Genomic DNA, 66,526 nt, shown 5'->3' on the forward strand with positions numbered 1-66,526 from the left:
AAATAAACGGCACTTTACATTTACAGGCCTTTGCTCTTCTCCTTTCTAGCTCAAGCGGGCTTCAAGACCGGCCGAGCCGACACCTGAGGTGAACACGGGGCGCACGCGATCCCCGGTGCTGCGGTCGGGGCGCGGGCAGCCGGGATGGTTCCCGGCGGGAGCGTCGGAGCAGGGAGCTGCTGCCCATTGCCCACCTCCATCGGGAGCCAACGGAATCGCCGCGATTGGTTCCATGAGGCCGAATTGAAACACGCCAAAAATAATTGAACTTTTGGGGCCGTTCGGAGGCCTCGCTGCGGCGCAGGGAGGGCCGGAAAGCAGCTTTCCGGCGGGGCCCCCCCGGGGCCCACGTCAGCGGTGGCAGAAAGCGAAAGCGAGCGCGTGGCCGGAGCGCCGGGCCGGGGCCCCGGGGTGTCACCGCGCTCCCCTCCGCGCACAGTCCCACATCCAACCATTCCTGCTCCACTCCGTCACGGCTCCGAGCCTGTTTTCCCTCCCTTTCCTCCCTTTTTCCTCCCCGGAGCGCCCTTCCCTGCCTCAGTTTCCCCATCTGCGAAATGGGGTTAAAAACGGCAAAATCCTTCCAAAGCCTCCCAGGGGATCGCAGGGCTCCTCGCGGGCTGGGGCCGGTGTGGGGGGTCTCCGGCAGAGCCCTTGTGTTCTCCCCGCCACCTCTCCCGGGAATTGAAGGCCAGGAAAAAGGGGAGAAATGGTGAAAGCCCCATGACAGGGGGGTCTCGCAGGGGCTGTGGTGTGGGGGTAGGAGCTTGTCCTGTGCCCATGGCCCCTGTGGGCGCCCCCACCTGCAATAGATTTGGGAGTGCTTGATTAAAGCTTTTTTTTTAAAAAAAAAAAAATATTTAACTTTTTTTTTTTTTTAGTCAACTTCTCCCCATAAATTTCGCCTGGGCTAGGTGCCTCGCACGCTGCCTGTTTCATGTGGATAAGCCCAGCAGGCTGCAGGAAACAGGCCAGAGGGAGCTGTTCACTCTGGAGCATAATGGTGGGCAGGTTGGCCGGGCAGTTCGGAGGGACCCGCAGCTCCGTCATGGCGGCCGGGGGAAGGTGCCAGGCCGGGGGTCTGCGGGGCAGCGCCCAGGGCAGGGGCGCCTTTCCCGCGGGCAGGTTTCTGCCCTCCCTCTCCCTGCAGGCCAGGGCAGGCCTGACGGGCGACCTTGGGCAAACCCAGCCCTTCCTTTCCCCTTCCCGGGGGCCGGGGGAGGGTTGCGAGCGCAGGGGGGGTGACGGGCAGGGGGGTGGCGGAGGGCTGCGGCTCGGAGGTGACACGAGCAGGGGTGACACGGGGACACGCGGCGGCGGCAGCGGGGGCTGCAGCCCCTCCTCGCCGCGGGCCCGCGCAGGGCGCGAGCGCGGGGGGCCGGGGAGGGGGCCGGGGAAGGTGCCCCCCCCCCCCTCCGTGCGCGCTCCCGCGAGGCGCGCGCTGAGCCCCGACGCGCTCGCTGCAGGGGTGACGCGCGCGCGCGCGCGGGGCGGGGGGAGGGCGGCGGGGGGGGTGGGGTGGGGGGGCGCGGCGGCGGCGGCGGCGCGGCCCCTTTAAGAGCGGGGCGGCCCCGGCCGGAGCAGGAAGGAGCCGCATACGGGCCTCGGCGAGCAGTTCCCGCGGGGCGGCCAGAGCCTGCTCCGCCCGCACGGCTCGGCGCGGCCCGGCCTGGCCCGGCCCGGCACGGCTCGGCCCGCTCGCCTCGACCCGCGCGGCCCCCGCCCGGGTACGGCCCGCGCCGCGGGGGGGAGGGCGGCGGGGTAGGGGGCGTAAGGGCGGGGGGGGGGCGGTGGGTCCCTTGGGGCGGGGTGGGGGGGGGCAGTGCGGGGGACAGAACCGGGGGGGGGGGGTCACTGTGCGTGGGGCGGGGGGGGGGCGGTGGGAGCCCCCGCCCCTGTACAACCCCCCCCCCCGGGGGGGCCGCGACCACGGCCGGGGGGGGCGCAACCCGGCGGGAGGGGCGCCCGGGCGGGGGGGCGCGGACCGGGCCAGGGGCCGCTGCCCCCCCACTTCTCCCCCCCCCGCCCCCCCCCGCCTGCATACGTTGTACTTGGCCGGGCCGCGCTGGGGGGGCTCTCGCAGCGGGGAGGGGGGAGGAAGGGCCCGGGGGGGGGGCGCGGCGCGGGGGCTCCTGGGAGTCGTAGTCCCGGCGCCGCGCGCCGCCCTGCAGGTGCAATGGGCGCGCGGACCACGACTCCCGCGGCGCCCCGCGCGCGCCGCCGCTCGGGAGGCGTGTTGACGGGCAGCGGGCGGGGCCAATCGGGGCGCGCCCTCCGCCCCGCGTGCCCGCCCGCCGCCGCCTGGCCCAATGGCGGGCGGCGCGCGGGGTGTGGGGGGTGGATGAGGACAAGCGCGGCGGGGGGGGGGGGGGGGGGGCGCGCGCGCGCGCGGCCTGCGGGCGCCTTGCGCGGCCGGCTCCACCGCGGCCCCCCCGCCCCCGCCGCGCCCTCCCGCGCTTCCGCCTTCCCCTCGCCCCTGCCCGGGGGCGCCGCTGCCCGCAGGCCGAGGCGGGGAGCGGGCCGCGCCGCCGGGCGAGGCCGAGGCTTCAGCGCGGCCTAGCGCGGAGGAGGGCGCGGGGGGCCGGGGCCTCCCCCCCCCCGCCGCCGCCGCCGCCCCAGGGCCCCTCCCCGTTCCCCCCCCCCCCCCCCGCTCCGGCCTCCGTTGGTGCCGGCCCGCCCGGGGGAAGGGGTGGGGTCGTGGCGCGCGGCCAAGGCTCCCTGTGGGCCCCAGCGCGGGGGGGCCGCGGGGCTGGGCCGACCCCGGGCGGGGGGGCCCGGCGCTGGGTGGGGTCCCCCGGGGCCGCGTCCTGCGCGGCGGGGGGACCGGGGGCGGCGGGCAGGGCCGGGCCGGGCCGAGCGGGGCCGGCGGCCCCTTCCCCGGGGGGCCGCTGTCAGGCAGCGCGGGCGCCGCGGCCGAGGTGCTGGGTTTTTTCCACCCCTCTCCCTCCCCGGCCCCACGGCACGCAGGGGTGGGGAGCGGTCGGGGAGCCGTCGGCAGCCGTGATCCGAGCGGCGGCCCCGCGCCGAGGGCGGCCGCGGGATGCGGCCGTGGCCGCGGGGCTCCGCTGCGGGCGCAGCGCTTCGCCGCCTCCTCGCCTGCCCCGTGCTCTTTCCCAGGTCTCGGTGAATCCCTGGAGTGTGAGGTGGCGGGTGAAGCCTGCGCTTCAGGCCTCGGGTCGGTATCCAGAAACTTCCGTGTTGAGCCCCGGGGCTGGAGCTGAAGGTTGCAGTGTGTTTCTCCAGGAGCGCCGAGCTCTCGAGGCCGGTGCCAGCGCATCTGGTGGCGGCGGCGCGGGCAAAGTGTCGTGGTGACCCCGGTTTGGAACCGGGGCCGAATTGGCAGCCACCTGCGGGAAAGCGCTGCGGTAGCCGCGTCGTTTCGGTAGCGTGGGGAAAGCAAACCGGCTGGTCGGAGCCGCGTGCAGCGCAGGGCTCCCGGCACGCAGGGCCTTCCTCTTAGCCCAACACTTAAATCCCCAAGTTTACATGCCTAAGCCACCAGTTAGGGTTATGTCACGCTGGCGATCGATACGCCTGCTGCTATCTCCTTTTGCCATCTGATATTCTTAGCCAGCCTCTGGGCCTCTTCCTGGAGGTCCTGTTACTTGCAGAGCTGTAGGAGGTTGGAAGAGCCAAAGTTTCCTTGTGCTCCTAATGGACTCTTGATAGGGGTTTGCTGCCGGCCCGCGTTCACGATCCCCTTGCTCTTAATTGCTTTGGCTATGGAGAGCGTTGCTTATATAATGAGTTCTGTAGAGAAGGTCTCTGCCTGCAAGGATTTCCAATCTTTCCAATTTCCGATCGGGGTTGAAGTTGTGCAGAGATGAAAGATCACCCTGTGATTTGTGAAGTCGCGGTGGTATCTTATTATTTTTTATTTTTTCTATGAGGAAATCTTGTGCTATTTCTGAATGTTTCTGCTGGTTCTGATAATAAATTGCAGCATAGGGGCATTTCTGAGGACTCATCGGGAAGAGACAGCCTTGCTTAGGAATTCGGATGCTTTGCTGGAGATGTTGTCTTGAAACAACTTTAAAAAAGAAAAAAAAAGCAAGCAGTTTATTAGAGAGGAGCCATTCCTATTTAATATTCATTCTGGCCCCTGTTTAGGCTTGTTCTTGGGAAAAGAGGGAGTGAAGCGGCACAACCCAAACACGGATGAGACGGTGGGATTTTTCCACCAAGCCCTAATTGTGTTAGTAATTCAGGGGAGGGTTTTGCAAGGCAGGAGATCTTAATAATAAATTTGGTGGTGAATAAAAGTAGTTCTTCATTTTCTGCTGATCCACAACCCTTTCCTTATGCTTTTAATTACTTTTTTATTATCGTTCTTTGCTCCTGTTTGCACCTTGATGCATATTGTGGTATGTATCGTAGCACGTATTAGCTGTATCTACGCTTAAAGCACAGGTCTGCTTTGCGGACTGGGGTTCATGTGAGGCAGTGAACACAGTGGGTGCACTTGTATTTCAGGACTTAAAAAGTTGAATTGAAAATTACAGTTGTTTCCTAGGCGTGGGAAACTGGATTTTTGGCATGGGAAGTAAAATAGTGAAGAACTTCATGCTCATATGGAGATGCTGCAATGCTTTGGTTGGACTTTCTGCCTTACCTGAAACCTCATGGAGTGACTAAAGTGCTGCCCGAGCCAGGTGCTGGATCTGTAAAATCAAGGTCCCCACCATAGGTGTCCAGCTGTGAAATCCCATGTCTGCGCTTGAGATAGGGCTGAAACACTTGAGATGTGGTTTAATCTCAGTTCAAACTGACGCTTTTGAGGTCGTTTTTGTTTTTTCCCAGTCTCGGGATGTTGCATCTATTGAAAGAGAAGATTTCTGTGACAAGCGATTACACTGCTGCTTGCTGCCTGCTTTAGCCAAAGCAATAGAGTTGCTCTTAACTACACTCTCGACCAGCCTTAACCTCAGCTTTGAAGAAACTAGCTTCAATCTGTAATTAAAAGCCTTTTGATGCGGGAAAATCCACAGAAAGCAAGGGAGGAAGTCGGTATCTAGGATGAATAGAGACGTTTGTACCAAGTGCTATGACCCTCAGATCCAAACCCCAATGTTTTGGGGTTCAGGGCTCCCTTCTGGCTGGCATGGGCAGATCCAGCGGGCCGTGCGCCCGTCCTCGGCACCTGCGCCCGGAGCATCCCGCTGACCCTTGAGGAGCTCCGGGAGGACGTCGGAGCGGGAGTAAATGAGGTCAGGCGAGCGCTGGGATCCTCCGCGAGCGCCGGGGACGGTTGTCGCAGCCTCCCCGGCGGTGTCATCTTCCCTCCGTGCGCAGTTTCGATTTCCGCGCCGCGAAGCCGGGGATGGAGCGACGTCTCCCCTCCGCCTCGGGCTGCGAACGGCCCTCGGCCGCGTTCCCGAAGGACCCTGCTGTGTTCGGAGACCTGTAAATCTTCCTCTGAGATGCCAGGCGGTGGCCCTGGCTGCGGATGGAAGGAAACCATAGGGATCAGTGTCCCCTCTTAATGTGACAAGGTGTGAGAAACTGGAAACTGGCGCGAGCTGCCCCGCGGCTGCAGGTGGGAGCCAAGGCCGCGCTGGTGGCATGAACTGCAGATCCCCTGGCACGGCGGCGCTCGGCCGCCTTCGCTGCGCCGACCCCTGCGGAAACACGTGCGGGCACCCGGTCCCGTCCGAGTGCCGTGAGTGCCGTCTGCCCCCACAGCCCTGCTCCTGCCAAGGCTTTTCCCTGCCGGCTCGGGAGCCGCCTGCGGATCCCCCTTGTCCTCCCCGGGCGGAGGGACCCGGATTGCAAGGCGCCGCGCTGGCGCCTCGTGGGTGGTTTCTTTGCCTGCGAGTGTTTAGCACCTTTGGGACTGTTTTCATTCTGCTTCCCACCTCTGCCGTGCTGTAATGCCTGCCCGAACCGCACGAATCCCCTGCCGCCACGCGAAGGGCCGGTGGCGCCTTGGTTTTTCCCATGCCCCCGAACGGCCCTTTTGCTCCCTCTCCTTGGCCTGCCCTCAAACTCCGCGCTGGCTCGTGGGGAGCTCCACACTTCCTTCCTGGTTCGTGCACCCTTCCCGCTTCCCACTGGCAAACTGGAAGCCCATGAGCAGCCTGCTGCTGTTCGGGTTGGTTGGTTGGAGCCGAGCGAGTGTTTGCGGAGGGCCTGTAGCTACAGGTTGCCGCACTCCGCTCCCCGGAGCCTCCTGCCTCAACAGGCAGCGCGCGCGGTGCCAGCCGAGCGCTCCCTCCCTCCGGAGCTCTGCGTGAAGGAGCGGTGGGAAGCGGCTGCGCGGCCGGACGGCGTTCCCGGGAATGACTTGCACGGCACGCTCGGGCTTTGCTTTTACGGAAAGGGCAAGATGAGAACTCTCCGTTTATCCGAGAATGAGGAATTACATAAGCGACCGCCTGGCCTGGTAGGCTCTTCTTTGTCCATAAACTCCAATCTTAGCCCTTTTTCTTTCTTTCTTTCTTTTCTTTTTTTTTCTCCCCTTACTCCTCCTTCCTGTTGTGGAAGATTCCCAGTCTTAGAGGCGCCCTTGGTGCAATTAAACTAATGCCAGAGCTCGGACACTGAGCTGCTGGAGGCAGGGGGAGCCAGGCGGGAAGCATCGGAGCTGCAGGAGCCAGGGGATTTGCCCAGCTCTCGTCGTAGCAGGTTGATAGAAGCGTCTGTGCCCCTAGGAGGAGGGTGCCCAGTTAGAGGGTGCCAGTTCTGCAGCCCTGGCTCGGGGCAGAGGCAGGCGCGGGGCGGGCAGGGGTTTGGCCTCTCGCTGCATTTGTGTTCATACCTTTGAAAGGGAGGGAGCGAAAACGGGGCCCCGCGGAGGCTCCTGTTGTCACCCGTTCCCGAGCGGCAGGAACGCACCGCCTGACTCTTCCCGTTGGAAACGTGCTCGTCCCCTGCTGCCAGGTGCCTCCTTTGGTTGTGTTTTGCTAAGCACCGGGTTAAAGCTTAAAGGCTCTTTCAGGTTTTTGGTTGCGTCGTTTGGCGGAGGGGCATCACGGTGCCTTTCTGAAGTATCGGTGGCCTATTCCTGCCTAGGACCTGGTTGTCTCCAGCTCTAGAGAGCTTTCGAGTTTCAAGCAGAATCCTTCCTCTTCAGGATACACCAAGGCCCCGAAGCAAAGAAAGCAGGAGGGAAACAAAAGCAGTTCCATGTTGTGTTTTCGGCAGGGGTGGGAGGAGTTCCCCCTCCTTTTTTTTCCCTCCCTTCGTGCGTAAGTTCTGAGGCTTTCAAAAAAGCGTGTGCAGGAGACGCAGGGGCTGAATCCGCAGGTTTGCTCTCCTGCAGGAGCTCCTGCAAACCCCGCTGTGGTTTCGCAGGAAGCTGCTCCGTTGCTATATGGCAACAGCGGAGCTACGTGGGAGAGAACCTGTCAGAGGGCTGCGAGCAACAGGCAAGTGGGCACATCTGGCCTCTGCTTTGGCCGAGTTGGATCCGGCAGTGGAAACAGCACCGTGAACGAAGGCCAGGGTGGCTGCCCTTCCCGAGCCCCTCAACCTGCTCCCAAATGCCGAAGGTGCTGGAGGAGGAGTGCGGAGGTCGGCGAGACGAAGGCTGCGGAGCGACTCGTGTGCCCGAGGTGCTGGCGCTTTTGCTGAAGCGCCGGGTTTGCAGCAGGACCCCGGGGTGACCGGGCAGTTCTCGGCCTCAGTGGCAGGTGCTGGCTCGTGTCCCAGCGCGGGGGGATTTGGGTTACCCCGTCCGTGAGCGCGAGGCCGTGCTGTCGGGTGGGGGTCCCAGCGCAGACCCTGCGCCGACGCGGCTCGGGGGCGGCCGCCGTGCCCGGGAGCGCTGCCGGGACGGCCCGGGACAGGGCAGCTGATCGGTCAGCAGTGAATCCACGGGCGCATAGAGGCTCCCTGTGCGCCCAGGCCTCGAGTCTGCTCCTACGCCGTCTTGAATGGAGGCACATTCCTGCTGGATTAAATACAGTCTCTGATGACAAAGGAGAAAATTGGCAAGGAGGTCTGGGTGGAGTCACCAGTTAAGGCTAACCTTGCAGCACAAGAGACGGTTTTAATGTGTCCTTGGTGGTGAAAATGGCCGCGTGTGGACCCGGTGTGGGACCGTTCCTACGGCGCCAGCCTCTGCGTTTCGCGGTGCGGAGGCAGCCTCCATCCCGGGCGCCCAACAGGTTTGGTGGAGGCCGAGCCGCCGCCATCCCGTGGGATTTGGCCCACGCAGGAGCAGACCCCCCATCTCCTCGGGTCTCCTCCTGCTTCTAGTTTTTGCCAGCAGTTGATGTGGTGACAAACTGAACTTCCCTTTATGCTCTGTGGGTCTGTTGTGCCCTGGAAGGAAATCCCTTCCCCTTCGTAGACATCAGCAAACACTTGCCGTGTTACAGACCATGAAATCTGGTCATCCTGTGTCCCACATCATAGGAGTTAGGCTCTAGCATCTTCAGCAGTAGAGCTATACAGTTTTTTTTCTCACGCCATGAACTCCATTTGGGTGATCTAAAAGGCCTTATCCTGAGAGGTGGAGAGCACTCGCTCCCACCAAGGGATTTGGGCTGTGTTGGAGTGGCTCCTGTGCAGGGAGCTGGCACTCGTGACTTCCTTTTGGCTGGAGATTCTTCCAGTTTAATTCTCTTGGTTAGTGTTAGTAATAATTGTTTGCATTAGTTGTGTTTCAGAGTCTGAGTTTGGGTCCGTGTCCTGAGCCTAAATGGGAAAGGCAAAGAAAAACGGAGTAGCAGCAGGGACGGGATTGCTGAAGGGCTGGTTAGCTGGTCAGAGCAGGACTTGGGCAGCCAGATGTTGGTGCTTAACCTCATAGGTGTGAGCCCTTTCCTTCACCTCTCCTTGTCCCTATGCCTGAGAAGACCTCCTCCCGTCGCTCCTTTCTATTCCTGGCCATCGTATGGAAAGTATTCCAGTTTGAGCAGCTTCGGAAAGAGGACGAAGAGCAATGAGCCTTATTTTTGGTGGGCTCTGTAGCAGTGTCCCTAATAAGCTCCTCCAGCACCATGAGGAACCGCAGACCTCTAACGTGTCTCTAACTCCTGACAGAACTGCTGATACGAGCTCTAAGGGGGTAGTCGTCACATCCCGGCTTCATCGCCCTCGTGCCGTCTCTTCTGCAGGTTGGTCCCTACCCGGAGTTGGCAGCAGGATTCGGGAGTCCCGTTCTTCTCGCGCTGGTCACGGTGCTACCCCGTCGTGGCACCGTGCGGAGCCGCTTTGCGCACGCAGTCCTTGTCTCTGCAGAGTTGCCCTTCGCTTCCTTCTGCTGATGCCATGGTGGCAAGGGCCAGGAGGGGAAAGTTCTGAATGTTTAAGGTTTTAATCAGGCTGAGGTGTAAATTGTGCTGCCATCCTCTCCCTGAGCTAAAGGGCCGTTGCCAAATTGCACCCAGATTCTCCAGCCGAGAGCGACTGGCTGGTGATCGCCGTTCGCCTGGTGCAGGGGGTTATTTTGGAGCTCTGGCATCTGCTTCTCCCAGTTTGAGCCAAAGCGCTGGCATCAAACTGTGGGCTTGGGACTTCTCTATCCCAAGTTGTAGACACGGCTCTTTCAGACTGATTTAGATGCTCTGCCAAATATCAGCCCTAGGTCGGCTGCTCCGAGCGAGGACAGGATGCAGCCGTTCCCGAGCTAGGAAATGGCTGCCTGGAGCCACAAGGAGGGTTGTCCTCGTTTCCCGCGGCCCCGCGGAGCTGCTGCACCCTTTGGTGCATGGCGAAGCCAACTCTTGGCGCCGCTCGTTCCTCCCGCTCTGCTGCTGTTAGAGGTAGTCGCTATTTTTTTAATTTGAAGTAAAATGAAGGTTCTTTATTATTTGTGGTCATTAAAGTTCCCACGGTGCTCATCAAGGGAGTGAGGGGTGTTCGATTCCGGCGCTCCGTCCAGACTTCAATTGGAGCAATTACCATCTGCTCTTCCTCCCGATGTTCCCTTGGCAGCGCTCGCAGGATGTGGGATTCTCCTTCCCTCCTGCTCCCCCTTCCTGTCCGAAGCGCCGCGTGGCTGCAGCGTCCCGCGTCCCGCTCCGGAGACCGTTGTGTTTCTGCGGTGCCAAAGGTGTTTCCGCTCTCCCGATGGATGGTTTGTGAAGTGCTTCGGAAGAAGAGGCTCCTCCGAGGCGAGGAAAGCCGTGACCAAGGGTTGGCCCTGGATGTATCCGTGGGTTTTCAGGGAGGGTTTCCCTGGCAGTTGGCTATGAAGCAGTCCCGGAACAAGGCTCGACTGTGCAGGAGCTCCCTGTGCTGCCCAGGCCCATTTCTTTAGGTGGTCGGGACAGGTCTCCTTCCCCGGTGGCAGCAAGAAGGGCCTGGGCTGTTTTGCCCATGCGAGTTCATGGGGTCGTCTTGGTAGTAAGGACCGTTCCTTGCCGTAACAAAACAATCCCGACTGCTTCATCGGATCCCGTTTGCCATCTTGGTTGTTTTCAGCCCCCTTTGAGAGCTGTGGCCGAGGCACGAGGGAGCAAGAGGCTTCCAGAGGCAACTCCTTCAAAAGGGGATTTATGGGGGGTCGGAAGGAATATCCCGTTGGTGGAATACAGAGCCGTTTTGTCCGGGAAGAGGCCACAGATATTCACAGGAGGCTCCCTGTGCTCTGATCTCTTCCCTCAAGAGCCGTGCGGTCGAGTCATATGTATCTCCTCTGTCTCGCCCCGGATGCGATATCCAGTTAAGATCTAAGAAAGCCGAACTCGCTCTTCTTGCCCGAGATGGCTCAATTACCTCTATGTCGTGAGACCTTTTCCTGCTGCATTACTGAAACGGTGGATATTAATAAATAAAAATAGTAAAATAATAATAAAAAACTACGGTGTCTGCTCCTGTTGATGTGGAGGGTCTTGGTGTGGAGGGCTCGCATCTGTTTTGCAGGTCCGCATAATTGGGATAGTTTGGCACCGCGCTGCCGGCAGCGCATTCCTTCCCGGAGCGGCTGGATTTTAGCAGCGCCGCCGCGTAGCTGGATGAGCCGCTTCTCCCAGCCGCCCTCCGCCGTTCCCCCTGCTCCCGCCTTGGGCCCTGCTGTTTCCCCGGGCCCGCGCGGAGTTTCGGGTGTATCCGAGCGGAGCGGGACCTGCCGGGGCTTGTCCGAGTGCCGGCCGCGATGGATCGCGCGGCCTCGGAGCTCTGCTCCGTCTCAAGGCCCTCGGCCTTGCGGATGTGTCTGCGCAGCTGGGAGAAGGGAGAACCGGGGACTGCTCCCTAAATATAGAGACAGGGCCCTGCCTTGTGCGACCTGTAATTGGGGTGAGCTATTCAGAAGGAAAAAATGCTCATTTCTCCATTTGGTGGCGAGGGAGGCACAGGATAATGTTTGGGCCTTGGGCAGCAACCACTGACTTTTTAAAGTAATTCTTTTGCATCACCCAGCTGCTGTGTTGCTGCAAAGCCTGCTGTGATACTCTAACATCTGTATTTGCCCTGAGAAACTGGACGTAGCAACTCATAATTGTTGTTTTTGGGGGGTGTGGAAATGCAGGGGGCCAAATGCCTCCTGACCCAAAAGGCAAGTTATTCCTGGGAAACCTGGCACCACAGATTGGAGTAGCGGGATGCTCCAAAACTGTGTATTGGGGTTACAATTCTCCTTTTCTGTCCAGGGCTGGGGTCTAACATTAGTAGAAGCTTCTTCCCTGTGTTGTTGGAGTGGGTGACGCTTCAGCGGGACAGAGGAAGAGCCCCATTTTTGCAAAGCACCTGGGTTATTCCAGATGAGCAGCGCACTGAGAGCATTTGGCATTGCTGGCTGTGACTCCTGCTCACGTACCCGCTACCTGCAGCGTTCGGAGCCCTCGAACCACTCGGCTGCTTCTGTTCACCCAGCTCGATTTGAAATATCTGCAAAGAAATGAAAGGGGATATGGGAAAACTAGCAATTAAAAGAGTGTTTTGTCAGCGGTTTTGGTTGTGGTTTTGGTTGTGATCCTGGCTTGATGTGGCCGTCTCATTTGAATATAAATGTCAAGTACCCGAATTCCTGTAGAACCCAATTCAGTGGTAATCAATTAGAATTGCCTTAGAGTGCTTAGTCAGGGCTTTGGGGGGTTTTGCTGCCTTCTGCTCTCGTGCAGTTTGTCTGTTAGGGCTGAAAAGGAGCAAGTCAATAGTTTGAGCTTCAGAAAATAAAGCAAGCTTGGAATGCGCTGGGGTGGCATCGCATTAAAATCGGCCGCAGGATGAACTCGAGCTGTCCTAGAGCAGCCAAGGCCAGTGGCAGCTCAAGGAGGGTCTCTTTACTTGTCCATATTCAGTGGCATTTCGTGTAGGAAAAAGCAGTGCTCTTCCTTCTTAATTTGGACCTTAATTTTGGACCAATTTGGAAAGCCGGTGCTGGAGGAACTGAAGCTCAGTTATATTGATACTGTGCTGCGTAGGCTTTGCATCAATAAATCTCTTAGCCAACTAGTTAGGGAGGTGTTTTATGATGCCAGCGCGTTTTTTAATGAAGAGCAGAGCAGTCCTTGGTTGGCTTCCCCCCTTGTGCAGTTGATTTGAGAGCTCTTGTGTCGCTGTAAACGGGCTCTTTGAAATCACCCGTATTTCAAGTCGACGGGGCCCCTTCAGCTGCCACCAGTTTTATGCGAGGGCGATTTCCTAGCTCTGCAAGGCAGCCGCGTTGGGCTGAAACGCTGCATCTCTGCGGCAGCGCCGAGACACAAAGTCTCGGGCAACAAGTGGATAATGGCATTTAGGTAGCTGGGGGGAATGAGAGAGAAAAGAGCTGCCCGGGGAATTTAGGTCACTAGTTGAAGTTCCCCCTTGGTGGCCCATTCAGAGCTGCTTCTTGCCAGCCAGGCTACTAACTGGCAGCAGCTCCGATGGCTTTTGTCACTTGTCACCTGTCTGTCAGGAGCCGCTTTCCGAGTGTATTTCAGCAGACGGGCCGTTTCGCCTCGGATCTGCTCCTGCTGTGAGCAGCTCTTCTCCATCCTGAAGGCAAAAGGCTCCCTATCTTGTTACTAACCGCCGAGCCCTCCATCCTGCATTAATAAACCAGCTATTCAGAGTCCTGAAAAGAGAAGAGTGGGTGATTTCAGCTTGGAAGAGCCCAGGACCGGGATGCGGGAAGCAGCCTGGTGGCCTTGCCTTGGGGCTGAGCATCCCGGCGCCGCGGTTCCCCTGCGTGCGTGGCCGCTTGGCCCCTCGGTGCCACCCCCGGGGCCGTCACACGGCCCCGTTGCTGTCCCCGCGCTTGTCCCCCTGCTTGCCTGGCCACCCGCCCTGGGCGCACGGGGGTTGAGTCCCTGTCGGCAGAGCCTGCCCTGTGCCCCACACAGCCCACCCTGTGCCCCACAGAGCCTCCACGTGTGGGTTAGGGAGCTTGGTGGCCCTGGAGGGCATTGCCTGGAGCTTCAAAGTGCTTCGTGTCACTCAAACACTCTCTAGAGAGGGGGAAGGAAACCTCCTAAAGCAGGAGAATAGTATTAAAAAACCTCTCTAATGTCACTCGTGGGGTAGCAGAGGTGGCAGTCTTGCCTTTGGCAAGCAGGGCACAGTGTTGCCCAGGCCGTGCCAGCTGAGGCCAGGGTTTCTGCAGAGCGGTGGGATTGCTCTTCGTGGCATTGGAACGAGTGATGGCGAGACCGCCTCTGCCGGGGTCAAAAAGCTCCCATCGGGGACTCGGTGAAAGCAAAACCCCCTGGGGTGGTGGGGGATGTCCCATACCCTTGTAGAGGGATGCAGTGACCTTGCCCAAGGTCACCCGTGGAGCGCCTGCTGGAGCGTGGCACCGTGCTGGCTTAGAACAGCCTTTTCCTCCCCAAACAAGGCACTGTTGTTTGCACAAACCTGCTCTGGGATCCAAGGCTGCTGTCGCCCCGGTGTTTTGGAGCTGGTGTCCGGACAGGGTCCAGGGAAGGCCTTTGGTCTCACCAGGTGGGGTGGTGAGTGCTGGGCCACGCTGGTCACAGCCGGTGTGCGGGAAGAGGTCGTTCTGGGGATCCGTGGGAGCATTTGCACAGGCTTTCCTGGGAATTCATCCCAACTCTTCGGTGCTTCCCTCCCACTCCGACCCCCCTCCTTCAGGCCCATGCGCGTGATGAGTGGAGCGTTTAAGGTTGACTTATGCATTACTGCTGTTAATACCGAGAGCTTTGCTCCAGCTCGATACCTGATGGTCTCTACTGCAATAGCCTCAGAGCTTTCCCATCGCCAATTTCTTTAGCCAGGCATCACTTAACCCTCCTTCATAGCTCTCCCAAATGCCCTGCTCCAGCAGCTATTCCAATGGGAGCAGGGGGGGATGCGATGTGACCTCCTTCTGTTGCCTTGTTTCCTTGAAGATGCGGAAATTCCTTCCTCCTTATATTAAAAAAAAAAGAAAGAAAAGCTTTTAGAAACAGAGGTTTGCAGAGAACTACCCAAGCAAACTGCCAGCAAGCCCCAACGGGGGGGCGTGCCGGGAAACCAAGATTGTTTTGCAACCGTCGGTGCTGCGGCGGTCGCTAACTGCCGGGGCTGTAAAGCAGGGCCGTGAATTGCTTCCTGTGTAATTAATGCTGCTCGGGATGCGCTACTGAGTCACCCCACCGTGGCACAGGGCAGGCCGCGTCCCACCTCTGTGCCTTGATTTCCCCATCCATAAACTGGGGACTTTGATACTTCAGGTTCGCGTTACGGTGGCCCAGGTGCCGCCTTGGTTGCGTGCGGGTGCCCTGCCGTCGGGGTTAGCCCCAGCGCTGCCCACGCTGCTTTTGTGCCAAATATGACGCCCTATGGGACAGGGGAGCAGCTCAGCCCCCAGGGGGTCAAGGCTGCTCAAGACGGAGAGGAGGGAGACGTCATTCCCATTTTAGGGATGAGAAGGCTGCACCGACAGGTTTCAGGACTTGGTCAGGGATCCACGGAGCACGTTGAAGCTGGGCAGCTTTGGTGGCTGCTTCGTTCCCCCCCCGGTGCTGCGTGTTTTTTTTTTTTTAATTTTTTAATTTTAATTTTTATTTTTTTTATGCTCAGGGTTGGAAGGGACCTCTAGAGATCATCCAGTCCAACCCCCCTGCACACGCAGGGTCACCTAGAGCACGTGGCACAGGACTGCGTCCAAGCGGGTTTGAAGATCTCCAGAGAAGGAGACTCCACAACCTCTCTGGGCAGCCTGTTCCAGTGCTCTGTCACCCTCACTGTTAAGAAATTTTTCCTTAAGTTCCTATGGAATTTTTGGTGTTTCAGTTTCCGGCCATTTCCTCTAGTCCTATCAGTGGCCACCACTGAAAAGAGACCATCACCGTCCTCTGCACTCCCTCCCTTGAGGTATTTATATACACTGATTAGATCCCCTCTCAGCCTTCTCTTCTCCAGCTGAACAGGCCCAGCTCCCTCAGCCTCTCCTCATAGGGCATATGTTCCAGGCCCCTGATCATCCTTGTGTTGTCACTGCTGCGCAGGCTGAACGCAGGGGCACGCGCCTGGCTCCTGTGTTTGCTTTGGGCATTTTAGCCTTTGAAGAGGGGATGCCTTTTAAAGTCGAGTGGTTCCACTTTGCAGATGGCAGATTTTGACTGGCAGATCAGTAATGCTGCTTTTATTTTTATTATTGTTAATTTTCCGCCAAACAAACCCCCGGTGTTAGGAGGAGCTGCTGCTTTGAGGGAAGAGCACTTACGGAATTGGCATGCGGCGGGGGAGAACCGGCGCTGCAGCCGGGGCCTGGGCTGCTCTCAGGAGGTCTCCGAGGCCACCGAGGGCCCTGGGGAAGGTGCCACAGGTGTCTTGGGGTGGCCCGGGCTGCGGGATCCTCGCCACGCCAGGGACCTGCTCACAGTTTGGGTTGGGAGAGCAGCGCGCCGGGGGACTGGCCCCGTTTGGAGGCACCCTGTGAGTCCAAGAAACTCGTCTCCTTGGGCTTGCTGGTGTCCAGCAGCTTCAGCAGTGCCTCCTTTCTCTCTCCTTTCACCTGCCTAGTGCAAGACTAACTACGGGCTCTTTTCAATATGGCTAGACAGGCCCTGTTAATGGGGCTGGAGAGCCCCAATGTGCCCGCGCTTGGCTTTGTGCACGTTGTCTTTAGCAGCAGGCCGGCGTGGTCTGTGTCCCTCTCCTCCCGGGTGTCCCCGGGCGCTGGCCTTGCTGCTCTGCCATCTCCGAGGGCAGCCCCAACACCCTGCCAGCCTCTCGCTGGCTGTGCCCCGTAGCCTGGGACCCTAGGAACAGCGTTTGCTGTGGCTGGACGGTTGTGTGAGGAGCGTCGATGTCCTGAGCTGGATGAGCAGGGGATCTTTCCGGTAGGGATGGTGGGATTGCAAAATGCTCCATGTGCAGCTGCACCAAGAAATGAGCCAGGGTCTGCTAGCTGGCTGCCTGGTCCGCGTTCTGCCCGTGCTAACCCGGCCTTGCCAAGGCTTGTCAGCCCTGGCCTTGGTCTGTGCTAACTCAGCGCTTCTTCCACGCTCTGGCTTGAGAATACGTGGACCGTGTTTGTCCTCCTTGCAGGAGGGAAGGTGAGCATGGCTCTGTCCTCACCTGCCGGCATGGACACGTCCTAAAATTCCCAGACGGAGGGTAGACCTGACTACTTTGGAGATGTTCGGCGCGGGGGTCATACGTCCTGCCTCGTGGCGCTTAGTAGAGCGCGCACGGGTGTTTTGCGAGCAAGTACCTGCCAGCGGCCAATGGGCAATTTCAAGCTCCGTGTCGGGAGCTTCTGTGTGATGCAAATGTCTCGAAGCAGCCAAGGTCTGTGTGACTCACTGCGTTTTCTCTCCTCTCTTTAGCCTTTTGCGTCAAAGATGGCGGGTGGCGTGGACGGCCCCATAGGGATCCCGTTCCCTGATCACAGCAGCGACATCCTTAGCAGCCTGAATGAGCAGAGAAACAATGGGCTGTTGTGTGACGTGGTCATCTTGGTAGAAGGCCAGGAGTTCCCCACCCACCGCTCCGTCCTGGCAGCGTGCAGCCAGTACTTCAAGAAGCTCTTCACCTCAGGGTTAGTGGTGGACCAGCAAAACGTGTATGAGATAGACTTTGTTAGCGCAGATGCCTTGTCGGCTCTGCTGGAGTTCGCTTACACTGCGACCCTTACCGTCAGCACTTCAAACGTCAACGACATCCTCAATGCCGCCAAACTGCTGGAGATCCCGGCGGTAAGGGATGTTTGCACGGATCTCCTGGACAGGAAGATTCTGGCCAAAAATGACCAGATGGATACAGTAGATCAAATTGATCAAAGGAACCATCTCAGAGCAAAAGAGTACCTGGAGTTCTTCCAGAGCAACCCCGTCAATGGCCACCAAGGCAGCTATCCGTGGACCAACCAAGAGTTGAGAGACCTTCAGAGACTGAACTTCCGAGGCCAAGAGGAAGAGGAGGAGCCGGACTGCAATGGCATGGACTTCTACTCGCAAGCCCCCCTAAGTGAAAGACCAAAGGTGAATGACTGTGATCCTGACAGCAATCCACCCATGTGGTTGGATAGAGAAGAGGAGGAGACCCCTGGGTCCTTATTTTCACCTTCTCAGAACGGACATTACAGCAGCCGTAGCCTGCAGACACCAGGAGAAGAGGAGGCAACACCAGGGGGTCCTTTGGACCAGCAGGAAGCCGGCGACTCGCCCAGCTTTGTTCCTACTGGAGCGGAGATGGAGGACGCTGATGCGAGGGAGGTGGATGGCTTGGCTGCTAGTGCCCTGCTGCAGCAAATGATGAATTCTGTGGGGAGACAACAGCTAGGGGAGGACGACCGAAAGGATGATGACGGGGTCATGGATTATTACTTGAAATACTTCGGCAGTTCGAACGAGAGCGATGTGTATCCGTCCTGGTCCCAGAAGGTTGAGAAGAAGATCAGGGCAAAAGCATTCCAAAAGTGCCCCATCTGCGAGAAGGTGATCCAGGGGGCTGGCAAGCTGCCGCGCCACATCCGCACCCACACCGGCGAGAAGCCCTACGAGTGCAACATCTGCAAAGTCCGATTCACCAGGTAAGGAGCAGGCGGGACAGGCCACGCTGGCATGTGCTGTGGCGGGGGAGGAGAAGGGGACATTGCCCAAAACTGGCTCTCTGCTTTTGCCAAGGGGGTCAGCATGGGGCTGGTCTTGTGCAATTTTAACAACTCGCCCACTCACCTGCAGTGACTAATTTCGGTCTTGACAGGTGAGTCGGATGTAATGGCCACAGTTTACCAAGGAGATGAGCAGTTTGGGAGTTGGGCTCTTTCCTGAGGTGTCTTAAGGGGCCTTTCCTAATAGACAGTTCCTAACAACTGTGGAAACCCCGCACTCTCGGGTGTCCTGAGTTGCTGAGCTCTCCTGGAAACGTGGCCAGACCCAAACTCCTGCCGAGATCAGGTTAACGCGGTTGGTGAAACGGAGGCCCAGGCCTTTGCGTTTTCATCATGGCTGAGGGCTCCGTTTCGACCATGGAGCCTGGGATTAAGGCAGGGGTTGGAAAGTTGTTTATAGAGGTGGCTGCATCTGATGATTGGAGCATCCATGGCTGGTGGTCTTGCCGGGTGGTTAGGAACAGGCTGAACTCCGCGCTGTCAATGTCCTCTCTTGGTGAACCGTCGTGAGCCGAGCTGCTGCCACCGTATGGAGGGGACGGGCTCAAGATGGTACCTCCTGGGCTTGTGTGTGTTCCTGCTCCCACCCCAGCCCTTAAGAAAATACAAAAATCCAGCATAATGCAAATCCCTGGGGGTGTTCGCCTTGCCGCCGTTCCTCATCAGGCTTCCGCTGCTCGCCCCTCTGCTATGAGGAGGCTGAAGAAAGGGGACATTGTTTGCGCTCCCCTGGTTCCCTTTAGCCCCAGTGCTGCAATGCGCCCTCCCCTTTCTAGCCTCCGTGTCCGTGATTACAGTGCAAGGCCGAAGGTGGCGGTTCCACCCAGCTCCGTCCTTGCCGTGCCAAGAGATTGTGTGGGCTGCCTGGCAAAGGAGTCAGATTGCCGAGCCTGCTCCGCCTGCTCTTTCTGCATGCTTAAATACTCCCAGCCTCCTCGCAAGCGCTGACTGCTTCGCTTCCAGGACGGGCTGGCCCTTCCCGGCACGGGCGGCTCTCCCGTGGCCGTCGGAAAAGTGGCTCCAGCCTGAAGTGGCCGAGTTCAGGCCGTGGGCAGGAGGAGGAAGGGACAGGCGGCTGCAGGAGCGGGGAGCAGCGGCCTCGTGCCGGGGGGCACTTTGCGGCCCACGGAAGGCCAAACGCCGCCTCGGAACCGGGGAGCGGCAGCAGGGCCCGGGGCCTGGCTCATCCGCCGGCTCCCGTGGCCCCGCTCCGCGTTGAGGCCCCTCGGCGCCCGGAGCCGGGCCCGCGTGTGGCGCGGGGCCGCACCCAGGCAGGCGGCGAGCGCGACCCGCACTCGATAGCTGAGGAATGCAGATAGCGCCGGGGGCAGCGCGCCAGCGCCCGGCACCCGCGCCCTGCGCGCCGCCTCGCGCCGCCTCAGCCTCCTGCCGCCACCTGACAGGGCCGAGCGGCCGCCCCCGCGTGACGCCCGCGGCTCTCCCGTTTCCTGGAGGGCCCCGCGGCGCGGCCAGAGGCGCGAGGCCGGCAGCCGCCCCCTGGCCAGGCCGGCACCGGGTCCATTTTCTTCTTTCGGAGCAGGAGGAGGCGTTTGGCGAGGCCGTGCCGCCCCGGCTCTCCCTCCCCGGGTTTCATCCATTGAGACCCAGTGCCCGCTCCCACAGCGCTCATGGGGAGGATGAGGTTTTGTGCGTTTAAAAAAAAAAAAAAAGGAGAATGGGATGGAAACTTTGTCCTTATCCTAGCCCAAAGTTATAAACAAGGCCGTTTCATAACAGGCTGGGGCCGTGTTGTTTCCAGGCCAAAGTCACCCCCCCGCTCCCCCTGAAAGCCTATATTTGGCTCCAAAACACCCTGATGGGGACAGCCCGAGCTGCCTCCTCGCCCACCTCGCCAGCCCGCCTGCCCTTTCGCTGCCTGCCCCATCTCCGCGCTGCCCAGCACCAAGGACCTGCCGCCAGTCGGACCGGGTTTTTTTTTTATGGCAGCCGTTCCCTGACCTCTGAAGTGCTGACTCAGGCCTAACGCGCCGCCTATGGAAAATCTGCCTGGAGGTTGCAGCCCAAAATCGCAGCTGCTTTCCCGCTCCCGCTCGCCTCCGCCGCTTGGCCGTGGCTGCTGCCGGCCCAGCGCCCCTCGCCGCTTAGAGCAAAGCCCCGAGGAAGAGGAGGACGATGGCCGAAGGCTGCCGCCGGCCCAACGGGGGAAGAGCCCTGTTCGCGGGCCCCGGGGCGCATCGCCTGCCCTGGCTGCTCCTTCCCCGCTGCCGCGTTGCTAGCGCTGCGCTCTCGCTCCGCTCCATGGCCCTTTCTGCGCTGGGTGGTTCCCTTCCCGCCCCCTCGTCCCAGCAGGCTCGCTGAAAGCCCTTTAAGCCCTTCTGTGATGGTTGACAACGATTTTTCTATTCTTTCTTCTGGGCCCTTTTGCTTCCTGCTTCCGCTTGGGTTGCCCGGGGAGGAGCAGTGCTGGCTCTCTTCAAATCTCCCAAAAGAAGGGGAAAAAAAGGGATTTTGCAAAATCAGACATAGGGCTGAAACCCACTTTCAGCTACTTGCTTTATCCCCGGCTTGCTTTAAGACAGGCCTGGGTCTCCCCTGGTGGGGATCTGCCCCATAATCAGCATCGGATGGAATTTCCGTGCTCTGATCCTGTGGACGTGGCAGGGACCAAAGCAGCGTTGGTGGCAGAGGGTGGCAGCCGCCTTCGGGGTTCCCCATCTGGGGTCGTCCTCTCGTGTGGCGACGCTCGGGAGCTCCCTGCCCCACGCTGTGCTCCCCCTCCGGTTTTTACTCCAGGAAGAACCAAGCGCCTCGGGTTCGTGTGGCCCTTCTGGCACTCGGCCCCGCTGCCGAAACTGCCCTGGGCCGGCGCGCGCTGTCCTAGCCGGAGCGGCGGGTTTTGTAACGCTCCTCTCGCGGGCCAGCCAACGCGTCCGGCAGCAGCACGTTCCTCTCAGGGGCCGTCCTTGCCCTTCACGGCAGCCGCCGGCTCCGGGAGCCCGTCCGGCAGCCAGGCCTAGATGCGGCCGCCGGGTTTAACCCCCAGGCCTGAGCGCGGGGGCCACAACCAGCCCCTAGGACCCACAGGGCTTCCTCCCGGCCCCTTGCTGACGTCCCGTCCCCGTCCCCCTTCCCTGTCCTTTCTCTCCCACGCAGGCAGGACAAGCTGAAGGTTCACATGAGGAAACACACAGGGGAGAAACCGTACTTGTGCCAGCAGTGCGGCGCCGCGTTTGCTCACAACTACGACTTGAAGAACCACATGCGCGTCCACACCGGCCTGCGGCCCTACCAGTGCGACAGCTGTTCCAAGACTTTCGTCCGCTCCGACCACTTGCACAGGCACCTTAAAAAAGATGGTTGCAACGGCATCCCCTCGAGGAGGGGCCGCAAGCCCCGCGTGAGGGAGGCCGGCAGCCTGCCCGCCCTCACGGGCAACCCCGAAGACGGGAGCTACGCGGCCGGCGGGGAGAGCCAGGAGTCGGAGGACGCCGCGGAGAGGAACGGCCCCGAGCAGCACTTTGAAGAGAGTTCGAATAACGAAGCGCCGAGGTTGAATGTAGCAGGAGGGTCGGCGGAGGGTAACACGCAAGGACTCTCCTAAACCAAAAACAAAACAAACACACAAAAAAAAGTGTCACAAAATCTAGTTAGTACTTTTCCTCCGATTTTCTCTTTAAAGATGTTTCTCTCCCTTTTTTTAAGAAAGACAGATATATATATATATATATATTATGTTTCCAATCTTCCCATCGTAACTAGGGCTCCCCTGAGGACCCCTCCGTAGCCAAGGACCTTTTCTCGCGAAAGGCAGTCGCTAGGAAGCGCGGGCTGGGGATGGAAAGTGGCTCTGTCGCATGGAAAAGGAGCTTCCATGTAAATCCAAAGCTTTATTTTGTGTCCAGGCACACGTTAAAGAAAAAAAATTATTTCAGAGAGATATCTATTTAAAAAAAAAAAGGAAAAAAAAAAAAAAAGATAAGAGTTGAAGGGCTCTTGGAGGACGGTACACACGGTGCCTCGGAGGGCTGGCCCGGGAAGCACCGGGCGCAGCGTTTTCCCCTCTGTCCTTGCAAAGATTCAGTCCCAGCCACACGAAACGTTCGGTGGTCAGGGCATCCCGGAGGTTTAAGATGAGTCTTTCCAGGGTGCTGAACAGATGGGGTTTGTGTGGGCCCCTCGGAGCCGGTGCCGGGTGCCACGACGGGCTCTTGGCGGTGAGAGCGGGGCTGGGGCTCGGAGCGAGTCGCTGAATCATGTGAGTGGACGGACAGGATTTCGCAGGGCTGCTCTCGGCGTCAGGCGCGGAACGGCCGTGGCCGGTGCTTGTGGGGAGCCCGGCTCGGCCTCCGGATCCGTGCGCGGCCTCGAGCGGCAGCGACGCTGCCCCGGCGGCCCCGGCCACCGCGCGGGCAGAGCCGGTGTCCCCGGCACTGCCACCTCGTCTCTCCTTGCAGGCAGACGAAGCAGTGCAAGCTTTTCTGGGTCGAGACCTTCCAAAGGGTCTTTTCTGTACAGGGATCTCTAATGCCCCCCCCCCCCCAAAAAAGAGGATTTTTATCTAGTCTTTTACCTAAACTTTGTTCTCCCGCTGGCTGGGTGTCGCCTGCATGTCCCCTCCAACCGTGCTCCGCTCCGGCCCGGCTGGAGGGAGCGTTTTGCCACGTTGCCGCTTCTCCCTGCACGGCAGCGCTGGAATGAGACCCCGGATCCGCAGGGATCGGCGCTCCGGTCGCGGCCGATCCGTGCGGGCGGTTCAGCCTCCCCCGCCGGCTCCTGCTCGTGCCGGCGGCTCGTGGAGGAAAAGCAAAATCCGGGGATGGGGATAACCTCTCCCTTCCCGAACTTTTCGGCACTTGATCGAGATCCGTGTTCCCGCATGCCCGGGGGAAAAAAAAAAAAAAAAGGCACCTAAAAATGGCAGATTTCTTTTCGAAAAGGTTATTTGAGGTCTCCCTTAAAGGGGAAGGAGGCCTCAGGCGGGGGAACAGCGGCCGCCGTGGCCCGTCCGGGACGGTGCCAGGCCCGGGCCCGTGGGCCGTTATTTATTGGGCTCCCGGGTGCAGCGAGAGCTGCCGCGTCCTCTCCCCCCAGTGCTGTGGGGAGCAGCGGCGCCCGGCGCCCGTTTCCGTACCAAAAAGAGTAACAAAAACCCGCGGGAGCCGCCGGCCGGAGCTGGGATGGGTTCCCGCTCCGGGGAGCCCTGTTGCTTTCGGCCGCTGCGGGCTGAGCTCCGGCAGAGCTCAGCGCATGTCACACAGCCAGGCAGCTCCCCCCGGTCGCTCCCAGCCCCTATTCCCTAAATATATCTATAGAGAAAGTCAATATATGGCTATAAAGATGACTATATGGTTGTGTGAGAGCACACCCCGCTCCAGGTTGGCAGAGGATGATAGAAAAGGCACCTTTCAGCCAGTCACCTGTTTTCTAAATGCACAGTTTGAAATGAAAAGAGATTTTTTTTTTGTTTTTTTTTAGTCCTTTTATTTTGAAAGCACTTTTTAGATTTTTTTTCCTCCTTTTGGTGTTCGTTTTTACTTTCAAAGCAAGAGCAGGCTTGGCCGAATGTATTTTGGAGAGGGAGTGAGAGGGGAGTGTGTGATGGGGCAGGGGGGAGGGCTGAGTGGTGGGGGCCGGGGAGAGACGGATGTTTATTTAATGCAGAAAAAAAAAGCAATAAAAATAAAAAACCATTATAAAAAAATAAAAAAAAAAACAAAGAAGTCTTAGCACTTTGCGATGGAACGGGTACTTTGAGATCACTTTATCTTAATTTAAAAAGCAAAAGCAGAACATGTTTACAAGTCAAAACCAACTTCTACGGAAAAAAAATATTATTAAAAAAAAAGAATCCTAAATTTATTTTTGTAATAAAAATGTGTATATATATATATATACATATATATATATATTTAAAGAAAAAAAATACCGTAGGCAGAATCCGAGATATATTTCGTGGAGTAATAAAAGCCGGAAGGTGTCCAACGTGAGGAACGATGCTAATTAGGTTCTGTGACATGCCCTGAAAATAGACCCTCAGAAGTCATTGCACTTCGCAAAAGCTTGAATTTTAGGCAGGAATCATGGTTTTGTTTTGTTTTGGGTGTTTTTTTTTTTTCGTATTGTTCATTTCTCCCTCCCCACCCCGTTCTTCGTTTTGTTTCCTGAATGTCTTACTCTCATAGCCAGTGCTAGTCCAGACGTGTGTCCCGGCTCCCTGCGGGGACGTCCCGGTGATCCCGGGAGCGGAGCCCTGGGCCCCGGTCCCGGTCCCGGAGCCGCTCGGCTCCTCCAGCGACGCCTCCCGAGCAAAAGCCCTCCGGAATTGGGCACAGGCCGCCGCTCTCAAGCCGCGTTGCCACCCGGGTCCCCATCACATCATCCCCTCTCCTGCAGCCGCCTGGGGCCACCAGGTAAACCCCGCGGGCAGCAACGTTGTCAGAGCTGCCCCACACTTGAGGGGTGCAGGAATTTGCAGCCCCCCTGTTTGGGCAGCAGCACCGAGGCCCCCCCTCCCCAGCATCAGGGCCAAGAGACGGTGGGAGACGATGGGGGGACACCCCGGTCCCGGCACCGCTGGCTCCGACCCAGCACCGCTTCCAGGGCTGAACCTCTTGCTTAGCACTGGCTACCTCTCGCATATGCAAAAATTAGCATGGACTTGTACATAGGCAGTTACTTGAGGTTCTTCATTTGTAATCGAACGTTGTGGTATCTCTTTTTTAGGTTGTGTTACTTCTCCTCTTTCTCTCCCTCCTCAGCACCCTGCGAAAGCTTCCGTTTCTCCCCAAAACACCCTGGGAACACTTTGGAAACAAAGCGACATCCAGTTTCCCGCCCTGTCCCCCCCAAATTCCTGCCCCGATGTGGACAGCAAAAACAAAAACAAAAAAAAAAAGGAAAAAAAAAAAAAAAAGAGATAGTCTCAGGATTCCCAGTGGAGAGAGAGAGCGAGCGAGCGTGTCCCCGTCCCCGTCCCCATGGCCGGACACAGGGCCCTGCCCGTGGTAACCCCTAATCCGCCACCTCTCCCCCTGGCTGCAGCCCCCGCGGCGCCTCCGAGGGCCCCGAGGGGGTGACACGAGGGGGTGACACGAGGGGGTGACACCGGGAGCGGGACGAGGGCGCTCGGAGGCGGCAGCCCCCCGGCTCCCGCTGCCCCGGCCGGAGGCAGCGATTGCTGGCAACACTTTAGCACAAGCCTCGGTGAGTTTGCACTATAATAAATATATATATATACATATATATATATATGTATGTGTGTAAAAAAATTACCCCTTCCCCACAAAAAAAAACAAATTTCCCGAGCGCTCAGTGCCCCGGTGCAGCGAGCCGGGGTGCCACGTTCGTCTGCCTTAACCTCCCTAACACACGTAACAGCCCACGAGGGCCATAACAGTGCATGAGAGCCCCCCGCCCCGGAAAACCCCTCGCAGACTGTATATAAGCATTGATTTTATTTTTTATTCTCGGCATCATTGCTATTTTTTTATTCCTCCCACCCCCGATATTCAGGTTGTGATAAAGTGTTGCCAAAGATATGACCGGAGACCGGCATTTCAGGAGGCGAGAAAGCGATGAGAGGAAAAAGGAAAAATTAAAATATATTTTTTATATATATATATATATATATTTATATATATGTATATAAATATATATACTCCACATGGAAAAGAGAAATTGCCTTTCAAAACAAACACGAAAGGCAAAGGGGGCACCGCACAGTGAGGGAATAAATGATTTCCACCCGCTTCGCTTTCATGGTCCAAACCAGCTCCCTCTCCCCCCCAGGCTGGTGATTTTTAAGGGCCATTTTGGGCTTTTTTGCCCCAGCAGGCAGGTGGATGCAACCCCTTTCCCACAGGAGAAGAGGAAAACCGGGGCATGCGGCAGCCTTGGGAGCACCCACAAATCGCCTCCAAAACCAAAAATAAAATGAATTATATATATATGTATATATAAATATATATATATATATAAAACATATATATATATATATAAAATAATCCCCCAGCGCCCGGAAGGGGGGCAGTGCTCCCCGGGCCGCTGCTCTTTGCACTAGGGAGACCCGCAGGACCCACGGTGGGTGCCAGGGATGGAGGAGGGGGACGGTGGCGGGGGGGGATTAGGAAATTTTCTTTCTTCTTCAGGAAAAGGGCTTCAGTTCTCTCATTTTACCCCTTCTCTATAAGCATTTTTTTTGGGGGGGGGGGGCGCTCACAGTGGAGGGACCCCCCACCCCAAGCCACCCTGCTTAACCACAACCCCAAACGCTCCTATCCCCCCACTCACCAGGAGCGAGCGAGAGGCCTGATTCGCCTATTTAAAAGAAATATATATATATCTCTATTTATATTTTCGATTTATTATGAAGTTTTTATTTAAATAAAAGAGGAACACTTGGGAAAGAGCAGTTAGAGACTTGTCACAGGGTTTCGCTTTCCTTAGCTAGGGCCGGGCCGCGGCGGGGGGGCTGCCCGGGACAGGGCCACGTGGTGCTGCGCGGACGTTAAGTTTCTAAAATTATATATATATATACACACATCTATACCCCGAGAGACGCCACCGTCTCCTGGGGCGGGCAGAGGAGCCGAAACCCCCGGCCCCTGCCCAGGAGGGCAGCGATTCGGTGCCAGGCGCAGAGAGGCTATTGGAGCTGGGGCGGGGGGGGCACCTTTTGGGTATTTCTTTTTCCTCCTTTTTTTTTTTTTTTTCCTGCGTCTTTATATATAATCTATTAAACCGAAAGAGATTCTCTATATAAAGCACTCGCAAAGTTCTTTTTTTTTTTTTTTGATTTTTTTTTGGAAGTTTTTTTTTTTAATGTGTAAACTACTTTTGTGGTATCTGGGTAAAGGCGAGAAAAGCACAGAAAAGACATTCCATAGATTGTAACTTTGATAGCTCTTTATAAAAGTGTGGGAGATGAAAAAAAAAAAAAGAAAAAAAAAAGAAAAAGAGAAAATAATAAAAAATGCACTTTGGGGGGGGCTTTAAAAAATAAAATATATATTAAAAAAAAACCCACAGCAACGCACGTAGCCGTTTGGTCTTCTTGTGACGCGGGAGCGCTAAGGGGGTCCATGGGCCGATGCGCAGCGGTGGCGGGGGGAGGCTCCGTTTTGGGGCTGTTTGGGCGGGTTTCTGGTGGCGGTGGCGGGAAGGCTCCGTTTTGGGGCTGTTTGGGCCTGGTTTCTGGTGGTGGCGGCGGGAAGGCTCCATTTTGGGGCTGTTTGGGCCGGTTTCTGGTCGTGGCTGCGTTAGGCCTTGCAGCCGCGGGGAGGCCGCGCGCCCCGGGCTGCTCGCGAGGACCCCGCGGCGCTGCCGGCCCCCGCGGCGGGCGCTAAGCGGCTTGCGGCGAGGTGCCGGGCCGGGGGCGCGGGGCCCTAATCCGGCCTCGGCGCAGATTAGACCCGGAGCGACCCTAATGCCCGGGCGGGGGCGGCAGATGGGCCGGGGCCGCCGGCGCCGCGCGGGGGGCAGCGGAACAGGCGGCCGCGGCCCAGAGCGCCCGCAGGGAGATGCCCCCCGGCCCGGGCGCCCGCGGCCGCGCAGAGGGCAGCGCCCGTGTGCGCAGATTAGGTTGTGTCATAAGCTGCCTAGTTTTCGAGGCCGCTACGAGATTTGGGGGGTTTAGCCAGGGGGATTAGGCGGCCGAGTCGTCTTTCTTAGCGAGACGCCCTAATGCCACTTAACACCTGGGAGCCGCGATTTTCATTAGGGGCGTCAGGAGCAATTAGCCCCGAGCAGGGAGGGTTTTTGCGGGGGGTTGGCTGGGGCGGGGGGTTAAAATTAGGGCAGGGTCTTTGGTGCCGAAACGTGGCAGAGGCTTAGAGTCAATCAGGCAAATGGGGCCACGGCGGGGTTAGGGTTAGGGTGCCAGATGTGCCGGGGCGCCCCGGGAGCGTTTGCGGGGTCTAGAGGAAGGGCGGCCGCGGCCCGGGGGGCCGGGGACAGGCCCAGGCGTGCGGCCTGGGGGGCAGCGGCCGGGGCAGGGCGAGGGGCGGCAGCGCGAGGGGGCCCAGCGGGGGCCGCGGGGCCGGCGGGCAGCAGGGGCAGCAGCGCCGGGCGCAGCAGCTCAGCCCGTACAGGGCGTAGGGCTGGTAGTAGCCGAGGTTCACGGCCATCCTGCAAGGAGAGCGGTGGCGTCAGCGACCCGGCCGCCCCCCGCGCCGAACGCCACCGAGGGGGCCGCCCCGCGCCGCCCCGCTCACCTGCGGATGCGCCGGCGCGCCCGCCGGCGGTGGTAGTCGCCCTTGGCGAAGTCCTCCAGGTTGGCGGGATGGATCGCCCAGAAGTGGCCCTTGCCGTTGTCGCTGCGGCCGGCTTTGACGAAGCACTCGTTGAGGGACAGGTTGTGGCGGACGCTGTTGCGCCAGCTCTTCTCCTGGGCCCAGACGGGCGGTGAGCGAGCGCAGGGGGGTCCCCGCAGCCCCCAGCTCCCCAAGCCCCCCGCACCAGTTGCCCTCCCTGCGCAGCCGCTTCCCTTCTCCAGGCACCGGTAGGTGCCGGGGCGAACGCGTAGGACCCAAGCAGCAGAACAAGGCGGCCTGGCTGAATCCCGAAGCCCAGCGGCAGGAACTGGACCCTCCATCGTCCTGGGCACGGTGTCACGCTGGCTCCAGCGCTGGTAAGTTCGTCCCCGGTCCCAGCCACCCCTCACCACAGGCTCCCTCAGCCCCCGCATCGCAGCTCCCGCTGGATCGCGCTCCCGATCTCCCAGCTTGGACGCTGCGACTGTGCCGAGGAGGAGGAAGAGGAGAGTCCGCTCACCTTGTTCTTGAAATAGGGGTAATGATCCATGATCCACTGGTAGATATCGGAGAGCAACAGCTTCTTCTCAGGCGAGGAGAGGATGGCCGTGGAGATGAGGGCGATGTAGGACTGCGCCGGCTTGTCCAGGGGCTCCGGCGCCGGCCTGGCGCCCGCGGGGGGCTGGGGGCCGCCGGGGCCCCGCTCGGCCAGCAGCGCCTCGATGGTGAAGGAAGCCCCGGGCGGGCGGCGGGCGCCGGGCGCTGCCTCCGCCATGGCCCCGCGCGGCGGCTGCCGCGGTCCCCGCGCGGTGACCAGCCGGGTGCCGGCCCGACCCGATAATTAGTGCAGATTACAGGGTTTGCTAATTGTGTTTTCACAAACGGGCTGCCTTCGCAAAGCAGCCTGTTTATCTGGCAAAGCCCCGGGTTTAGCAGGATTTGCCCTTTAAGCCTAATAAATAAAATGATTAATCCGCTCGAGGTGGAGGAATTTTTGAAGCGGCACCAGCAGCAAGTGCGAGGGCGGAGGCACCGGCCCGGCCGCAGCTCCAGCCCTGAGGGGCAGAGCCGGGGGCACCGTGTTGGCGCTGCGGCTCCGGCTGCGTTTGGATCCCCCCTTCCCAGGGCTGGAAGGTGCCACGAGGCCCCGGGGCTCCCTGGGGTGATTCCAGCCCCCCGCTGAACCCCGACATCGGGGCAGGAGCAGCCGGTGCCGCCCCCCGCACCGGGGCCACCACCCTTCAAAAGGCAGCAAGGGGAGACGCTCTGACGTAAGTGTAAATCTTTCTTTATTTCTTTTTATTTAACAAACACTATAATTTGAACTTTGAAGAACGCGTACTGAGGGAAAGAAAAATAATTTTCATTTTGCTTTTTCTCTTCTCTTTACAAAAAAAAGGAGGAAAAAAAAAGACAGGATATAAGAAAAAACATATGTACAGGAAGAGCTGGCCAACGCAAACAGAAAGCAGTAACAGAAGCACGATGTTTCCAAACAGTGGCTTGGCCTGGAAAATTTAAAAGCAATTAAATTAGAATACAAATATTAGAAAAACTGGTCTCTAAAGCTACCGTGCGGCCGGGGATGCAAGCCACAGAACTTTATACAGTAAAACTTTGTGTTTGAGCTCTACGCATTTTTTTCCATCCATGAATCCCCCTTCTCCTCCCGTCACCCCAATTTAAACCTGAAAACATATTGCTTCCTGGCAAAAAGGAAAAAGAAGAACAAGAAAAGCAAAGCCTAAGCCGTACAAATAAGAGCTGCTCTGCGGGAGCAACGCCGGGAATGAGGGAAGCGCCACGAGGATGGCGGCTGCCTCCCTCCCCGTCCTCGCGTGCCGCCGGGAGCCCCGGAGCGCTGGGATGCGCCGGGGGTTTGGGTTATTCCCCCCGTTTTGCCTCGGGTTTCTCCAGGACAGGAATAGGGAAGTGCAGGAGGCGGCAGCGGCCCCCGCGAAGCCGGCGGAGGACGCGGAGCCGGATCCCGGCGCCCGCCCGCTCTGCGCCTTCGGCTTCGCAGCGTCGACGGGACGGGCTGGTTTTCCCCAGGGTGGATGGGAAGGGAGCACAAAAGCCCCTCGCAGGGGCTCCAAGTACTTCTGGGTGCAGCTCGATGGCTTTTGGGCTAACGGGGGGCACCCGCAGGCTGCGGCGCTCCCGGGGCTCCGCAAGGCTCCCCGCGAGAGCTGCAACGGGGCAGAGCCCCGCGCCGGCTCCATCCCACGCTCCTCCTCACCTACCCCTGGGAAAAGTCACAGGGCTCCAAAGCGACTCAGATTTCTGAGGCTTTAGCGGGACCGGCAGAGCTGCTTAGGCAGAGTTAATTACAAAAAAAAAATTCTCTACGACAAAGTCAAAAGGTTTGGAAACTCAAAAGCGACATTTTGCCATCAAGAGCATAGCAGTAGCTTTGGGTCTGGGACCAAAGTCTCGAACAGAGAAGTGGAAAGTCCAGAGGCTGCGAACACGCGGTCACGGGGCTCCACGCATCGTCCCTCGGCTCCGTCCTCACCGCCCGGACCGCGGCGCCGTCGGCAGCGCCGGCAACAGGCCGCGCACTGGTTCGGGACCGAAAGAAACCTGAATTGGAGATTACCGAGGTAGTTGGCTAAAAACTGAGATTCCCCCACCTGGCATTTTTCTGGAAGGCCCGAGCACCCCTTGCACCCCCATCCCCGCGCGCCAGGCGTCCCGCTGTCACTTCGCAGCCTTCTCACCGAAAAGGGGATGCGCAGCCCTTTCAGTCTTCAAAAAACACCAAGTTATTGCACTTCAAAAATACAACAGATTTGTGGTTCGAGCCCTCCCCTCCCCCCCCATGGCTTCTGCTCAACTAAAATGATCCACTACGCACAATTTCTACGTTACCGGCAGGTTAGGTTAAAAGATTCCAAACGTTTCTTTACATGAGGTGCAGAGCCGCCCGAGCTCCCAGCGAGGACCGTGCGGTTCCAATCGTCTCTTCCCTTTCCCCCCGTGTCCCCCCCCGTGCCCACCCCTAAAAATCCCCCTACACTTGCTGGGTTACAGAGCCCTCCCTCGCCCACCCAGCCCCTCCCCGGCCCACCCCCAAAACCCTCCCCACTCACATGTCCAGCAAAACTTTAGATAATCAGGAATGGTTATTTAACAAGACAATAAAATGCACACAGCTTTGGAGATGCACAGGAGGTGGATGTCCTGGAGATCTGCAGGCGAACTCCGCAGATCCAAACCGTGAAGGGCAGCAGCGAGCAGCGGGCTGCTCATGCTCACTGCCTGGCTTAAGACACTTTCCTTACTTCAAACTCCGGTTCTGGGTCAGGCTTTGAGTGGGGTAGTTTTCCAACCAAGAAGCAGCTCAATGGTTTTATTTTTATTTTTTTGTTTTGCCTTTTTTTTTGTTTTCTCTCGTTTTAATGGTTAACTTGGAATAGGAAAGTCAAAGGTGATCAGGGAGGAAGGGAGATGAGGTGGGAGAAGACCTTCTCCCCCTCCTCCAGTTTAGTAAGCACCAGAGTATTCAAGTCTGTCCGTTCCAAGATCCAGAGCCACTTCCACAGTCAGCAGGCAGAAACTAAACCTTTCTCATAAGAGCAGCGTCGTTTTGGTTGGGGTCCGTCATCATCATCATCTTCCTCTTCATCTTCTTCCTCCTCTTCCTCCGATGAGGAGCTGTCCAGTGTTAAATCCACAACATCAGCAGTGGCCTTACCATTCTCACCGTTACTGTTCGGAGGGGGCAACAGCCCATTCACATCTGAAGAACCTGAGGAGGGGAGGGAGGGCTAATTAAGACACCTAATTGCCCGGCTCTGGGATGCTCCAGGTCTTCCGTGGCTCTGCGGCGCTCGACCGAACGGTGGCAGCAAACAAATTCCAGCCAAGCAGCAAGGCCGGAGCGCGAAGCTGAGCTCCTCCCCGCGGGCCCTGCCTCCTGCCATGCCCAAGGGCACCTGCACTGCCCGCTCCGAAGGTCCACCCGCAAACCGGGAACGGGATCCGCCGGAGCGGACGTCACCTAAAAAGCCCCATTCCTCGATCTGACCTCACGTGGGCTGCCCAACAGACCGTCAAAATCCTGTTTTCCCACAGAGAAAAAGCACGGTGCTGGCCCAGGCTGGTCTTGCTGGAAACGTTTCAGTTCATTCCAGAAACTCAGCTGCCAACAAACCATTCGGCGCTGCTCTGAGAACCACCCCAGTCTGCTAAGTGACCCGTTTGGATTTGCAGAAGCACAACTCAAGGGATCCAACTTCCCATCAGCAGCAACCACCCTCCTCCGCGGGGAGCTAACACATCCCTGTGGTGCTGCTCCTTATTGGAGAGAGGGGGAAAGGAAGGGGCTCTCCAGGGGCAGCTCTCTGAACCCCATGGCTTTTCCCAAGCCAGCTGGGAAGCTCCAGTTCTGCAGCGTGTGCACATTCCCCACGGTCATATCAAACCTTTAGCCCCCTGGATACTCACCTAGCACTAATATTGGACACTGAGGGCTGCAGCTCCGCTCCTTCTCAGCTCTGATGGGACACCAGGAGCCATCCACCAGATACTCGATTTCATCTGCATCTTCACATTCTGTCAGGATCTTTGACAGGAGCCTGAGCAGGAGAAAAGAAGCCATCAGCTGATTTCATGGTTATGGGCAGAATGCATTTAGCGACAGGCCGTCAACCTGGATCTTCACCATAAACAGCCTCAAAGTTAAGAGAAATTTGGTGGTAGCAGAAGGCTGCCAACAGACAGGCTTTGCAGTCGAGGGCTTATTTGGTTCCCCATGAAACCAACACAGGTTCCAACAACGCCAACTACCCCAGTCCTTCCCGACGACGTACCTCAACCATGAGCTAGCTTTCTAATTATGTGCAATTAGAAGACGGTCTTGCCTCTTCACCCAGTTTCCCAAGCCTGTGGTACCACTTCCAGACAGTTGTCTGATGCCCCATCTGGAGCTCTCACAGGGCTGGTGCAGGTACGTTCACACCGAGGCATTAGGAAAGGACAAAATATCCCCCTTACCCTCCCCATGGAGGGGTAACCAGAGTGAGGCCCTTAATTAAGGCTTATTTCACCTTGGAAACCAGGTGCTTTACTCTTATGTCCCACTCTTTGCTGAAAATGTTTATTTGGAAATGCCATCAAAAAACAATGTTCTGTGAGGCCTTCATTCACTTCTGGACTACACCATTTCCTTTCAGCAGGAAATTCCCAAAATCTCAGGATCCCAGAGGGCTGTTTGGGGCACACAAGCCTGGTTGGACACTGCTTGTCACGGCTCAAGCTGGACACGTGTCCCTGCAGACGGCTCTGTCATCTAGCAGAGCAACCACCAAGGCTGCAATTCCAGAAGAGCCAACAGGGCCCGGCGGATCTTCAACTCCACCAGGCAACCACTTCCTCAGGAGCCTACGCCCCCAAATTCTTTTTTTTTTTTTTTTTTTTTTTTGGATTAACTTAACACTCAGCCAAACTTCCCTCCAACTGACTTTTTGGGAGGTCTTTAGACTAGCTTGGTATGGCAGAACCAGGGTTGAAACCCTGTTTGCAAAGCAGAGACACAAATTCACGGCTTTTCCACAGTGACCTCCTCCGGAGGAGGAAGGATCTGTTCCCTGAAGCCCTGTGCAGGTCCCACAGTTCCTCGCACTTTCCCCCGCTGCAGCTTTGTTAGTGATCTGGAAGGAGCTGGATTTTCCTCCTGCTGCTGGCCGGAGGACAAAGCAAACAGGTTATCTGTGCCCAGGCTGTCCCACAGCGCCTGAAGAGCCGCAGCCGCCGCGTCGCATCGGCCCCGCGAACGCGGCAGCGTTGGGAGCGGGAAGGAGCCGCCCCGGCCGCTCGCTTCGCTGCGCCGCGGGAGCTGGACGCACCTCAACCGCTTCCCTTAACTCCCTGCGTTTGAGGGAGTCTCCAAGAGGCCAATTACACAAGGCAGGAGGGTGGAGATGGTTTTCCAGAAGCCAAGTGCATCTCGCTCCACCAGTCCTCGGCGTTGCCGTCGGCTGGGCTAGCGCCACAGCGGATGTCAGCGATCCCAGCCCATAAAACCCCCTGCATTTCTAGGCAACCGAGCTTCATCTGGGGGTGGGTGGAGATCATTGCTCACATTAATGCACTCCGTGTTCCTTCCTTTGCTCTTGGATGAGCGCCAGGCAACGTATCGTGCTCCTCTCTGGAGATCAGCCTCTGGAACCCATATTTCTGGGGATAAGAAGTATCGTGGCCAGCTTCCTAGCTTGCCTCAGGTGGCCTCTGCCGTCAGCCTAACCAGTTCTGCAGTCTGCATGCAGGACTCCCACCTGCCAGGCCAGGAAAGGGAGTGGGAGAGCTTCCATTTTAGAGAAATCCTCTTGAAAAAGACACCTGTGCTTTCGAGTTCTGCAATCTCAAACCTCAGATGAGCATCACCACCTCCAAAGCTCTCTCACACTGCCAAAACACAGTCCTCCCTCTTTCTTCATTTAAAGCAAGCCCTCTTTCCTCTTCGGAAAGAGACACAACAAAGCAACTGAAGTCTGGAGCCACGGGAAACGTAATTCCCGCAGGGGTTCCAAAGCAGCTGACAGGTGAGTGGCCGGTCTCACGCCACCTTCCACCAATTCGTGGCCAGAGAACGCTTGCCATGGCTCAGACAACACATGCAATTTCTGCCTCATGTTGCTCCAAATGCTTTTTGGAATTTCCTTTGCTCCAGTTCCCTCCTGTGCTTTTACCGCATTGCTCCAGCTATGCCAAATTCAGACACAGACAGTAAAAATAGAACATCCCTAATGCAGAAGCGGCAAGGGCTGCCTTGCTGGGAGCAGGGAATCGGGATGCTGGAGCGGCTCCAAGCTCCTCGCCCGCTACGGGACAGCGAGCGGCCCCAAGACGGCTGCAGGCTGACATAAACCCCCAGGGTCTGCCATGCAGGGACCCTCTTTGCTCAGATCGCTGTCCCAAATGCCGGTCCCCTCCTGACCTGCTCCATTCTGGGGCCAGCCAAGAGCCCCCAAGCCTTGCTGAGCACCCCAGGGTTTCCCGCTGCCACTGCTGGGTGCTGCAGGAGAGACCAGGGCTGGAGGCCTGGGGACCCTATAGGCAAAGCCACTCAACCCGGACAACATTCCCAGAGCGTAACTGTCCCTCCATGCGATTGCAACCCTCTCTTTTGCTTGGATTAGGCATTCATAGCACAAAAACTATACAAAAAGCATATCCAAATACTGCATTTTTACATCTATCTCAGCGAGATGAATATTTCAAGATATTTGCTTTAATAGCCAGCAGACAAGACCCCCTGACCACATGCCAAGAATCACCTGCAAGCTGCTAAGCAGCCCACATCAACAAGAAAACAGGAAGATATTTCCTACCAAAAAAAAATCACCTTATCGGGTGCTTATAAAGTGGTTTATTCCATGCAGCGTGACATCTGTCAAACAACGCAGCTGGTTGTGTGGGTTCAGCAGCCTGATGAAAAGAGTGAGGCAGTAAATGCTCGATTCTCAAAATGCTTTAGCATAATCTGAGAATCAAGAAGAGCAGGCCAACAGTCAAGGCTTGCTCAAACACATTAAGACAATTAAGTTAGAATATTGTGCACCAGCAGAACATTTATTTCTGGTATTGTTTTGAGGCAGACCTCAATCAGATGCAAAGACTAAAAAGACCCTGAACCCAGCAGAGAAAAGAAGTTGAGAAGAGAGGAGTGTATGTAACTCACCCGTCAATTATTAACTGGTCGTAGGGTGCTGGTTTGTCACACACAGGGCACATCCATGTGGGTTTTTTCTCATTCATCTGTAGGTAGAAGACTGCATCAAAGCACTGCAGATGCGCACAGGTCTCGGCCCGGCACGGCACAGACAGCCGCATCTTCACTAGCTGTTGGACCAAAGAGCAGAGGATCAGCAATAAACCCCACCCAGGCTATCAGCAGACAGTTCTCCACCTAAACAAAAAAGCTCTGACATGAAAGAAAAGGTTTGTTAGCCTGCAAAACTGGTCTGACAGTAAAATAGGGCTTCTTAGTAAAAACAGACTGAAATATATTGCAAAGACTTACCGGACAGATGAGAGAGACACGAACACCTGTAGTAGCGATTTCACTGTCTGGGTCCAAGCGTAACTTCTCTTTTACTGCAGCAAAGCAAAGAGGAAAGAAATAACAAACTCAGACCTGGCAACAACGTGTATGTAGTGCAGGTCAAAGAGCTCACAACAGCCCTTGACTGGGTCCAAGTCACTTCAGCAATGACAACCTCTGCCAGCCAGGGCCACAGGACGCAGAAGAGAGACAGCAATTGTGTCAGACACAGAAAGCGTCGTTGAATTGGACAGAGAACAGCAGACTGCAGCGCTCTGTAGTTTTCTCATTACCAGGGCTGAGACACAGCTTAGCTAGCTGAAAACCTTGGGCGTGATGAAGCAGCTGGAATATTTAAGTCCCTACTCAACACGCACATTCGACCCCCTTCCCAATGACTCAACCTTCCCAGGCAAACAGCACAAGATGCCTTGTCCAAGCAGAGCAAATGAAGAAGGGACAGACTTCAAAGGCACAGGGATGAGGAGAGAGCACTGCCTGCCTGGTAACCACTAGCTTCACTGTTAATGCTCTCTTACATGACCCTTCCTCCTCTGTTGGAGGAACTACAGGCTAAACAGCTGAAGTACATAGAAAAGACCACACTGCTGATTGCCTTTTTCATGCTGTTGTTATACTGAAGCATCCAGCTGGGGGTTAACTTTGCCATCATCCACATTCAGAAAAAGCTAAGACAACCCTGACTTGCTGCTATTTACTATTGGTCACGTGGGGATGGAAAACTCTAGCACGTGGCAATAGACTCTGAAGTGAAGACGTTTGAGGCTTATCTGGTCATTAGCAGAAGCAGGATGAATTTTATTCCCTCCTGAGATCAGTGGCAATAAGACAGGGTCACCTCCCCTCTGCTGAGATGCAGAGGGAGGGCCCCTACAAATGGGCCAACACAGGACACAAATTGGCAAGAAACCATATCTCATCATTTCCCTAACAAATTAACAAATCAGCCTCCTCTAATATTACTTGACTGCAGCTCTCCAGCTCATTTATCCCAGCAGCCTGTCTCACAGGAACCACAAAGAGACCCAAGAGGTACCAGAGCAGAAAACTTGAAGCCTAAGCCAAAGTGTCAGCCATATAAAAAAAAAATGTCAAAAGCAGCAATCCGGTGTATTTGAAAGGAATCAGCCATGGGAAAAAAAAAAAAAAAAAAAAAAAAAAAAAAAGGAGGTAAGAAGCCCTCTCCCTGCTGCCACATCCCGGAACAAAAAAGCCAGAGGAACTTGCAGACAAATTGGGAACAAGAGCAGATGTGCAGGTCCCACAAGTGAAGGTGCCTCCTCAAGGTGCAGAACTGACACAAAAAGTTAACTTTGATCTATTAAACAGCTCTTACAGAACAGCTGTTGCTAGCAGAGCTGCTTGGAAAGGCCTAAGACAATCAAATTTATCATTTATTTTAACCTTTTCATACCGTAACAAGACGTCTCCAGTCAATGAATATACACGCAGTTTTGCAACATACAGCCCCAATTAGAGAGCAACTTCTCAAATGAGATTCTAGGATTTGGTGGTGTTTTATTCACATTAAAACACATCAGTTGCAGTGACTCAAAGGAAGGGGAAAAAAGAGCTTTTCCAAGATCTCCCGATCCCAAATCAAGCTGCCTTAAGCTTGCTCTTAGGTTCACAGCTATGTAAATAAGCAGCTCTGTTTCCAGACAATGTTCCTACTAAAGTCAACAGAAGCATATGCAAAGGAAGACGAGCCAGCCTCGAGATGCAGCTGAAGTCAAAGAGTAGCTTTAGTATGTACTGAGGGATATTACAATGATCAGAATGTGGAACCACTTCCAAAACAGACTAGAGCTTGAGCAGCAAAGTTTACAAGCTATTTGGGCCTGCCAGTTTCAAACATCCAAACAACTTCCAAGCAGGAACAGGCCAAAAGAAACAAAACGAGATCATCTTCCTATTTGGTTAAATTTAAAAACACCAAACACAACTCATCTCTGCTCAGTTCACTTAAAAGTTCCAGTGAACAGCAAAAAAAGGGAGCCCATCCAAAGCTTCTGCCTCCTGAGAACGGTGGGTATTTAACGAGTGGAATTTTTTGTTATGTCAGTAGGTGTCCGTCACAGTGGTCTAATATGGTCAGATGGCTGTGAACGCTCTATTTGCTTTCGCACACAGATCTAGAAGTGTTCAGCAGGTGCTGCAGAAATGCTGCACTTCCACAGATGAAGATACAGTTTGGTTAAAGTGGCAGCATGCCCCGCAGTACAGATGTTGTCTCCAGTTAGAGATCTCAAGATCTGACATGCCTGAAATTCTCATCTCTCCTATAAGGGGCAACCTATCTTGAAGTTACATTTCTTACGTCTGCTAAGAGTTGCCTGTGGTCTGAGCAGCACATTTTAGAGGCAATCGTGGTCCACAGCATTAGTGCTTCGTTCCATATAAGGGAGTTTAAAGAGACTCTCTGGTAACGGTAAATAACTGGAAGGAAATTCTCCAGTGTCTTGGAAACTGTAAGTCAGACTGTCTTGGAAAGGTAATTTCCCCTCATGTTTACAATAACATTTGCCTCATGCCAAAGTGATTTACCCGAGTGGTCTAGGATAAGCATCTTTGGGGATCACCTCTTCTCTGAAGGTCTCAAGGCACATGAAGGTGCTGGGGGTGAAATCCCACTCCCAGGAGTCACTGGGGATTGGGCAGCAGGACATTTTCACCAGGATCCCTTGCTCCAGAAATCTCCTTTGGAGATAGTGCGGGTCAAGGCCAAGGTGCTGTGGTGACGTTTGTCAGCTCGTAACTACTCTGGTGAAGGCACGAAGCCACTCGTGTCAGAAGGACATTGGCTTCCAGCAGCACTTGCCACAAGACAACCTGGGGACAAATTCTAATCCAACTAAGTGCTTTGGAGATTCTGGAGAGCCACCAGAAGCATACTGCTGGACTTGCACACAGGCTAGGGGCAAATTCATACAACTAATACACAATTCAGTGAGTTTGTGCAAATCTGTTTTCTGTGCAAATCTGTTTTCATAGAGCCAGAGAAAAGTAATGGCATGAAATTTGGCAGCTGCTGCCACACAAATTTCTAGTAACCTGATTACTAAGGAATGCAGCAGACCTTAAGGATTGCAGAGATGCACAGTGAGCCTCCCCTAGTCATCTCCGAGGCAGACGTACTCACCAAGTGCTTTGCACAGTTCTGGATGCTTGATCCCAATGGTTTTCAACCTCTGCAGCAGCTCTGCTGAGGTCATCTGTCGCACCAAGTACAGCCCCACGGAATAACTCTAATGAGAGAGGGAAGGGAGAGAATGAGTGAGGCTGCCCTCTCACGCTGGCCCGTGTGGCTTGGCATGATGCCCCTCAGCACGTACCTTTCCGTAATTCCCCCAGGTTACGGTGATGCGATTAGTTGCTGCAGACAAGTACATGAGATGGGTGAGGTTGATGGGACGACAGGGCCTTTTCGGTTCCACACCAGGTTTGTTTGATGGATAGTAGCCCTAGGGTAGGAAGATTTTTTTGTATTATTATTATGATATGAGATTTTACTGAAGATGCTGCTAGAAGAGCATCTATTCAACAGCTTGGCAAAATCCTACTCGCCCGCAATTTCAAAAAGGGAGTAGAACAGAGCAGTCTGAACATAGAATGACAGGGAACAAGTCTTTCTACAAGTTTAACATCACCATTAATGCATTAGAAAAACAGCTTGAAACTCAACAGTATGCTTTTATGCTCTGAATTCTTGTCTGCATTTATCAGAAAAACAGCTTCCATTTATATTACCCAAGTCCCTGCTAAGTTGCAATGTCATGCTTCCCAGCGGAGTGCACTTACCGGCACCGAGCAGTAACTGTGATTCACCTTCACTGCAATGTTTGGGGGATACTGATCCTCCTGAGGAGAACTAGTGTCTGTGTAGCAGATCCTGGAAAGAAACAATTCCTCTCTTAAGATTCCCATGCCTTTTCCCTTTTCCTTTTTTTTTTTTTTTTGCGAGCCACCACCACACCAACCCATGCTCCCTCCTCTGGCCAACCCAAAGCCAGTTCTACTCAGCTCTCCCAGCTGTCTGCTCCTGACAGTTGGGCAGCAGAATCTGCTACTCTGTTGTTTTCTATTACATCTCTAACTGAAGGGAAAAAGAGGTGAGAAAACAAAGCTGAAGATGCTTGCATTAAGTCTGTGAACAAACTGCTTATTGTATCTCTGTAACTAATAATAAAAACAACACTGAAACTTCTACCACCTGCTTGCGCCTTCCCTCCTCCCCAACCTTGCACCTCATGGGTTTAATTTACCCCGTGCTCAGACTTACCTTAGCACAACCTGAACTGATTTCACACCAGGCTGCAACTCCCTAATAGATTAGAGAAGAAACTTGTTTTAAAATGTCAAAAAAACATCCCACAAGAATTATCTTCTAGAGTTTTATTTATATTGTACAATTCGCTCTGCAGACAGCAGTGGTCAGCAGTCCCGCAAAATTTTCTTTCCTAAAGAATCCTCCCACAGCCTTTCCCTGGGTTTTCAAAGCTGTAAAAGCACTGGGGGAAAATATTGACTTGTCTGGCATATTTTCTTTTATTTATCAGGATTTAATACCCCCTCCCCCAGCAAAATCTAGGTTTTAAGGCCAAGATTATCAGATGGTATTCCTTAAGACTTTCTTTGTTTAATTGTTCAACTGAAGCTGTTCTTGCAAACGAGCAGAACAACTGTTAGTATTGCTAGCTCAGAGTAGCACTATTCATAGTAAATCCCGTTACACCTGATTTTGGAAAAGGTATATTCCACAGAGCAAGGGTGTTTTATCAGAAAACTTGATACACGGGTATAAACCTACCCTTAATGCTGCACAGGATGCAAGATAAGAGAGAACAAAACCTCAGAATTTCGCCTTCAGTTGCCTCTGGAAACACCTCAGTCCAATTTTGTAATTTAATTGTTGTAATTTGAGGGATGGGTGGATGGGGAAGAACTTCTGTTTACCTGACAGAAGGGAGCTGCTCTGGCAGTTCTAGAAACCACATGGAAAATATCTGGATACTACCCACAAGAAGTAGAGGAAAACAAACCTATGTTCAGCCATCACTCTAGACAAGCGAAGGCACCCACTGAAAACACTGCTATGGAATTACTATATATAAGTCATGCTACAACAGTGAAAGCTTTTGCACAAATCCCAATATAAGGGAGAAAGAGAGAATGGAGAATCAGGTGTAACACAGACAGTCTCTTATCACCCTAAAAGGCTTCTGTGGTCTATCATGTCCCAAGTCTTCAGCATCCCTCTGCTAACCTACCGGGATCACAACGGTAATCAAGAAATCAATTCTTCCTCCTGGTTCTGTGATAACAGTACAGTCCACTGTCTAGAGATGTTTTTTTCTTTTAAATAAAGGTTTTGCACTTAGGTTTGGAGGATCTCTGACATCACTTTTCTATTCCTGGCAGCAAGGGCCAAAGCAACAGGTCAACAAAAGAGGAAGCTTTAGGGTCTGTGTTGACACCTTTCACCTGTTCGTTGTTTGAATCAAAAGTTACACCATGACAGAGGTCATAGTAAATCCGAATGGGTGCGAGACGTTTGCTTCTGTAGTTACTACAGTATCCCTTTCAAAGAGGAAGCTTTCTTTCAGAGGAAAACAGCATCACACGTTTAGCTTCTGAACTTTGGATGCAAAGAAAAAACTGCAAATATTCACACTGCAAGCCCAGCAAAGAATCTGGCTCACTGGCAACTTTGTGATTTTTTTTTCTGACCGGGTGTACTATTCAAAGAAAAGATTATAGGAGCAGCAGAAGTAAAATCTAGAGAGTTAGGGGGATAGAACTACATCCAAAAATCTGAGATATTCATGTTCAAAGTGGCCCATCTGCTAGTGTATTCAAATACACTGTTTCCATACAGAGGACAAAGCTCCTACAGATGAATAACACAAAAGAATTACCCAGCAACAATTCTTAGTGTTAATACACAAATAAGAAATACCTGGAATTTCTGATCAGCTCCACTTGTCTCGGTGTCAATGCAAAGATGCACGGACTTTCCTGAAGCTTCTCGTTATTCTGCGGAACTGAAGAGAAAAAAGGTAGAGACTGCATCAAGCTAACAGCAAACCAGCAACACCCAGTTCTTCTTACACTGCTAAGCACAGGGGGAAAGAAACGATGGTTTAAGCTGTGGTTGTTTCCAAGTTAGCCAGTACTGGAATTTGCTTCCATGCAGCTAAAGAGCTGTTGCACTAGAGCTCCAAACATCATACACTCTCTTAAGAAGATAATAAAGCAAGGTTTGGTAAATGCACTGCTGGCTACAGCACTGCTCATTTGCTGCTTGCCCCTTTTGTTAGCCAGCAGACTAATACACAGCAGATTTGGCTTCCCAGCCCCTGCAAATAATTAATGAGCCAACGAGAGCATTTTCATATAAGAACTCACAAGCAGCATCACAGAGACCATAAACCCAGGGAACGCAGGAGAGAGGAAGGAAACAACTAAAAAAGACCAGCTTAGATGATAAAAATAACATCACCACAAAACAGCTCAAAGGGAGAAAAAACATTTGCAAGTGCAGGAGAATGATGATGCATTTATAGGTGGGGTGTTGTAGGAGTCACAAGCCTTTTATCCATTCACTCTTTTGTTTTAACATCAAATGTATTTACAAATGTGGTTAATATTGAGCTTGAGACTTAGAAGACTTCAAACTTTTGTTTAGTACCTTTTACTAAAGTCAAGGAGGCTATTTTTGTTATTACTATCAATGCACATTTCCAGCTGAAATCATAGCTCTGAATTGGTGAACCTCGTTAGACAAACATACGAAACAAGAAGTCACAAAGAGCTCTTTGTCTTTTTTAAGCAAGAGGGTTTTTTAAATCATTTTAATTACTAGCTTATTCAAAGCCAAAATATCAGAATTTGAAAAGCAGGAAAATATGTTTTACTGTGTATGGCTAAAAATGAGATGAAGAAAAGAATAAAACTTCAGCAGCTCTAAGATCTTGAAAGATGTAGTGAAAAACTGATTCACTGACTATGGATGCTTCCCTTTGAAAATTCAGCTTGAAAAAGGCAGAAAGGGGTTTTGCAAAATGGAAAGAAAATGATTATCTTTATTCACTTTTAATTAAATAGAGTTTCCATTCAAATGCCTCTCAACCAAAATAGCCACCAAGTAATAAAGCATTTCCTAAAGACTGAATCATTCACCACTTTCTAATAATAAACAAATAAAAATCATGTTGTTATCACTGCTTAAAGGATCGTCTGTAGACACAACTGTGCTGCTGATGGGCAAGTTATACAAAAGCAAAGGAACTCTGCTAGGAAAACCAAATTGATTTAAAAGCACCACACGTTTATACCAATTCTCCCTGCAAAAGCTCCCTCTTACTTGACAGAAGAGCCGTCTCGAGCTGCCTGCAGAACTAGCTAGCACCGTTAGAGGATGCCCTGAACAACAGCTGGTCTCTACCCAGCAGGCTTGATGCTAGAAAACTTTGCTGGAGAGGAAGCCATGAATTTTAAAATATGTAATTCCTGCACTTCTATAGCATCCCAAACAGCTGCTGAACGTACCAAGGACAAGTACTGCTCCAGGACTGTGACTTTCTTCCAAAGCAACTGAAATGTCGCTGCTATCACGTGCAGCAGACAACGGAGAGTTTGGACACAGCCCTCCTGGAGCATCCCCACACACAGAACGCTGCTGAAAACCCATGCAACACACACACACTCCAAAAGATACAAGACTGCTAGGCAGGCTCAGTACACGTCCATGCAGATCTTGTTGCCAGTAGGGATCAGAATTGGATGCTCCAGAGGAAAGTGCAGAGGAACTGCCTACAAAAACTGGGAGAAAACAGAGCTGAGCAATGACCCAATTTTCCTTCAAGATCTTGATTCTGGAAAATAAGCCCAAGCTCCAGCAGGTACACTCTGCTATCCAGCAGCCATACCTTTGCTAAGCAATCAGGAAAATATATTAGGATTTTAAAGCTAAATGTATTAGACAAGCGAGTTTCAGCCAAGACGGTGGCCTTTTCCACTCACGAGTCTCTGTTCCTTGACTTGCACAACTGCTGTTGAGATAAATTTTATTTTTAATAGATGACAACAGCAAGAAAGCGGTTTTTAAGGCCGAGCTTGATCAGCAGTTCTCCAAACAAGCCAAAGCACTAAAATTCAAAAACCCAAAAGGACTTGGCTAATACTCAGGATAAATAAATAAAAAATAAATAAAATAAATAAATAAAAATAAATAAATAAAAATAAATAAATAAAAATAAATAAATAAAAAAATAAATAAAAAAATAAATAAAAAAATAAAAAAAGATAGTAACCTATCAAAAAATGAGATTTATCCTGCTTTACCTAAGGAGGTGCCAGTAGGTATGCACATTTATTGACAAGGTGCACAGGCACTCCCACCACAAAGCTCCTGTAAACACTCTTGTTTCTTAGCTAGTTAATCAAAATGCAATGTATAAAATATATTAGCATTCATTCCTTCTAAAAAGGTATCTCACGGATCTTAGTTTTAAGCCTTATGAACCCAAGAGGATAATGATGTAAATTAGAAGACTTCTTTCATGTTGACATGCCTAAATCAACCCAGAAAGCTGCTGAAGAAGCTGTTTCTGTGCAGATAACTCCAAGGCCCAACTGAATGCTTAAATTGTCCAAAATCATGCAGGCAGGTATCAAATATGCGGTATCAACTGGTTCACAATGGACCTAACCAATTTGCTCCGGCTGAAACCACCTTTGTCTACAAGTCTCCCAGTAACCTGACACTTCTCCAGGGAATCTGTTTGCCTAGAGACCAAATTAGGCTTTGCCCACTTCACCTTTGCTCTCAAGGCAATAATTTTAAAGAGGCAAGAGACCCTTTTGATTAGCAAATATGCTTCCAATTGAAGCCAGGGACATATAAATTACTTTTCCCCTATTCCCACCACAGTTTTATGCTTAAAATACCTCTTTTGTAGCCAAGGGTAACGTACTGCTACAACAGCAGCCTGGTACTTTTAAACACATCTGGGCACTCAGATCTCTTTCAGATACTTCTACATTGCAAATTTGAGGTTCACAAGCAGCTTACATTTGGTCGAAACACAAAAAGGAAATTTCCATGTACAAGAAGTGTAGAAGGACACAGCTTCCACATAGGAAAACATGCCTTCCCCCCCCCGCCCCAGCTTAGTGTTTTATCATCCTTCCACACTAAACAGGGTCCATACAAATATATTTTCCAATTTTTGAGATCATTTCAGAACTATATCTTGTCAGAGGAACCCACGGTTCTGTTGCAGTTAACAACGTGAGTAGGGAGCAGCAGGTATCCACAGAGTGCTGAAACCAGTCCCAGCTGAACTGAGGCACAAACACTTCTTCTTTCCATTGGTGTAGGTAAAAGGAACTATAGCTGCTGACCACAGAGTTGGGAAAGTGAAACAAGAGTGTAAAAGACGTCCCAGATCCCAAAGAGGCGACTGGGACAACGAAGACTGAACATCTGTTCAATATCCATCTCCTCAGCAGCCGTCCCCAAAGGTTAAACTGAAAACACTCTCATCGAAAGGGAAAATTAGTCAAATAAGCTCTAGGGAGCAGGGTGACCCAGGGGAGATGTCGGCTAACACAGAGCCAAGTTACTAAATTTAATGAGATTTCTGGTCTCATGTACAAAATTTAATATCAACCTTCCATAAAATCTACTAATTGCAATAAGCACCTCCCTGCTCCTGTCCCATCTCTAGGCGTTTCCAACTCAAATTTATTTTTCTTCAAAATATTGTATTTGCATTTTTTCCTCCTTTTTTTTCTTCACTTGACATTCAAGGCTGAATTAACCCATTGCCCAAATTAGTGTTTAAAATAATTTTACTTTTACAGCAGCAGCTACCCCTTGACAGTGACCCCTTAATATCACAATATTAAGGTATCTGCTGCCTCCAAATGCAGACAAAAGTCATATACATATCAAATACCTGATTTATCTCTTTTCTTTCTTTCTTTTTTTTTTTAAACACAACGGTGAACCGCCCTGAAGTCATCAACACAGAAATAGGTGTAGACAGGGGAAGTCATGCAGCGCTATGCACAAAGGATAATAAACATATGGAATAAATTATTAGGGAAGACAACTGAAAAGGGATATAAATGAGCTCAAAAGCTATCCAGACTAGCCCATGAAGGCAGAAGAGCATGAAAAGGTCTAATAAAAAAGGCAAAAAGATGGAATTAAAAAATTATGAGTGCAAGCACACTGGACCGGATGGCCATTTACTGCTCTGAAAAATGCATCTTCCACTGATACAGAGGGCAGCTTTAGCAATTTCTGAGTTGTCGTCAGGCAAATTGCACAAAAGCTCAGATCACTGTCAGCAAATTCCAAACATTTGTCTACCCCGATCATACCAGGCGGCAAGAGCCCCTGTGCACCTCTTTATTCAAATTTCTAACATATGATCCAGCCCACCATGCACCTGCACAGGCATAAAATGCAATTATCTTCATCTATGACAGGTTTTTTCAGTCCTCAGGCACATCAGAAGCATGTTTTTCAACAAAGGAAGATCAGACTCCCAAGTTTGACATTCACAGTACTGAGGCCTGGTATTACCACATTTTCTTTACGAATTACTGAGGCTGAACACCACACAATGATACTGCCCATGTATAAAATATCTTCACTGCAAAAACACTACATCTAACTTCAGTGACAATACGCTTTATGGCTCAGACCTAAAATAATGAAAAGTCAGACTTCTAATCCCAAAGTAGGAGAAAGCATTTCTTCCAGTTCCTCAAAATACCTGGTAACGTGCACAAAGAATTGTGACAAGCATCAGAAAAGAAACCATGAGAAATTCTCCTTGTTACATGTACCACCTTCTTTCACCCTCAAGAGGCTTTATGTTAAGTATGTTAAGCACTGAAACACAGCATTAAAGCAGAACATGTCGGTCTACTTGCCTAGCACAGGTGCAAGACCAACAGAAAGGAAGTGTTTCTTCAATCTACTGCTACGTGAGGGAACAGATCGCGACGCACAGTGCTGCGATGTTACTCTTCATTGGGAATGCTGCAGTGTATGAGCTACAGCCAAACAAGACAGGCTTTCAAAATACAATTCAACACGAACACCTTTGTGTTATAAGGCAAAAGGAAAACAGCTAAGAATATTCTACTCCATCCTTAAAGTCTTAGGGAAGAAGCAGAGGAGACTTTCATCACAACATGAATCCTAGAATCCTTAAGGTTGGAAGGGACCTCTAGAGATCATCTAGTCCAACCCCCTGCACACGCAGGGTCACCTAGAGCACGTGGCACAGGGCTGCGTCCAAGCGGGTTTTGAAGGTCTCCAGAGAAGGAGACTCCACAACCTCCCTGGGCAGCCTGTTCCAGTGCTCTGGCACCCTCACTGTCAAGAAATTTTTCCTTAAGTTCCTGTGGAACTTTTTGGCCACCACTGAAAAGGTGCTGGCCCCATCCTCTTCACTCCCTTCCTTGAGGTATTTATAGACACTGATCAGGTCCCCCCTCGGCCTTCTCTTCTTCAGGCTGAATAGGCCCAGCTCTCTCAAGCCTCCATCACTGAGCTGGAGAATCACTTCCATCACACATTTTTACTGAGCCTCAAAAACACTGCCACCTTTTTGACACTTCTTATCTATTTCAGTTTTCTTTCCCAGTCCAATTACTGCAGAAAAGCCCACGGAAAACTCACCTAATTCTGTTGGCTTCAACAGTTCATCCAGGGTCGTATAAAAGGGAAGTTTCACCAGCCGAACTTCAGGCTTGACGACTTTGGGCGGCAACCTTCCCAGTCCGTTAAGGTATTTCCCATAGAGTGCAGGATAGTCAATATTAGTAGTCGAGATAGAAGTCCTAGCAACAGAGCTCCCACGGTCATATGAGGAATGTATGGAGAGCGCGTCGGGAGAGCGGTGCTGCTGCGGCTGGGGCTGCCCTGGTTCAGAGCTCTTCTTGGCATAGCGAGTCTCATAGAGCTCTTTAATCTTCTTGAAAACTTCAGGGCTACAGTCAAACTGAACCAATTGCAGTGCTCTGGTGACTAGTTCATGTTTAAGTCCACTTTTACTCCTGCCAACAAACCCCAGCAACATCTGAAGATCCGAGACTCGGAAACTCATCACCATGTTCTAGGAAATAAAAGATTAGAGGTGTTCTTACAATTTTAACAGGAGAAAGTGTCAGTTCTCACTATACTCTATGCATGGAAAGTGCTCTACATAGAGAATCAAAAAAGCTAAAAATTAGCTGTTACGCACCCGATCAACATTTATTTTAGTAAGTGCTTGTTTGAGCAAGGCAAATACAAAGGATATCATAAATTGGAGGGAAAAAAAAAAAAAGAAAGAACAATTCACCCCAATCAGAGAAATGACACAGGATGGTCACTGAGTTAATCCAAAATCATGCGTGCTGACTGATAAACATCCTCAAGGTAATTCTACTCCAAGCAATAGTAATCACAAAGGATAACACATTAGAAACTTAATCTAAAATACTGTTAGCAGAAGGCAAAGGAGAGAAATGAATGTGGACTGGAGGGAGAAGGACATTTCAGGGAACTGGGGCTGCTCATTCATTAGGATTACAGCATTTCAGCACACCTAGATATTGTCTGTAGGTGCAAAACCAGAAATCCTTAACTCCTCCTTCCTATGCAGCGTCTTTGAAAAAGTACCAGATATTTTGGGCTAAGGAGTGATATTAAAAGACTCTTAAGAGGGAAAAGAATGTTCCCATAAGAAGGATACCTCCATCTGGGGGCTTCTCCCATAATTACAGCCACTCACTATTTTTGCTGGACTGCTACTGGTTTCAATGTTTTCATAAGCAATAAAAGATTCTCCGTCTTCGCAAATTCACTCTCTTGCTGCTGTGGAAACTCAAAAGGCCTATAACTTGTCAGTGGATTCAAAGACCATCCTATACTCTAAAGCACCTTCCCACAAAACTAAGAACCAGAAATTATTTCAATTTCTCTAATGCTAGAGTCTGGTCAGATTGATGTTTTGGTTCAAGCAAGCTGAATGACAATATATTTCATAGATAAGCATATATTTCCTTGAGATTCCTGCCAGTTTGTCATAAATTTCAGAATTTCATGAAGAAATCCCAATTGTTCCATGGCAAAGACAACAGGAGAAGAGCTTCAATACAACACTCTTCCCCAACCTACCCTTGTTTGTTGCTTATATTAAAAAATGTCTAAAAGTCAAATTTCTGTGAAAATTAAAATAGTGGTCTTACGGTTTCCTAGGGAAAAAAAAAAAAAGATATGGATGAATTATTTTTTTTAAGCTACAGTTTAGCCCAGAAGCATTTCACAGCCACATATGTCTGCGTGGGAAAGAGACTACAGAAAGAATATCATTTTGTTTTCTCCCTTTTCACAAAATCTGTCATTTAATCTGGAAATCCAAAAAATGATAAAGAACTTCACAGAGATGTCACGGGTTGCAGCTGAGATTTTCGGTAGCTATGATGCATCCCTGAACACTTTTGATGTGAGAAAAGAGGAAAAGTAACTTTAAAGAGGACAGAAAAGATGTTTAATTGCTAGAGTGGCAGGATTCAAGAGCTCAGAAATCTCTACTTCAGTGCGGCTAGATCCCACCTGCGCGGTCCTGGACAGGCTCAATTTCTTGCCTCTATTTCTTCTGTCTACAAAATGGAGAGTGTGTTGGTCTCTCTGAAGAACTTCAAGGCTAACCAGCCTATTTGCAAAGATAACCACGGCGAGGCTGCGATGCGCTTCGGCGGCGCAGCAGCAGGGAAGTCACATGAGCCTAACACAGATATTCCTACCCTCGCTGCTCCGCACAGCCGCTCACAAAGGGGAATCGGGCCCAAGAGTTTCCCCGCAGTTTACGTTCCAAAGGGTTTAAGATCTAGAAGGACACTAAGGTTCGGGTGGTAGCAGCAGAACAAGTTTTCATACAAAGAAAAACGCATTGCTGAGGCTTAGATCTGCATGAAAACATAAGCTGTACATGGATCCTGTTAACTACTGAGGCTACTTATTGCTAAATTTAAAGTCAGCTCCTCCCCTCGGGGAAGCCTCGCATCTGAGTGGCATGGAGCGTGTCACTCAAACGACGGCGAAGGAGGCAGGCGATCAAGCCCTGGGAACGGGAACGCACCTCCTCCAGAAGAGTCCTGGCCACAATAACAATGAGAGGAGCCAAATACTAGGGAGAGCAGAGACCAGGGTGGCTTTTGGAATAGTCTCCCCATGTCTTATTTTTTACAACTGGCCGGCTACCTCCTTACTTTTTAGCTACCCTCATAGGTGCTGATAACAATTTCCCGGCGCTGAAGTTGCCCGGTAAACACCCTTTGCAGCAGCTTTGCCCGGGCACTGCAGCGCGAAGCCGGTGGCAGCGCAGCGAGTCACCCCTCCACGAGAGAGGTGTCCACAGAGCGAGGGCAGAGCAGCGAGCTGGGACCCGGAGAGGGGAAAGAAATTCAGGAGAGATGGGAGAGGTGCTGAAGGAGCCGTGGCGGCACCGCAGGCACGGGGTGCAGCTCGCCGGAGGGTCGCGGGCAGAGGGTTCATTTGGGAGCGCCTCGGATACAGGCGGGAGCCCCCGCACCCGGCAGAGCCCGTGGCGGGGCAGGCAACTAGGCACCTTCTCCCAGCTCTGCCCCAGGCTCCCCGCGCGGCGCGGAGGAAGGGGGGAGGCGGCAGCTGCGGCCCCCGCGGCTGAGCAGCTCCTCGCCGGGGAGGCTCCCCAGGGGCAGCCACCTGCCGGAGAGCATTAACCGTGATTAACGGCTGGGGCCGGGCACGGCGCAGGCCGCGGGAGCTCCCGGGAAAAGCCCGGACCCACCGGGCCGAGATGAGGTGGGGGAAAGCGAGCTGAGCCTGGCGGGGGGCGCCGGAGGCCGGGGCGGCTCCTGAGGTAAAAGGGGGAGGGGGGGCTGGTCCCGGGGGTGCCGCCCCCCCCCCCAGTACCCAGCTCCGCGTCGCCCTCCCCGCCGCGCCGCTCCCCGCCGCCGGGAGCCGCCGCCCCGCCTGGCCCGGGGGCCTCGGCCGGCGGCAGCGGGGAGGGTCGGGGGGGAGGGGGGCGCCGCTCACTCACTTTCGCCTCCACCAGCTCCGCCGCCATCTTGGCCTCCAGCGTCCACCGCGCCGGGAGCCGCCGCCGGGTCACGTGACGCGCGCGCGGCAGGGGGAGGAGCCGCCAAGCGGACGCACCGCCCAATCCGCGCGCGCGCCCTTCTCCCCGCGGGCCGCGGCGCCGCGGCGCATGCGCACTGGCCACGCCCCGCCCGGCGACGCTTTCCCGGGAGCCTTAAAGGGGCAGCGCCCCCCCGAAAACGGGCCAGGGCTGTTTCACCGGGGGAGGGGGACAGAACCGGCTCGGCTCGGCTGCCTTAGAGAGGAAGCAGCGAGGTGCGGGGGACCACGCACGATACTCCCAACATGGCTCTAGGGGCAGCGAGGCTCTGGCAGGCCCTGCTGCCGTGGGGGGCAGCGAGGCCCCAGGGTGACCGGCAGCACCGTGAGCCTCTTCCGTTCTGGCCTGGAGCCTGCCCGAGGCCTTGGCGCCCTCCCCCGAGGCCCGGGTGCTGCCGTGGCCCCGCCGGGAGAGGGCGCCCAGCCTGGCAGGGTGCCAGGTCCAGGTGCCTGTTGTTTTGCTGCAGGCTGTTTGGGGGAGCACAGGCAGCTACAATGAGCTTCCCCGAGCTCGGAAACCTCCGTGGAGGGAGAGAAACGGGGGGGTTTGGTGGCTCTTAGGCTGGTCCCCTTCAGAGGAATGCGAAGGGCACGAAGGTAATTCTGTCTGGGGCAGCTCGTTGCAGGCTTTGCCGCTCCGTCGCAGACCGCGGAGCTGCCAGGCCCTCGTGCGTGCAGCAATTTCTAGGTGCCAAGGGAGAAGCCGATGTCTCCAAGAATGCTACATCCACCCAAAATGTCTCGTGTGTATCCTGAAGGGAGCTTCCCCAGCCACATGTTGCCTGGATGTCCCTCTGTGCCTGCTGCGGTCTGGACGCTCCGTTTGGAAGCGTGAGGCTGGGTGACTTCAGGCTGAATTCAGGGGACAATGCAGAGCTATGGGGTGTCTGGATGCCACTGCTGGTAGGTGAGGGGGGACGGTCCCAAGGATTCCATGCCATTGGAGGACACGGAAGATTTCCAGCACTTTCCCTTTCTTGCCATCAACGCAGTGGGCTAATTAAACAAAGTCATTTGGCTGGTTTCCCAGGCGGGCCAACATGTTAATGAGGCTCCCCAGCCTTCCCTCCCTGTCTGACCAAAGCCAGGGTTGGTGCTAAAAAATTCAAACGGTTGCCAAGGCAACCCCAACAGCTGATAAGTCATCTTGTCACAAGGGGAGCGCAGGGTGCGCAGCCTCCCCGGGGCCAAGGTGATCCCTGCTGCAGCTCCAGCAGCAGCTCCCTGGGCATCACAGGCAGTGGAGGGGACCAGTGGGCTCAGGATGGGGTGGGAATTTGGCTGCAAACCAAGCCAGCAGGGTGGCTTGGGGACAAAGTGGCTTGAATTCACAAGAGTGTTTTTTTTTTTTTTTTTTTTTTTAAGATTGCAGCTGATCAAAATTAAGCAATTGTCTTGTATGATGCTAAAGAAAAGGATATTTTTAAAAAATCAGTGGTTGTGGTAAGGAGATGGAGAGTTAGTGTCCTGCTGTGTTGGGAGTCTGTCCTTACTTGCTCTCGCTCAGGTAATTCTCTTCACTGCAGAGTGCTTCGCTTTTTCCCATTTGCCAAAACAAAGTGAGGAGGTTGTGGATATCCCCCTAAAACTGCAGGCTGGATCTACTGTCGCCCTGCGTTTGTCCTTCCATTTCTCTCTGGTGAATTAGCCCCACTTCATCTCTGCCGGAGCGCGAGGACGCATCGGCGTCAGTCTGAAACCCTCTGCGGGGTGACTGCTTGTTCCAGAGGTAAAACACGGAACGCGCAGGGATTTTCCAAGGGGATTTTAAGGAGCGAGGGCCGCAAACCCCAACCCACCCCCGCGGCGAGCGGCGCCGCCTCCCCGGCGGCCTCCCCGCCCGCAGGGGGCGCTGAAGCGCAACCCCCCCCCCCCCGGCCTGGGCGGCGCATGCGCAGCACGGGCGCCCTGCGGCGGCGCCGGGGGTAGCGGGGCCCTGCGGCGGGGCCCGGGCTCGGCCGCGGCCTCTCCGGTCCCTGCGGGGGCAGCCCCGGGTGCCCTGCAGATTCCAGCCGAGCTCCCCGGCGCCTCCTTTATGCGCGGGATGCGAATCAAAAAGAGAGGAAAACTTATTTTTCCCCTAGAAAAAGATGACACCTGCCTCTTAAATGCCAGCAAGGCATTACCCAGAGATTTTTTTTTTTAGCAGAGTCTTTCCACGCTCTAATTGTTGGTTTTGTTTAATTTGTTGTTATCTCTTTTATTTATATATTTATGCAGACCAAGGTAGCTGCTTCGCTCTGCCCTAACATGTCAGTGCTCCCTAACAGCGAGCCAAGAAAGGCTCCCCCCGGGCTCCGTCTCCTCTCCGGTGGAGGCCGGGACAGGGTTCCCGCTGGCCGGAGCGGAGCCCTCGCTGGCTCCGCAGCGGCTCTTGGAGCAGGGTGAGGAGGAGGCCGCCCACAGCGGCCCCGGCAGTGCAGCTAGGGCGGGTTTAGGGCCGGCAGAGCCCCGGGGAGCACCCGGGGGCCCAAGGACTGCGGGAACTGGGCGAGGGGAGGTGTGAAGACGGAGCCAGGCCCGGGAACGGGTACGGGCGGCGCCCGCTCGCCCGGCGGGGGGTCCAGCCCTCCCACCGGCTCTGCTCTGAGGATGGCCCCGGCCCGGGCGGCCCCGGTTCCCGTTTGGCGTTGGCCGCGCGCGGGGAGGGTTTTGCTCCCGCGGAGCGGAGCCTGGCGGCGCTGGAGCCCCGCTCTGGCCCCGGTACGTGACCACGTGCCCCCGCCGCGGCGGAACCAGCCTCCCAACCATAGAGCCGCCCGGCAGCTGCAGACTAGACAGGCGCCTCGGCGCATGCGCCCGGAGAGCCGGCGCCGCAGGCTCCGCCCCCCGGCCGGCGTCCCCGTATAAGAAGGGGGGTGTTGACGTCAGCGTCCTCTTCCGCCCGCTCTGCGCTCGCCAGCGAGACAGGGCCGCCGCCGCCGCCATTGCTGTGCCCCCCCGCCCCGCAGGATCCGCCGCCATCCGCAGCCATGGTGAGGCCCCGCGCCCCGCCGCCGCGCGGGGGCGGCGGGCAGCGACCGCGTCCGTCGCGCCACGGGCCATGGCCGCGCTGCCGGAGCTGGGGGGCCGGCGGCGGGGGCAGCGGCCTGGGCGAAGGGCCGGGAGCGGCGCAGCGGCCGCGGCGCCCCCGGCGGGGACGGAGGCCGCGGTGGCGGGGCGGGATCGCGGGTGTCGCGCGCTCCGTCTCACCGTGCCGGGCAAGGCCCTTCCCTGCCGGCCCCGGGGTGGCCGCCCGCCCGCCCGCCCGTCCGTGCAGCGCCGCCCCCGCGGGCAGCGGCGGGGGGAGCAGGGGGGCGGTGATGTGGCAGCGGGGCCGAGGCGGTGCCGCCACCGGGGCTCTGCGACGGCCACCGGCTGCCTTATGTAACACTGCGGGCCCGCTGCGGCCGCGCTGTCATCTGCGGCGGCGCCCTCAGCGCCACACCGGGCGCTGCGGCCCCGACCCCGCTGCTGGCAGAAATGTCGGTGCCTGCAGTGTCCCCGCAGCCCTTCCTGCACGCTGTCAGCACCGCTGCCTGCGCGCGCAGCGCTCGTGTCTCGGTCCCGCTGAGCTTTGCCCAATGCTGTCGTTGTCAGTTGGTCCAGCTGTTTTTATATCCGCTGCGTTTTCATTCCTTTTCCCCCCGGCTTTTCTCCCCTCAAGGTGAACTTCACAGTAGACCAGATACGGGCCATTATGGACAAAAAGGCCAACATCAGAAACATGTCCGTGATTGCCCACGTTGATCACGGCAAGTCAACCTTGACCGACTCCCTGGTGTGCAAAGCCGGGATCATCGCGTCTGCCCGTGCGGGGGAGACCCGTTTCACCGACACAAGAAAAGACGAGCAGGAACGGTGCATCACTATCAAGTCAACGTGAGTGCCCTTCCTCTGAGCACCATCGTGCACGGTGTGACCTCGGGAACGCCTCGAGCTCTAGACCTGGTTTTGATTGTGAGATGAAAGAAGAAACCTATTGGGCTGGCTCCGAAACTTGTATCTCATTGCCAGGAGTGCTTAAACGGGAAAGCGAATATTGATTTGCTTGCAGTGAATCACAGAGCGCTGCCTTGCTGGCTGCCGGGAGCTGACGTGCTCAGCCTGCCATTTTAGTGCTGGTTTGGGTTGATGTGACTGAAGCTCACAGGGGCCCCTCAGGCTCAGTCCTGAGACTGCTGTGAGGGGGCAGCCTGCTTAAAAGCTGGACCAGAAGGACCTGTGTGCCCTGTGGAGCTCTAAGAGGTTATGACTTCAAAAAAGTAAAAGCTGTGCTGGTTTTTAGCTCTGATTTATAAGCAGCTGCAGCACTGATGTGCCAGGAATCTGCACAGGGAATCTCTAACCCTCACATAGCTGTTTCTGCAGGTTCTGACTGACCCTTTCATTTTTCAGGACCATGGACAATAAAGAGTAGATAATTCCTCTTACTGATTTTTCTTTTATTTCAGAGCTATCTCTTTATTCTACGAGCTCTCTGAAAACGATTTGGCCTTCATCAAGCAAAGCAAGGATGGTTCTGGTTTCTTGATCAACCTGATTGATTCTCCCGGGCACGTGGACTTCTCTTCGGAGGTCACTGCTGCTCTTCGTGTTACTGACGGCGCCCTGGTTGTGGTAGACTGTGTCTCTGGTAAGGTTTTTGTCAACGAAGTGCTGCTGGAGTTTTCTTTCCAAATCAAAAAAAAAGTCCCAAATCGGTGATAACCATTTCTGCCTTTTTTTTTTTTTTTGACAGGTGTATGTGTGCAGACAGAGACCGTGTTGCGTCAGGCCATTGCCGAGAGGATCAAGCCTGTTCTGATGATGAACAAGATGGACCGAGCGCTGCTGGAGCTGCAGCTGGACCCCGAGGAGCTCTACCAGACCTTCCAGCGCATTGTGGAAAATGTGAACGTCATCATCTCCACGTATGGAGAAGGAGAAAGTGGTCCCATGGGAAATATCATGGTAAGCAGAAGACTCTGAGCACTGTGTTTGAAGGAGGTCATGAGCAAGAAGGAGTTGTAGCTTTTCAACATTTTTTTTTTCTCTTTCTCAAATGGAAAAGTGACTGGAATAATCTGGTGAAACCCCCCCGAGCTATCCTTGCTCACACTGGTTTGGAGCTCTTGCTAGTTCTCCTTCTAACCCTTGTATTAGTGTAGGACTTCAGCAAAAAGAAGACTGTAAATACAGGAAAGCATCCTCCCCCAGGAAGAGGAGTGTCCTTGTGTTGTAGGACGCTTTCTTGCCCACATAACACTTGTGATGTTAGGTGACATGAGCTTCTTGACTCTTGCTCAGCGTAACTTCCCCAGGTGTGTTTGGAAATGAAAGTGCAGTAGGTGTTTAAATTCTTTTGTGCTGCAAATTGTCAGTCCTGCTCTCACGACTTCCTGAGTGGTGAGTGTGGTGGCTGGCCCCGAGGAAAAGGTGGTGATAACTCTTAACAAAAAGCGTTACCTGCTGTTGCTGGGTTGTCTAGGGGATAGTTGGTTAAAGTGACAGAACTTTGTCCTGTGTTGCAAAATGAAAAGCGTGTGCGTGCGCCTGGCTGTTGAAGCAGCACTGGTCACAGCTCCTGTAGCGCTGAAGTTCCATCTCCAGAGCCTTTTCCTTGTGGAGCCCCCACTGAGCACAGCTTGTGGAAGGCAAGGCTTGACTGCTGCAGCCTGTGTGGGGTTTCCTACCTGTAAGAGTACGTGACAGTGGGAGCGGTTGCTGTTCCTACATCACACCGCTCTCCTGTTCCTTTTCAGATTGATCCAGTGCTTGGTACCGTTGGCTTTGGTTCTGGCCTGCATGGCTGGGCTTTCACTCTGAAACAATTTGCTGAGATGTACGTTGCAAAGTTTGCTGCCAAGGGTGAGGCTCAGCTGAATCCAGCAGAGCGTGCCAAGAAAGTTGAGGACATGATGAAGAAGCTGTGGGGAGACAGGTGAGTAATTGTGACTAATTGTAATTCCAGAACAGCACTATATGGTTGTAACCCAAGCTTGTAGATAAGTAAGGAGGGAGGAGGTGGCTGTGTCTGTGTGGCTTTACCTATCTGTACGGTTTGGTTGGTCCCTGTACTGGTTTTGGCCCAGAAAGCAGCATTTTCCATGAAGTACTTGTTAAAAGGGGAGGGAAAATAAATAGGTGTGGGGGGATTAATTTACAACATGAGCAAATGCGTTTTGCTCTGTTCTAAAAGTTTGGGAGTGATGGAAGGGTCTGAAAACTTTGTGGTCAATGGTGATTTGCTCTATCCTGAGCTAAGCAGAAGGAGCTGTTCTTCTGTGGTGAACTGGGTGTGGGTGCCTGTCTGACTTAATTGTTGCTCCAGGTATTTTGATCCTGCTACTGGCAAGTTCAGTAAATCTGCCACCAGCCCTGATGGAAAGAAACTGCCCCGGACTTTCTGCCAGCTCATCCTTGACCCCATCTTCAAGGTGACTTCCTCAAAACTCAGTGTTCACTGGTTTCTTTCACTGTCTTATTAGTGTGTGATGATGGAAAATTTCTTCACTTTGACCTGACTAACTTGCTTGAAGAAATTTGAGTATCTGACACAAGCTTAGCTCACTGCCCTGTTGAAGTTGGTAGTTGCTATAGGTAAAAGCAAGTGCGTGTCTAAGCCCCCATGTAGATTCAGCTGGGTTATGGGCAAGAATGCAGATTCTTTAGACTTGTGTTGCTTCTGCTACAAGATGGGTCATATGAGATGTTTTTGACCTGCTCTGTGACAGGTTTTTGACGCAATCATGAACTTCAAGAAAGAGGAGGCTGCTAAACTGATTGAGAAACTGGACATAAAGCTTGATAGTGAAGACAAGGACAAAGAGGGCAAACCCCTGCTGAAGGTGAGATTCATCCGAATCGTCTATGGGGAGGAGACCACCAATTGGGCTGCTCAAACTGTGTAGCCTTCTCAAGCAGCTGTGAAACGTGCTCACGTAGAAAGCTGCTGCCTGTAATTTGGAGCGTGGGGTGATAAAGGGACAGTTAAGGGTTAGGTTCTGACCATCTGCCCAGCTCTTACCCCTCTGATCCCTGCTCAGGCTGTGATGAGGCGCTGGCTGCCTGCTGGAGATGCCCTGCTGCAGATGATCACCATTCACCTGCCTTCTCCTGTCACAGCCCAGAAGTACCGCTGCGAGCTGCTGTACGAAGGACCCCCTGATGATGAGGCTGCCATAGGTATGATGGGCCACTTGCTGCCCTTGATGGCGTCTCTGTGCACAAGAACCTAGTGCTCTGAAATGTCTAGAGCCTCTTTTTTTCAAAGTAAAGCTCAGCAGCTGTTGTAATGCTTACAGCTGCATCATCGCTAGCGTGTATCAAATAAGCTTACTAGCTAGTAGCTTTGCTCTGGAGAGCTAAGCTAGCTAAGTAACTGGTGAATAGCTAGAGTGCGTGTCAAAGGCTCAGGCTCAGCCTCTGCCAATTTAAAAGATCTCTTGGAGGTCAGACCTTTTCCTGCTGATCAGGCTTGACAGCCATGAGGACAGAAGCAAACAAGCTGGGGCAATACTGGGCACAGTTTCCATGTTGTGACCTTTGGGAGGAGGTAGTGATGGACAGCTGGATATGTCAAATAGTTGACACAGTCCTGAACTGAATTAATCTCTACTACTTTCAGGTATTAAGAACTGTGACCCCAAGGGGCCCCTGATGATGTACATCTCTAAAATGGTGCCAACATCTGACAAAGGACGTTTCTATGCTTTTGGACGTGTTTTCTCTGGTCTCGTCTCAACTGGCTTGAAAGTCAGAATCATGGGACCAAACTACACACCTGGCAAGAAAGAGGATCTGTACTTGAAGCCAATCCAAAGGTCAGTCCTAGCTGGGTGGAGTGCCTGGAGCTGTAACTTAAATTTATGGTCCTAGTACTGTCCTAGGGCTATCTCTGAGATAAGACAAAGGAGTTGGCCTTTGTCTACAACCTTAACTGCCACAGCTTCAGGATGCTGCCTCGTGGGACCTCATCTTTTGAGCTTGAGTAAAACAACCTTCTCTTCCATCAGGACCATTCTCATGATGGGCCGTTACGTTGAACCCATTGAGGATGTGCCTTGTGGTAACATTGTTGGTCTGGTTGGTGTTGACCAGTTCCTCGTGAAAACTGGAACCATCACGACGTTTGAGCACGCTCACAACATGAGAGTCATGAAGTTCAGCGTCAGCCCTGTTGTGCGGGTGGCTGTTGAAGCCAAGAACCCCGCTGACCTGCCCAAGCTAGTGGAAGGACTAAAGCGTCTGGCCAAGTCTGACCCCATGGTGCAGGTGAGTGCCTGAAATACTCTCAGGGGTAAGAGAAACTGTAGTCCTACTGACAGGAGACATGTTAGTCATATAAAATTCATTGTAAAATTATGTAGAGGAAGACTGATTGCTGGGCTTGTTTGCAGAATAGTCTTGAGTTGAATATTGGTCCCGAACCCTACCTGTGTGTGTGTGTGGAGAAATGCATCATTTTCCTCCCATTTTGTACAGTTAGTCATCTCCAGGAAAATGGAGAGCACATCTAAAAGCTTCATAAGTCAAGAAGTAAAGATCTAGGGTGATCAGACAAGTGAGGGTATTTAAAATGCAAGAGCTTTCATCTCACTGCAGTCAAATGTCTTACTTGCCACATAAATGGTCTTTTCAGTGCATCATTGAGGAGTCTGGAGAACACATCATAGCTGGTGCAGGGGAGCTGCACCTGGAGATCTGCCTGAAGGACCTGGAGGAGGACCATGCGTGCATTCCTATTAAGGTACAGCTGTTATCCCTGCACACGGAGGATCTGGAGTGGCAACATGACTCTTCACCCTGTAAGCTTGTAAATTGAGAAAACAGGTCTTGCTGCTTGTCTCTGCAGCCCCTTTTTACTAAGGAGCGAATTCCTGAGGTGATTCATTTCAGTGACAGTTCAGGAACTCTAGCAGCTGCGCAAATGCAGCTGAGAGAAACAGCTCCTAATCTGATTATTCCTGGCTGCTTAATGCTGATTTTGCCTCAGCCTCTAGAGCAGTGTGCTGGCACTCATCTGCAAGTGCTTCATATGTAAGGCTACCTCCAGTGATGAGGTCTGACAGTCCATTGAGGTCTAAGCAGTGATAGTTTCGAGTGCTGGTATTTTTTTACCTTAGTGCTTAACCCGATCAGAGCTCAGCAGTATCAGTGTCTGGAGAGCTGCAGTTGAGCTGGTGTCTCACTGATGTTCTCTGCTGTGCTGTTTATTCTTGCAGAAATCCGATCCTGTCGTGTCTTACCGTGAGACAGTCAGTGAGGAATCCAATGTGATGTGCCTTTCCAAGTCCCCCAACAAACACAACAGGTTGTACATGAAGGCCAGGCCCTTCCCCGATGGATTGGCTGAAGACATTGACAAGGGTGAGGTCTCGGCCCGCCAGGAGCTGAAGCAGCGAGCTCGTTACCTGGCTGAGAAGTACGAATGGGATGTCACCGAAGCGAGGAAGATCTGGTGCTTTGGTCCTGATGGCACTGGCCCCAACATCCTGACAGACATCACCAAGGGAGTGCAGTACCTTAATGAGATCAAGGACAGTGTTGTGGCTGGCTTCCAGTGGGCTACAAAGGAGGTAGGGACAACACCTGCCTTGGCTGATAGCTTCAGGGAAGGCAGTATGCAAAATTGTGGAAGGCTACAGCACTTCTCCTGCTGTGAATTCTGGAGCTATTGCATAAAAATGTCAGAAAATGGTTTCAGTGTCTCAAAAAGCTGCCTCTGAAGAGCTGAAGTGATGACTCAGAGGCGGGAGTAGCTGGTTCTTAATTCTTAGGCAAGGAAGATGACTTGTTTAATGATTTCTTAGTGTGCAGTGCACTGAGCTTGTGCTGTCTGCTCCAGCCCTGGTTTCTATGAATGCCAATACACTCAAGAACCAGAGTGTTAAAACAAATGGAAAAGCCTGTTGTCTTCTCCATCACTCTTCCCTGATGCATTGTTTGGCTTTCCTAGGGAGTCCTGTGTGAGGAGAACATGCGTGCTGTTCGTTTTGATGTGCATGATGTGACCTTGCACGCTGATGCTATTCACCGTGGAGGTGGTCAGATCATTCCCACTGCCAGGAGGTGCCTCTATGCCTGTGTGCTCACTGCTCAGCCCAGACTCATGGAGCCCATCTACCTTGTGGAAATCCAGGTGTGCAACCTGCTCAGACTCAAGCTTAACTAGGATGGAAGCGAGGAAGATTTAAATGGGAGAGTGTAGTCCTGACTGTCTTCTCTTACAGTGCCCAGAGCAGGTAGTTGGTGGCATCTACGGTGTGCTGAACAGGAAGCGTGGCCACGTCTTTGAGGAGTCCCAGGTGGCTGGCACCCCCATGTTTGTGGTCAAGGCCTACCTGCCTGTCAACGAGTCCTTTGGTAGGTGTGCTTTTTGCTGGGGATGGCCACTGTCTTAGATGCACAGGAACCTTGAGACAGGCACTGATCTTGGGCAGCTCTTGCTGCAGAGAGGAGATCCTACATGTACAAGGGGCACAAGGGGTACAAGGAAAGCTCGGGGGTAGGTTGCTGGGTGCCCAGCAGTCAAGGTCTCTGTGGGTTTGGGTACAATACTAGGGTGCTCCAGATCTGTTGGCATCTCTGGGGCATGGGATAGGTGTGTGCTGTTGGTACAGCACATCAGAGCACTGGAACAGGTTGTCCAGAGGTTTTGGAGCCTCCTTTGGAGATCTTCAAAACACGTCTGGATGTGACCCTGTGCCACGTGCTCTGGATGTCCCTGCTTGAGCAGGGGCTTGGACTAGATGATCTCCAGAGGTCACTTCTAACCTCCTCCATTCTGTCATACTGTGATGACATACTGAAATGTTTGTCCTCCCTTTCAAACTCACTGCTGTGCTCTTTCTTCCAGGTTTTACAGCTGACTTGAGATCCAATACAGGTGGCCAGGCTTTCCCCCAGTGTGTGTTTGACCACTGGCAGATCCTGCCCGGGGATCCTTTCGACAGCGCTAGCCGTCCTTGCCAGGTTGTTGCCGAGACCCGCAAACGCAAAGGGCTCAAGGAGGGTATCCCTGCACTGGACAACTTCCTGGACAAATTGTAAAAGCCACCTGCCCCAGCATCACTCAGTCACTGTTGTTGGACTCTGGAGGGGGGAAAGAAAGAAACAACTAACTAGCATAACACCAATGCAGCAGGCAAATGGTAGACTGCAGTGATCATCTCTTTGCATTATACTTAATCAGTTTCATAGCGATTTGAGACTTTCAACAAAAAAAAAAAGCATTGATATTCAGCCTTATAGGTTTCTGTGTTGCACACGACTCATCTGGGGCCCCACTCGGTGCCATTGTAACTAAAAACATTTCCACTTGATGCAACTAGAGTTGCCTGGTTCCATATTTATTTGACTCGTGGAGGAAGCGTCTCTGCTTTATTTTGCGGGGGATGTGTGTGACAGATGGAAGGTGGGGGGTGCAGGGGCACACTCGGTTCTTATTTCTCAAAAAGGGGGGTAGCATGATGCCCAACTGATCGCAAACCAAGCAAAGCGAGTTCAGCCAAGCAGGGACAGGGCTTGCTTGGATTAAATGGCCTGTAGTGGGTTTTCAGGGGAGGGGTTGTCAAGGGATTTCTGGTTGGGCAGAAACTAGAAGGCAGGGAGATCTTGTGCAGTGTGATTTGTCATCATGAACATCAACAAATGTATTAGTGCCACTGGAAATAATAAATTTGATATGGTGATGAATATTCGCAGGGGCTCTTGCTTCATTTGCTGCCTCGCCTGTGTCTGGCAGGAGACGAGTGCCCAGAGCGGGTCTGGCCGCATCGGGCCCTGCTCCCCAGCGCCGCCTCCGGGGGCTGCTCCCGCTGAGCCCGGCCCTGCCGGAGGGAGGTCTCGGGGGCTCCAGGGAGCAGCCGCGCTGCGAATTTCCATCCAAAGGGAGCCGGGCCGAGTTCCCGGGAGGCCGGGAGCTGCGCTGGAGCCCGGTGAACGCCAGGTGGCAACGGGCGCTGCGGAGAGGGAGCTGCGGCTGGATGCGGCCACGGTTGGGCCTGCACCCCGGCCCGCGGCTCCCGGTCGCCTCGGGAGGCGGCTGCGGCGCCTGTCCCTGCCCCCTGCAAGCAGAGGGGCTCGTGTCCCTCCTCGGCGCAGCAGAGCGGCCCTGGCCGGGGCCCGGTGCGGGGCGACGCCGCGGAGGGCTCGGGCTTCTCCCCGTAGCGCCTCTAGCGCCCCGCGCCCGGCAGAGCGGGGGCACCGGCGGGTGCGGCCGGGCCCGGGGACGGGGCAGGGGCAGCGCCGCCTCCGCGGGTTCCGCCGCGTGTCCCGGCGCGTCCCCGGCCTCCCCGGGGGGCGGCCCCGGGCGCCGCTGCGGGGGCGCGGGAGGAGCCGCCCCCCGCGCGGGGCCCCGGCGGGTTCCGCGGCGGGGCGGGGCCGCCAGGGCACCGGAACCAATGGGGCGGCGGGGGCGGTGACGTCAGCGCGGCGGCGGGGCCAATGGCCGCGCCCGGGGGGCGGGGCGGGGCGGCAGTGCTGGAATGCGGCGGCGCGCGGGCGGCGGCGGGAGCAGGTGGGGGCGGGGCGGGGGAAGGGGCGACCGGGGGCGCGATGGGGGCAGCCCCCGTGGGGCGGGTGAGGCGGCATCCGTGGGGCTGGGGGCCGTGGGGCGGGATGGGGCCGGGCGGTGCGGGCGCGGTGGGTTGGGGCTGGGGGCCGTGGAGCTGGTAGGAGCTGGGGGCCAAGGAGGGGCTGGGGGCAGTGCCCGGGGCTCGGGGCAGTGGCGTTGGTGGGGGTCGAGGTCCGTGGGGCAGCGGGTGCTGCGGGGAGCAGCGCGATGGGGCCCGGGCGCTGCGGCGGGGCCGGTGGCAGCTCCGGGGCCGCGGGCGCGGAAGGCGCCGACCGCTCTCGTCTCTCCCCTGCGGCAGCGCTGAGCGGCCGCCCCTCTGCAGCGCCGGCCTCTGCGCCTGATCCGGGCCGCCCCGGCCGCCCGCCGCCATGTCCACCTTCCGCCAGGAGAGCGTGGAGGACTACTACGAGATGGGGGAAGAGCTGGGCAGGTGAGCCAGGATCCTCCGGAGCCGCGGCTCCCTCCCGGGAAAAGCAGCGATTCTATTTCAGCTCGTGCTTCTCCCTCCGGAGCTCCCGGCGCACCCCGGTTTGCTTGGGATCCCTGGGCTTCCTGGCGTGTTTTGGCCGTGCCTCGGTCGCTTGCTGCGCGCGGGACAAATCCTGCCGTGAACCAGGCCACGCGAATGGCGTGTAGCCGTGCGGCGCGTGGCAGCGCCGGGGCTCGCTCCCGCGCGCAGCGTTAGCCCACGACAGCCCCGCGCGCCCGCACAAAGCCCGGGGCCGCTTCAAGCCTCCGCAAAGGGGAGGAGCTGGGGACAAAGTGACCGTCCTGCCACGTTTCTCTGCGGGCATCAACTTTAAGCACTGAAGGGCCCTGTTTCCCTCTCCTTCCCGGGAGGGTTTGGCTGGCAGCGGGGAGGACCGGGGGCCTCCGGGCTTGGCCGCCATCCGTTTCGGTCAGCTCCGGCCCTGATCCGGGCCTTATAAGGAGCGTTGAGTCCGGGCGAGCGGCGGCCGGTGACGGAGGCGGCACGGAGACGTCACGGCAGCGTGTGCCGGGGGCGGCCAATGGCCGGGACGTCCCGGGGCTGCGGGGAGGGAGCCCCAGGCCTTGGAGCAGCAGCTCTTCCTCCCGAGGAGGGTCCCGTTAAAGGGCCCTTCTCCGTCCTCGCAGGATGGGACTGGGCCATAAGGCGCTTGGCCATTACCTGCTGCCATTACCTGACCCTGCTCTTAAAGCGCCTGTAAACACACCCAGACCAATGCATATCCCAGGCCCTGCTGCCTGAGGCTGGGAGCAGATTTACCTGCTGGAAATACCCACTCAATCAGGCTGCCGACTGTGCGGTTGTTCTTATTTCAGGCTCTTTTTTTTTCCTTTCCTGCCATCTCAGAGCTCTGTGAAAGCTTTGGTGAGCTGGGGACCACTGCGTTTCGAGGTCTGCTCTCCGACAGGCACCCTTGGGGGCTGCAGACAGGGGCTGCCCAAATCGCGGGCACACGGGCACGCTCCGAGGAAGGCGCAGGGGCGAGAATAGCGTCTGCAGCTGCCTGGGTCGCGCTGGGACAGGTCTGCAGCTGCCGTGTCCTCGCAAGGAATTTCCTTCCTTCCTCTGTCCCACGCAGTGCTGCTCCATGGGGATTTAAGTGCCGGCTCCTGCAGACCTGGAGTGGTGGGACACAGGGTTGAGGAGCGAAAAGGTGTGATCTGGAGTGGCCCGAGAGCCTGTTTGAGAGCCTCTGTAGGAAGGATTTGGGGTTTCAGCCTGCTCTGGGCTCTGCTTTTGCTCCATCGCAGCCCAGTGCTGCAGGAGCAGGATTTTCCATGTGCAGCTGAGCACAGGGGCTTTTCCAGGAGCACACTGAATCCCGGCAGGCCGGGGAGATTTGTGCTTCCTCCTGCACGCGCGTGGGGTCCCCACGATCCTCACTGCGTTACAGACCCTGCTGCAGAGCAGCTCTCAGCACGTGCAATGCAGAGGGTCTTCTCACCCGGCCTTGCCTCCTGCAGCGGCCAGTTTGCCATCGTGCGGAAGTGCCGGGAGAGGAAGACGGGCCTGGAATACGCGGCGAAATTCATCAAGAAGCGGCGGCTGTCGTCGAGCAGGCGAGGCGTGAGCCGCGAGGAGATCGAGAGGGAGGTGGACATCCTGCGGGAGATCCAGCACCCCAACATCATCACCCTGCACGACATCTTCGAGAACAAGACGGACGTGGTGCTGATCCTGGAGCTGGTCTCGGGCGGGGAGCTCTTCGACTTCCTGGCCGAGAAGGAGTCCCTGACGGAGGAGGAGGCCACCCAGTTCCTCAAGCAGATCCTGGACGGGGTGCACTACCTGCACTCCAAGCGCATCGCTCACTTCGACTTGAAGGTGAGTTCTGGACTGTGGGATGGCAGCTCCTGGTTGTGGCTGTGACCTGGTGCTCCCTGTGGATTCTTATGAGACATGGGGAGGTGTAGAGATCCCACATTTAACAGCTGGGAAGTGGAGACCACCCTCCGGACCAGCTTCTCATGCGGGGCGATCCAGTTTGCCCTGGTGGAGTGACCTCCTGTCCACCACTATGGTGTGTGTTTGTGATGCTGGTCACAGAGGCTGTAGCTCCTGCAGCTGTTTGGGAAAAGGGGCCCAGGGCAC

At 54.6% G+C, this 66,526-nt stretch overlaps 5 protein-coding genes and 1 long non-coding RNA gene across 10 annotated transcripts in view; 3 read left to right on the forward strand and 3 right to left on the reverse strand.

Annotated features, from left to right (window-relative positions):
* Positions 1-989: 989 nt before the first annotated feature.
* ZBTB7A (zinc finger and BTB domain containing 7A) lies at positions 990-22,035 on the forward strand. 2 transcript variants are annotated; one of them, XM_088526766.1, is made up of 3 exons: positions 990-1,011; positions 16,650-17,854; positions 21,050-22,035. In XM_088526766.1, the coding sequence occupies exons 2-3, from the start codon at positions 16,665-16,667 to the stop codon at positions 21,495-21,497; spliced, it is 1,638 nt and encodes a 545-aa protein (XP_088382892.1). In that variant the 5' UTR covers positions 990-1,011; positions 16,650-16,664; the 3' UTR covers positions 21,498-22,035. The 2 variants fall into 2 exon arrangements, with proteins under 2 accessions (XP_088382892.1, XP_088382891.1); XM_088526765.1 differs by lacking the exon at positions 990-1,011 and adding an exon at positions 1,700-1,727.
* Positions 22,036-27,810: 5,775 nt separating this feature from the next.
* Positions 27,811-28,921, reverse strand: LOC148594345 (uncharacterized). Its single transcript, XM_088526818.1, has 3 exons — positions 28,667-28,921; positions 28,108-28,280; positions 27,811-28,021 (listed from the first exon to the last, which is right to left on the reverse strand). Exons 1-3 carry the CDS (start codon positions 28,919-28,921, stop codon positions 27,811-27,813), a joined length of 639 nt encoding a protein of 212 aa, XP_088382944.1.
* Positions 28,922-30,528: 1,607 nt separating this feature from the next.
* Positions 30,529-31,371, reverse strand: LOC148594346 (uncharacterized). The gene is made up of 2 exons (XR_015913511.1): positions 31,239-31,371; positions 30,529-30,729 (listed from the first exon to the last, which is right to left on the reverse strand). It is a non-coding gene; the product is annotated as an uncharacterized LOC148594346 (long non-coding RNA).
* A 151-nt stretch (positions 31,372-31,522) lies between these two features.
* On the reverse strand, positions 31,523-51,363 carry PIAS4 (protein inhibitor of activated STAT 4). Of its 4 annotated transcripts, none has more exons than XM_088526767.1 (11): positions 51,310-51,363; positions 47,922-48,357; positions 42,174-42,258; positions 40,497-40,538; positions 40,016-40,106; positions 39,550-39,678; positions 39,357-39,462; positions 36,173-36,246; positions 35,831-35,991; positions 32,596-32,726; positions 31,523-31,897 (listed from the first exon to the last, which is right to left on the reverse strand). In XM_088526767.1, exons 1-11 carry the CDS (start codon positions 51,334-51,336, stop codon positions 31,692-31,694), a joined length of 1,488 nt encoding a protein of 495 aa, XP_088382893.1. In that variant the 5' UTR covers positions 51,337-51,363; the 3' UTR covers positions 31,523-31,691. The 4 variants fall into 4 exon arrangements, with proteins under 4 accessions (XP_088382893.1, XP_088382895.1, XP_088382894.1 ...); XM_088526769.1 differs by lacking the exon at positions 51,310-51,363 and adding an exon at positions 50,033-50,051; XM_088526768.1 differs by lacking the exon at positions 51,310-51,363 and adding an exon at positions 48,704-48,857.
* A 2,903-nt stretch (positions 51,364-54,266) lies between these two features.
* On the forward strand, positions 54,267-62,697 carry EEF2 (eukaryotic translation elongation factor 2). Its single transcript, XM_088526771.1, has 15 exons — positions 54,267-54,382; positions 55,054-55,268; positions 55,841-56,022; positions 56,128-56,339; positions 57,131-57,309; positions 57,700-57,805; positions 58,103-58,216; positions 58,415-58,553; positions 58,996-59,191; positions 59,384-59,642; positions 60,010-60,117; positions 60,593-60,946; positions 61,327-61,509; positions 61,601-61,733; positions 62,227-62,697. The coding sequence occupies exons 1-15, from the start codon at positions 54,380-54,382 to the stop codon at positions 62,418-62,420; spliced, it is 2,577 nt and encodes an 858-aa protein (XP_088382897.1). The 5' UTR covers positions 54,267-54,379; the 3' UTR covers positions 62,421-62,697.
* A 1,581-nt stretch (positions 62,698-64,278) lies between these two features.
* The window catches only part of DAPK3 (death associated protein kinase 3), a 4,317-nt gene continuing 2,069 nt past the window's right edge, over positions 64,279-66,526 (forward strand). Inside the window, exons 1-2 of the mRNA XM_088526772.1 lie at positions 64,279-64,375; positions 65,899-66,259. Of these exons, the coding sequence (XP_088382898.1) occupies positions 64,314-64,375; positions 65,899-66,259 (423 nt within the window). The 5' untranslated portion in view covers positions 64,279-64,313. The remainder of the gene's footprint in view (positions 64,376-65,898; positions 66,260-66,526) is intronic.

This window comes from Tinamus guttatus, unplaced genomic scaffold (genome assembly GCF_059628265.1).
Source record: "Tinamus guttatus ecotype Peru unplaced genomic scaffold, ASM5962826v1 Tinamus_guttatus_pri_ptg000254l, whole genome shotgun sequence".
Classification (NCBI taxonomy): domain Eukaryota; kingdom Metazoa; phylum Chordata; class Aves; order Tinamiformes; family Tinamidae; genus Tinamus; species Tinamus guttatus.

What these genes read in the sequence shown, in the direction of transcription:
- ZBTB7A (XM_088526766.1), top strand. Translation starts at nt 16,665, where the DNA reads ATGGCGGGTGGCGTGGACGGCCCCATAGGGATCCCGTTCCCTGATCAC. An exon ending in TGCAAAGTCCGATTCACCAG is followed by an intron (nt 17,855 to 21,049) that starts GTAAGGAGCAGG and finishes TCTCCCACGCAG; the next exon opens with GCAGGACAAGCTGAAGGTTC.
- LOC148594345 (XM_088526818.1), bottom strand. Translation starts at nt 28,921, where the DNA reads ATGGCGGAGGCAGCGCCCGGCGCCCGCCGCCCGCCCGGGGCTTCCTTC. An exon ending in ACCCCTATTTCAAGAACAAG is followed by an intron (nt 28,281 to 28,666) that starts GTGAGCGGACTC and finishes GTCTGGGCCCAG; the next exon opens with GAGAAGAGCTGGCGCAACAG. An exon ending in GCGCGCCGGCGCATCCGCAG is followed by an intron (nt 28,022 to 28,107) that starts GTGAGCGGGGCG and finishes CTCTCCTTGCAG; the next exon opens with GATGGCCGTGAACCTCGGCT.
- PIAS4 (XM_088526767.1), bottom strand. Translation starts at nt 51,336, where the DNA reads ATGGCGGCGGAGCTGGTGGAGGCGAAA. An exon ending in AGAACTGTGCAAAGCACTTG is followed by an intron (nt 36,247 to 39,356) that starts GTGAGTACGTCT and finishes GCTTTGCTGCAG; the next exon opens with TAAAAGAGAAGTTACGCTTG. An exon ending in GACCAGTTAATAATTGACGG is followed by an intron (nt 32,727 to 35,830) that starts GTGAGTTACATA and finishes TCTCCTGCTCAG; the next exon opens with GCTCCTGTCAAAGATCCTGA.
- EEF2 (XM_088526771.1), top strand. An exon ending in TGCATCACTATCAAGTCAAC is followed by an intron (nt 55,269 to 55,840) that starts GTGAGTGCCCTT and finishes CTTTTATTTCAG; the next exon opens with AGCTATCTCTTTATTCTACG. An exon ending in TACTTGAAGCCAATCCAAAG is followed by an intron (nt 59,192 to 59,383) that starts GTCAGTCCTAGC and finishes CTCTTCCATCAG; the next exon opens with GACCATTCTCATGATGGGCC.